Below are 72,089 nucleotides of genomic sequence, written 5' to 3' on the forward strand. Positions count from 1 at the left end.
GCTCAGCTCCTGATGGCAAAAAAAGTAATTATTTTCGAAATAAGCTGCAGAACCAGTTGCTGCATCTTAATCAAAATTATTTTTCTTTTTTTTAAAAAAAAGGATATAAACAACCCTTCCTCCCAAACCTAGTTAGGCAAGAATGTTCTGGGTGTGGGCTGCCTTGTATAATTAATCACACAGCTGTGGCTTCTGATCCCTTTGTAACATCTCTCTCTCTTGCTCTACCCAGCATAGTTCTGGTGTTCTCCACCTCCCAGCAGCTCAAGGTGTGTCATTTAGGCAGAGGCTTTCCTGCATTCTGCCTCCACTCCTTGCTGACCCAACCACCAGCAAGGTTGCCTGCTCTAAAGAGAAGAGCAGTTGGCCGAAGATCTGCCCTGTGCCTAGAGGGCTGAGAAAGGAGCAAGGGTAGAGAAAGGCCAATTCATCCCTCTGCACAATGGAAACAGGGTGTGCTGCAAGGACAAATGGCGTGGCTGGGAACCAAGAAGATGCGACTTGTCCGTCCACCCCTAAGAAAGATGGAGAGGAGCTGAAGAAGTCCACCAGTCCCAGTGGGGGTGAGAAGGAAAATGCCAAAAGCACTGGCAGTCCTTCTCTGGAGACGGGGAAACTGAAGAGCTCCATCTACTCAGGGACTGACTGGAAGAGGCCGATCATCCAGTTTGTGGAGTCAGACGAGAAGAAGTCAACCTACTTCAGCATGGATTCAGGGGATGGGAAGAAGTCATCATACCCTGGGGTGCAGCTTGCGGATGCGAGTCGGCCCCCCATCTCCTTTGTAGACAAAGGGGACTTGAGGAAACCGCTCTTCTTGGCAGAGTCGAAAAAGACCCTCTTCTCCAGTGAAGGAGAAGGCAGGAGGTCAGTGTACTCAAGTGGGCAGATAGGGGATCTGAAGAAGCCCTCCCTCCCTCTGGTGGAGACAGGGGACCTGAAGAGACCCAGCTACAACACTGCCAACAGAGTGCCCGGGTCGAGATCCCGGGTGAAGCTAGAGGAGGTCCTGTGCGACTCCTGCATCGATAACAAGCAGAAGGCGGTGAAGTCCTGCCTGGTGTGCCAGGCTTCCTTCTGCGAGTTGCACCTCAAGCCCCATCTGGAGGGGGCTGCTTTCCGGGATCACCAGCTGCTGGACCCCATCAAGGACTTTGAAGCCAGGAAGTGCCCGCTGCATGGCAAGACCATGGAGCTGTTCTGCCAGACAGACCAGATGTGCATCTGCTACCTCTGCATGTTCCAGGAGCACAAGAACCACACTACAGTGACGGTGGAGGTTGAGAAATCGGGGAAAGAGGTAACGCTCCCAACTGCCTGTTCCCATCATTCTTTCCACTCATCTAAATAGTGGATAGCCCCTGTTCTGTTCCCACCCCGCAACTCCCCCCACCCCAAAGAATGTCTAGGTATAAAGTTACTTACACAGGGGGTGGAGCATGCACAGTGTCCTTGACCAGACGTTGCCGGTATACTGGATGACATTAGTAAGGTGCTGATATGGTCTAGCAAACTGATCTTGGGGATGGGTGTGGGGCAACCTGGATTCTAGCCCCTGCTGTGCCCCTAGCTCACTGTGTGAGCTTGAGTATATCATTTAGGTCCCAATTTTTTAAGAGCAACCTCACATTTTGAATGCCTCAGTTTTTCGGTACGCAAACGTAGTCTGGTAGGGCCTGGCTCGGGTTCAAGGTGTCTCCAGTTGGGGACCCAAAAATGGTGGTCCTCAAAAAATCAGTGGCCACTTTTGAAAAGGTTGGTCTGAACCTCTCTGGGGTTGTTTTTTTCCCCCCTGTGGAGATGACAATAATGCTGGCCCTTCCTTTGTTGAGACAAAAACTGCATTGTAAATGCAAAGTGTTGTTATTACTGAGCTGTTTGCAAGTACAGAAGCTTGCAGGGCTGGAATCCTAATGACAGAGAGTCTGCAAAAGAGTGTAGTACCCTCACTATTAAGTAAGGGCTAAAGAAAGACCTTCCTACCTTTGTTTACAGTCCGTTTGCTGCGTGGATATGGTATGGTTACTACAGAGGCATGGATTGAGGTCAGAGCCCCACTGTGCTAGGTGCTGTGTGGGCTAGTCCTTGCCCAGAGACCTTCCAATCTAAATAGATATGACAGAAAGAAAGGTTGATTATCCCCATTTTACACATGGGGGACTTGAGGCACAAAAAGATCAAGTGACTTGTCCAAGGTCACACAGGAAATCTGTGGCAGAGTCAGGGAATGAACTCAGATCTCATTTCTGTGCCTTAAGTGCAAACCCATCCTTCCTTTGAGGATTGGGAAGCCACTCGGATACCATGGTGAACAGGACAATACAAATTCCAATATGGACAGAGCTGCTGAGAATTCTTCAGTGACACTAAACACAGAGAACTGGTTTAACTCTTCCCAAGGCCGAGCAGAAGGAAACTGCCTACCCTTTTCAGTTAAGTGCCAGGGGGATTCCCAGGGAATCTAGAATGATCAGATACGTTAATGGTGAAAAAGGGAAGTCTATCTAATCTCCATCCTCGCATACGCAGTTTGTAATCTTGCTTGCAACATTGTCCTCATCTAGCTGTTTTTTAAAACCAGCCTAAGTGATGGTTTGCTCATATCTCAGCAACTCTATATAAAGAAATCCCATCTAAATCCCTAAAGGTCTTTCTCAGTCTACAGGTTAATTTCATGCCTCGTTGTTACATTTGATGCTTTGTAGCATCTGCATCGCCTCTGTTCCCTTTAACATCATGTCTAATTTCGGGGAGGTCCCCACTTTATCTCTGCTCTCTGCCTTAGAACATTGGCCACCATGTTCTCTCTAGCTCTTCTGATTAACTCAGGTCTCCAAGCGGCCCTGCTCAATGGACCTAGAACATCCTGATTGTAAGCAAGTAACCACAACTGGGCAGAAAGATAAATCCTGAGTGAGGGGGGAGGCTAAGTGATGCTATTTGATTTCTCATATCTGTCTGTGTCTATTTATTTGGCTCTCATTAGTGCCACAGCAGGGCCCCTGGGGAACTCAAACAGGACTTCAAATACATCCCTGAACTGTTGTTGTTTCCATTGCTGCTAAGCCTAAAGGATTTAGGGATTTATCAATATCAATCACTCACATGCACAAGGGTTTTCTAGACTACAGGTTTTGGCCATGTTGTAACTTGAATTAATTGGAAATCAATTAGTTCAACTGTAGTTACTTGTTTGTTTCTGGTGCTGGTTAATTCACTCTAGGCTGAGACATAATGCGGAAAGTATCTATTATTAGCATTTATAATTGCTTGTGAGTGGTGGAAGCTAATTAATTTGAATTAAAAGGCCACCACAAACTGGAGTCCAGAAACCTCCCACATACAATCAGGTTCTTCTGCTGCTCATCATCATCTAATAACAAGGGAAATCTGTAGGGATTCTCCTTCCTTGGAATCCATTGAAATTTATCCCAAATACGAGGGACTCCTGCAGCAACATTATTTTTCTTTCCTGTTACACTTGATCCTATTGATTGCTTTGAATGCCTGAAAACAAAGTAAGATGCACCAGCGTGTCACATACCAAACTGTATTTTCCTTATTGTAGGCACTTATACAGTCCCCTGACCATAGAGTTTGAACACCTCACAATCCTTTTAATACATTTACCCTCACACCACCCCTGCGAGGTAGGGCAATGTTATTATCCCCATTTTACAGATGGGAAACTGTGGCAGACAGACAGACAAAGTGACTTGCCAAATATCACACAGGCAAGTCTGCGATGGAGCAGGGAATTGAACGCTGGTCTCCTGGATAGCAGTCCAACAACCAGACCATCCTGCCTCTCCCTGTCTTTCCCTCTGCTACATTGCAGAGTATCTGCTTAAAACCTCCCCAAGGCCCCTTCCTGGTTAGTTTCCTGCTACAGATTTAAACAAACAGTAACACATCCTCAGGGCCAGGCTGTTTAAAAAGCAACAAATCATAAAGCTAAGATAGCAATACAAAACATCGGCAAATGATGGCTGCCAATAGCAAATGCACACACACAAAACTGATTCCCCAAAAGAATTCTGTAGCACAGATGACAACTGGCATTTTAAAAAGAGATACTCAGTTCACAACCAATTTTGCAGGCCTGTTTTCGAACAAGGAAGCATCGGAAATACCCAACAACCACTGATCTGTAAATAACATTGCATTACCGTCCATCCCTAGCCTTAATATTCTGCATGTCAGATCATATCTAGTGGAGAGTGCTTTGATATTTTTTTCTTTTCCCTTTAAGGAAAAGTTTACATTGTACAGCACGTTTAATGAAGTGGTTGAGAATTGACATTCAGTGACTGGAACTGGGCATTGCTCGTTTCAACAAAGTGGCTTCTAAAGGGGATGCCTTTAAAAGGGGTGAACAAGGCTTTGAAATTGACTGTTGATTCTGATGATGCTTCTACTCACTGGCCTTTCTGTATTGTTACAGACTGTCTGCTACAGAGCAAACAGTGCACTGATACACACAATGGAGGAGCTTTCCACCCCTCCCCCATTGATGTAAGGTGAGGTTTTGGTTTGGCTTGTCTGTGAGACCTTGTGTACAGTGGAGGTTTCAGCCACTGGAGAAGTCTTGCTGTTATCCTAGATGTGATCCTAATGAAGACACTCTATTTGAGGGCAGCACACCTTGCACAGGTATAGATATTGACAACTTGAAGGCTGGGTAAGATGCACTGCTGCAAATCATTGCTTAGAGCAACTTTGCTTCTTCGTTAAGATTTTGTGTTGGTGCAGGTACAGTCTCACAGGAACTAGGGCCAAATCCACCAATGTAGATGAAGCCAGAAGTAACCTGAGCAGGGGTTCTCAGACCTTTGCATTCTGCAGACCATTATGGGAGGGAGAGCTTGACCCAATCCCCACACTGTTTGGTTCTTAAACTATTGGAAAAAGTTGCGCAGTATGAGAGCAAAGCCAATAGATCTGGACTTTGGGGAAGCCTTTCAGCACAGGGGAATTTTCCCTAAGTGGTGTGGAGCTGGCACAATGTCTCTATGATATCCTAAAAATCCCTCCTGTAAGGGCTGCTCCTATGCGTAGGTGTGGGGGTGGCTTCAGGGGCCAAAATAGCCCCTTTGGGCCACAAGCAGCTGAGTGGAATTTAGGCCAGCCCTGAGGCTGCTTTAATCTACACTGGATGCTAAACTGGCCTCCCAGGTAGCCCTAGAATAAAGGCAGCAAAGAGGCACCTTTCCCCAAACCCTCTAGTTGTGTGCTTGGATGTGCTCAGACCCATAACTGGGTTTGAAAAAGAATTGGATGAGCTCACAAAGAATAGGTCCATCAGTGGCTATTAGCCAAGATGGCAAGGGACTCAACCCCATGCTCTGGGTGTTCCTACACCTCCGACTGCCAGAAGCTGGGAGTGAATGACAGAGGATGGATCATTCAACAAATTGTCCAGTTCTGTTCATTCCACCTGCAGCACCTGTCATCAGCTACTGTCAAAAGACAGGACACTGGGCTAGATGGACAATTGTCTGACCTAGTGTGGGTTGTTCTTACCCATTAATGAATTGGGACATTTGTCTTCAGATCTTTTAATTCTCTTGTCACTAGTTATGTTGTATTCCAATTTCCTTCTCTTTCCCTTCTACCTCCCAGCCTATTTTTAGATTATTTTCCCCGTTCTTTTCTGTGAACAGTTTTTGCATCTTCCATCCTTTTTATAAATTATCTCTCCACAGAGTACTCTAATTTGCTTCAGTTACCCGCCTCTCCCCCCCCCCCGCTACCAATCTACTTGATTTAATCTGCATCTTCCTTGCCTTTTGCTGGTGTCTTCGTAAGCTTTCCCATCTGCTCTTGGCCCTGGTGCCATATCTGGTGTGGATAACTACAATATTTAGATTCTGGCTACCTAAATTGCCTCTGATTTACACCAAAAATGGTATTCCTGCTCTAAATCATATAGAAAGTGTTTCTTGTTAAAACAGCTGCTTTATTCCTCCCCAGAAGCAGCTGCATTTCAGTGCTGGAGGCAGGGATAATTATAACTTATACAAAGAGCTCGTAATAATTGGGGAAATCTTGTTGGGATCCATTTTCATAAAAAGTACCATAAAAATTCAGGATCATCACCACTGCTATCCATCCATCAGCTTCAATTCCTCTGACAGCACTTTCTATCCAGTCCCCTGCTCCCTTCAGAAAGGGTCGATCCATCCCAAAGAAAGCCCCAGTGCCCTGCAGACCTAAACTCCTCCACACTGTCACTTGCTTTTCAGCCACATGGCCAAGATCTTGTTCTTGACAACGATACCAATAACCCTTACGAGAAAGCCACCTTCATAGTCCAACTCTTTCCTTGACTAACCACTCAGTGTTACCAGAAGGTAACCCAACAGACCTGGTTGTCTGTGAAAAACCCCTTGCCGTTCAGTTTCATTTCTGAATTTGGGCTGGCTATTCGAGCCTAACGGGGGCTTGGGTCCAAAGGGCGTCCCATGGCGTCCCACCTCTGCACCAATGGTTGACTGTGCCAATAGCCTGTGGGAGAGAAAGAAAGCCTTCAGGAAGGCTGCTGCATGGTCAGGGACTGTTCCAGCATAGGCTGCTCCGGGTAACCTATTCCCTAAACACAAATCAAGGAATTAAGTCTCATCCCTTCACCTTCCTGCTCTGAGCAAAATCTCCTCTATCTTAGATATTTTTTATAGCCCCCTGCCCATTGTCACAGTACCTTTTACTGGGGCCAATCCCCCTTCTTCCTCTCATTGTATGTCAGCTGGAGCTGGTAGGTGAACCAGCCCCAGATGCATCCCTTCCCCAGCCACTCAACCTGCTTATGTCTGCTTTCCAACCTCTGTACACCTGGAACTCCGGGGCATGGCTCTATGTGGGTGGTCACAGTCCAATAGCCCAGAAGGACTTCCCTGGACCTAGGAACCATAAAATGGTTTGGGGGACCCTTTTAGAGGATCACAGATACCAACAAGCAAAGACTGTTTTGAGAGAGATTTTGCGGGAGAAACATGGTGCAACTTTTACTCCACTGAGATATATTGGAGTGGCTGGATTTTTTTTTAATGGGGAAAAAACCTGGCAAATTATGTTTTCCCTAATAGGGACTTATTAAAGAGGGACAGTTAAAATCAATGGGTCTCAAAAGCTGCTGTGGTTTGCTCAAGCTCAAGTTGGCACTCTGATACCATGGTGATGGGCACAAGTGTAAGAACCTAGTAGATAGATTTCCTTCGCTGGAGCTTGGTTGCTCTTGTTTGGCTGACTTCTGCCATGTGCATTATTTATGTTGTGCAGCTGATCTCTTAAGGCACATGGTACTCTTTCCACTACCGATTGGATGACTGAAACCTTTAGACCCTATTTACATTACAACTATAATTAAGATAGAGAACCTAGTTACAAGGGTGGTTGAAATTGCTAGAAGTAGCTAGAAGATCTACTTCTGTTAGCCATGGCTGTAGCAGCTAAATCACCTCTATGTGGCCCAACTTAGTACCCCAGAAATGGGAACAGAGTGGGTTACATACACAGTGGGTGACCCCAGCTGCCAGTGGAGCCAGCGAGAGTTAAAGGTACTTTGCATCTTTGAAACTAGCTTTAGCTTAGCTATGGGATACGGCCCAACTGAATCATATTGTAAGCACACCAGCATTACAGCATTACAGCCAAATTCCCTGACTTGGTTACAGTTATAGTGCAAATCCAGCCTTATTACCCAGACGTGGAAGACCTTGAAATAGCCACGCAAGTTCTCCTGATGCAATTCGCTCTGCTGTGCAAAGATGATAGCCACCCATCTTGGCTGATCCCAGGGATTGGACTAGGGACCTCCGGAGCTAAAGATATGAATCTCTACAACCTGCGCTAGGCTCTAGAGGTGGGAACTATCCCAACCTCACCCTTTGAAGACAGAATGCAGAGGGAAACACAGAAAACTCTGATAGGTGGGTTACACAAACCCGTGATTGCATAGGTATTCGGGCTCTCTCTCTTTACATGAACATCCTCATCAACAAATAAAGCAGTTGCACGAACATTCGTGGGAAGCCAATAAAAGGGGTTCATGAAGGTATCAAAGGAAAGTTGCGTATTTAGACCAAGCAAATGTTCCCAGTCACCACCCACCTCCCTTTTTTTCCCCCTTGCTGCCTTCACCCAGCTCTATGAGAACATTAAAACCCTAGACTCAGAGCAAATTAATCCACAGTCCTGTCTAAACAGAATTCCTGCCAGGGGCGTCATCCCCTGGTTGCAACACTAATCAAATGTCATTCCATAATTACATGAAAACTGCTAGTGCTGCACAAACACGCCCAGGGTTGGGCCCTTCATTTCATACCCAGCTGAATTTTGAAACAAGCCTCTTTGCCCTCTAGCTAATGACTCCAGCATGATTAAAAGCAGTACCATTTGCAATCCCACCCTTCCCAAGCAGGAGATTCTGCTGCTTCCTTTGCTTAGGGAGCCACATCTCTTGACCCAGCTGAAGGCATTGGGATCTTTTCCACCTGCCAGCATATGATACCCATTGAAGTGGTGCCAGGAGCCTATAGCTCCGAGCCATTATGGTTTAGGGCCAAATGCATAAGTAAAAGCAGAAATTCTCTTTGAAGTAGGCCATACACTGCTCGATTTCACAGGTCTCCCCCTCTCCTCCCTCCCACAGGCTGAGCTCTCATTGCAGAAAGAGCAACTGCAGCTGAAGATCATAGAGGTAGAAGATGAAGTGGATAAGTGGCAAAAGGAGAAGGATCGCATCAAGGTGAGGATGGGACATTTCTCTTTGGCTTTCCCCAACTGCTCCTCTTCCCCCCCTCACCCACATGCTTTCCAGTTTTTTTTTTATACTTGGCTGCCCCTCTTGCCTGCCCCCTTTTCCCATGCTCTGATTTTCCTGTTCATATTTTCACATCACACTCATTTCTCCCTCCTTCCACTCCTCTCTTATCACCTAATTAACCACACTCATTCTAAGTCTGAAAGAACGGTGTCCACTGCAATTCTCTCATGACACACCCTGTAGGAGACCAAGAACACAGAAGATGGACTTGTTAGATGACTGTCCTTGTTACTTTCTTGCCTGGGGTTACTGATGCTCTCTCTCCATCCAGCTATCATCTCCGAAGGCTGGGTTGGCTCAACTAAACTGGCATAGTTAAAATGATTCAGCCCCCGCAATATGGATCAAGTTATACCAATAGAAAGGTGCCTTATACTAATACAGCTTATTTCTGTATGGAAAAGGGTATACACTATACTGGTATAGGCACCTTTATACCGGTATATCTACATCCACAGGAGGGGACCAATGTAAACGTCTGTCAACATAATTCACACCCTACCTGTACACCAGGCCCAACAAATTATGTACAGTCAACAAGAAATCCTGCCTTCTCTCAATCCTTCTACAACTCTACCTTGGTTTTCTTTCTTCCTTTAATATTATTTTGGGAAGCCAAGCTAGAAAGCTTCGGCCTGAACATTGGGCTATCCTTGGTCATTCTGGGACACAATTTCAAAAGGGCAAAAGGACCAATCCTCAAAGGTATTTAGGTACTTCCATTGGTTTCAGAAGGAATTAGGCACCAAAATACCTGGGCCTAAGTGACTTATTTTCAAGTGTCACTTCAGAACCTAGGACTCTCTTGAAAGTCCAAGGGACGTAGGCCTGTCTACACTAGAAATGTTTGCTACTGTCACTACACTGGTATAGTTAACATGGCAAAAACCCTCCAAGTGTGGACATATTCACACCGGTACAAAAGTGCTTATACTGGTGCATCTTAGTGTAGTATATATAAGCTATATCAGTAAAACTGAATACACACTAGAAGTAAAAAGAAAAGGAGTACTTGTGGCACCTTAGAGACTAGCAAATTTATTTGAGCATAAGCTTTCGTGAGCTACAGCTCACTTTATCGGATGCATCCGATGTAGCTCACGAAAGCTTATGCTCAAATAAATTTGTTAGTCTCTAAGGTGCCACAAGTCCTCCTTTTCTTTTTGCGAATACAGACTAACACGGCTGCTACTCTGAAACCTGTCACTAAAAGTAATAATGCTATAGCCATACTGGTAGAACACGACCCTAGCAAATAGTTATACCAATGTAACTTTTCTAGTGTGGCCAGACCTTAGGTTAGGATCTCTGCTGCCATGGGCTGGCTGCTAAGAATGCTCTGCCACCCCCCCAAGCCTCAGTCCCAAGAGTTTCACTCTAGTAAGTGATGCCCTTTAAGTGACACTGATGAATCTTTATTTTGCAGTAGCACCCAGAAACCCCACCCAGGGTCAGGGCCCAATTGTGCTGGGTGCTGCACAAACATAAGCAGGGTCCCTAACCCAGAGAACTTAACGTCTAAGAAGTCTCCATGCTACACTTCTTCTGACACAGCCTAGGATTTCAGCCTCTCCAGCTTGCGTTTTGATAGGATAGGGGATCTGCATGCACAAATGCTGCCTAACGGGATGAAGGGGCCTGGCCATGTGTGGAATAGCTGGAGATGCTGGGGAGGGGTGTCTGCCTCCAACATCATGCTGTTCTTCCTCTCCTGGATCTACATTGCGGTCGTGTTCGATTGCTAGAGTCCCCAGTGTGAGCGCCTCATGCCATGCACCTTCTATATCCCCCCACTAGAACTTCACCACCAACGAGAAAGCCACCGTGGATCAGCATTACAAAGAGCTGGTCCGCGATCTGGAGAAGCAGCGGGATGAGGTGAAGGCTGCCCTGGACCAGAGGGAAAAGACCGCGGTGGAGAACATAAAAGAAATTGTGGAGGAGCTAGAAGAGAGGGCAAAGCTGCTGCAGGAGGACAAGGAGACCAGGGAGCAGATACATCAGATCAGCGATTCCGTTCTCTTCCTGCAGGTAAATCGAGGCTGCATCTTTCCGCCACTCCTGTTTCTACTGTGAAAGGGATACCTTTGATGGGCAGATGATCCAGCTGGTGACCCCGTTCTGTTATGCCTGTGGCAATTTACACCGGCTGGCAATCTGGCTGTGAAATGTTAGGGTCTGTTTTTTTGAAGACATACCCCTGACATAAGCAGGAAACAGCTAGTTGAGCAGGGTATCCAAGGCTTTCACCAGTCAGAGGGAGTTCACATGATACTGTATTGCCTATGAATGATGCACAATCTTAGCTGATTGACCCTAATACCTCTCCTGAAATCTAACATCCCCCAGGCTCCTCAGAGCCGTTATCTCCATTGTATCTAACTTCTCCTGTACCCGAATCTCTTTTTAGCCTTCTCTGCATTCTAGCCTCTTGGTACTTTAACCTCCACACCTTCTCGGTTGGCAGGAATTTGGCGCAATGATGAGGAACTATATCGCCCCAACGTCTCTCCCGACTTACAGCGTCTTGCTGGACGGGGACACCATGAGCCCGTCGATGGGGCTCCTCCGGGATGATCTGCTGAACGTCTGCATGAGACACGTGGAGAAGATCTGCAAGGCAGACCTCAGCCGGAACTTCATAGAGAGGAATCATATGGAGAATGGTAGCATTTCCCCGAGTTGCTCTTCCCTCCCTCTTTCTGCTTTCTGTTCATATCCAGAGTCACAGCATTTCCCTGGTAAAAAAAACCCTTCAACCTTCTTTTTTTTTTTCCCCATTGAAATTTTCCAGCCAGCTGTGCCCATTTCCCAGAGTCCAGCAAAGGAGGTGACCCCAAGTCAGTGATCAAGTCAGAGCTCAAAGGTCAACAGACTTAAGCTTCTGAGTCACTTTTGAAGATTCATAGAGACTAAATTCTAAGGCCAGAAGGGACCACTGTGATCATCTAGTCTGCCCTCCTGTGTAACACACAATGGGACTTCACCACCTGTGACTTAGGCCTTCCAACACTGATTGTAGCAATGCTTAAATATCTTTACAAATCTCAGGCACTTTAGAACATTTTACCAATAGTTTAATGGACACTGCTTAGAATCTGGCTAACGAGTCCAAGGGTGTTCAAACTGTTGAGAAAAGTTATTTAAGGTAATCCAAAAACTCTTTACAGCTGTCATATCTGCAAGCCACAGTTACACTTGAAAGAATACAGAGTTTGTATCTAGTGACTGCAAGGAAATAACTCTACAATTACTTATTGGCCTTAATTAACAGACTCCCCTTGAGTCAACCCAACAAGCTCACCTGCAACCCATTTGATCTTTCATTGTTAAAAACTTCAGCAGGAGAAATAATATATTAGTGGAGTGAAACCTGTTTAATATCATTCTCCAAAGAGACTCTGCTTACTCTTAGTTGTTACAACAGGTGCCTGCTTAATAGTCTTGCAAAGAGGCAGAACATTCAAACAGCATCCTGAGAGTTTTAATATTGCAGAAATATATCAGAGCAAATAAAAGACAGCTCTATTCACTAATGTAAGAGTCAAACCAATGTAACTAACAAACTAAACATTGGGTGAAATTCACCTGTTTACAGAGAGCTAGCAGAAGGCTCATACACCACTCCAGGCCTCACAACAAACCTGAAGTCAGATGTAAGCGGCACGTAAGCCTCGTGTTGGCTCTTTGCACAGGGTCCTGACCCGAGAGTCAAATCCACTTAGGTATCTTTGTGCTTTACAGTCACCGTCACTTCACCCCATTCCTAGGGCATTCCAAAGAGCCCTGGGTAGGAATCGCAAAACTAAGGAAATCTATTTTCAAAGGATCCATCTTGCAAGGGCAAAATGGTTTCTGCCTAAACCTCCGAGGAAGGCCAAAGGGGAACAGTCCTGGCCTATGCTATCCCATCCCACCCCAACCCCTCTCGCCTCTGCTGCTTCCAGTCCTACCTCCTGCTGACCCAGGCTTTGCTCCGCTCCTCCAGGGGATCATCGCTACATGCTCAACAACTACGATTGGAGCCAGCCTGACAACGTGAAGAGATTCTCCATGTTCCTGACTCCAAAAGGTACCATGGCTGACCCTTCTCTCTCAAGCTCTCTGTCCGGCCAAGGCTGGGCTTCCTCTAAACAAAGCATGGCAGATAAGACTCAGAGATGCAATGTATGCCTTGTAATTTGCTTCCTCTGACCACTTTCTTTTCACATCACCATCCTGGAATCGGGCAAATTCAGCCCCTTCATACTGGTCATGCCAGGTCTGGATCTGGCCCCATGTTTTCTGTCTAGCCTAAAAACACAGAGACATTTTTGCTCTCTCTGAAACAGGGAAACAGACAAGGTGCTGGTCAGGGTAACCGGCTTTGAATGCTTACATGCTTCAGTGCAAAGCCTGTAGGAGCACAGAAGGGCTCAGAGCTTGTCTCCCTCGGACAAAGATGTGCTCTTACCTTGTCTTAGCCAACATGAAGTGAAACCCGAGTGAAGACGGGGCAGTCTGAAGTTTTAACACGAGTTAGCAGGTTGAGCTCTTTACCTCGACCTGCTAACATGTAAGAAAGCTCAGGAGACTTGGGTTCTACTCCCAGCTCTGCCAAGGGATTGCTGGGGAACATTGGGCAAATCATGGCTCTGCTCGCTGCCTGAGTTTCCTCATGTATAAATTAGGGATAATGACGATTCTTGTCAAGCACTTTCAGATCGATGGGGGGAAAGTGCTGTATAAGAACTAGGTATTATTATTATTATTACACATTTTAACAAAACAAGTATTTCAATATGTGTTGGCTGGTAATGTTCATCCCCTACCAGCTAGCACTTGTTAAAATATAACTTTACCTGTCTACACAAAGGTGTTAGCAAGTATGATTTACACAAGCACACCTTTTAGCGTAGGGCTTGCCTTCATGGGGAAACTGACCAACAGAACAACAGTGATCTGAGTATGCCAATATAGCTATGTTGGTATAACTATTTCAGAATTCAGAGTGGCTCTCTCTGGTACAGCTTAGGTTGATTTTGAAGCTGTTTAAGCGATACCAGAAGAAAGTCACTTTCAACCCTAGAACAGTTCTACATGGGGAGTTACGTTAGCATCAGTTCAGCAGCATAAATTTACACCTGTGTAACTACCTGTGTTGATGAGCCTCTAGTGAGGACAAGGGGCTGCTGCCTTGTACCTTGTTCTGTCATTTAGACAAAGAAAATGCAAAGTAGGTAATAAACTGTTACCCTCCTGAATCAGTAGCATTCTACACCCATTGTGTCTGGTGGAAATGACCTCATAGTGCAGGTTAGTCGAGAATTAGTTGCCAGTATAGACGTATATAAATAAAAAAGAGGCAAGAAGAGAGTAAGAAGATATGTGAAAATGGTAACCACATATTTAAGGTTCCCATAGATCTGACATTTGGAACTGTCACCTTTCAGGTTCTGCTTCCTGAGTTTCCAAAACCATCTTTGGATTTGCCCGGTGTTTACAGCTGTTGCTCTGCACAAACAGATGTGGGCAGAGTGTAGGTCTGTGGCTGCCATCTATAATTAACAATGGCATTTCCCTGTTTTGCAATATCGCCTGCTAGGTACCTGGGTTTTACAAGGGTGCCATGTGAATGCCAATGTTGATCCATTTGTCTGGATTCCCCCTTTTCCTTTAAGGCTCATTCTCTTCTCCTCCATTTCAGCCCATACATGGATTCCCTAGCAGCTGTCTTATTGGCTCCCACATGTGTTTGTGTGAATGACAAGGATGTAGCACTCTAGAACTCACCCCAGCAGTGCTGGTAGGGTACACTAAAGCTTCAGGGCCAGCCTCTTCCTCAGCCCAACACAACTGCACAATTCCCTACTAGCCTGCCTAACCAAGGATCAGGTTCTGGTTGTCAGACTGGAGAAGGGCATTTTCTGAAGGCTTCTTTATTTTGCATGTGGTGGGTTAATTTAAAAAGGAACCTAGATCCAAACCATCCCTGGTTCTAAGTTACAGCTGCTGTGGTCATGACACAGCTGCTTTAGGTCTTTACAGGTTCCATCCTATCAGGGAAATACTCTGGACAAGATAGACTGTGGGGCAAAGTTCATGTAAAGAATCCATCTCCCCATTTCCCAGAGCTGGCTGCAAGTCAGCCACACTCCCTCTCAAAGCAGAAAAACTACCACATAGGTCCAGACCTTTGGGCTGTTAAGCTGAATGTCCTGCCTCTGGCAGTGGACAATTCTATAGATGGGCCAAAATCAAAAACCTGGATCCTGAACCCCTCTCAGCCTTGGGGCTTTTAAAATTTGATCTGAATTTTGCAGTCCGAGATCATCTCTAACCATTACCTGATGCTTCAGAGGGAGGTGAAAATTCCCCATAATGCACTGAGATACTCGCTGCACAGAGAGAATGGTGGGGATAGATATTTCCTGAGTACTGCGCCTGAAGCATGAGATTTGAGCATATAGAATGTAGATATAGTGAAGTGAGGGGAAAAAATCTCGAGTTTCTTCCGTCCAGTGTCACTGAGCTCCACTGTGCTAATCCTCTTGGAACATAGCGATTACTACCTACAAGACGGGTTCAGAGCTGCAGTCCAATGTGCGCCCCACTTGTTACCTCCCTTTCCTACTCCATGCTGGAGGAGAATCCCTGCTTCTTTGTCTTACTGGGGAGCAAAGAGAAGCTGATCTTGCTACATTGCCTCCTGGCTGGGAGCAAAGATCTAGCCCTCCTGAACTCCCCTTTGTATCTGCCAGCAACCTCTGCTGGTGCTGAAGAAGTGACCACTCCCAGGCTGAAGTAGAGGGGCTCTCTTGGCAGGTAAGCCCTCTCCTGTTGTACACAGATTATAACGCCACTGATCATCTAGGCTCAGCTCCTCAGTGAATTTAGGCACCTAATTCCCCTTGACTTCCATGGAAGTTAAGCTCCTAAATACCTTTGAGGAACAGGGCTCTAATCTGACCTCCTGTATCACACACTCCGTAGGATCTTCCTGAATTAATTCCTGTCTGACCTAGAGTAGATCTTTTAGAAAAGGATCCAATCTTGATTTAAAAGTTGCCAGTGATGGAAAATCCACCGTGACCCTGGGTCAGTTGCTCCAATGATTAATTGCCCTCATTGTGAAACATTTGCACCTTATTTCCATTCTGAATTTGTCCAGGTTCAGCCTCCTTTCATTGGATCATGTTTTAATCTTTCTCGGCTAAACTGAAAAGCCCATTATCCAATGCTTGTTCCCCATGTAGGAATTTAGACTGTGTTCAAGTCACCGATTAACCAACTATTGGTTAAGCTGAATAGATTGAGCCTCTTGTGTCTATCACTATATGGAGAACTGCACTGAATGTCCACTGAAGTCAGTGGGACATTCACTTTAATAAACCATATGAGAGTCACAGATTAGTAGTGCACAGAGCTGGCTGAATGCTGCAGAGCCATGGTTGGAATTCACACGAATGCCCTCAGCCACGCCTTGGTGGTTTGTTATTTGCATGTACACACTGTAGGAGAAGCAGCTGCTGCCCTAACAGCACCCAGATTGGCACAAGAACAGGGGATTCATTCCCTACCAACGCTACTCCTTAGTTGGTATTTGCTCTCAATCATTTGCTATTTCTGTTTTAATCAGCCAATGAGGGAGTAAAATCAAGACCATGTCATGTAGGCAACAAATCACCTACTATGAAGAACAACAAACAGCACAGAGTGAGAAAGTGAATAGTTCCCAAAAGACACAGGAGGGTTGAAAACTGTTTGTCCAAAGATCTCAGCAAAGAGCTACATGTAGTAAAGCCATTTGCAGACAGCAAGATTGGTTCGTAAAGGATTCACAAACAGGAAAGAGGGCTGGATCCCAAACAACTATTCCTCATGACGAATAACTTCACAGCAAGTGATCAAACCTGTACATTCCTTCGATACCCATCTCAGTGCATCTCTCCCTGTGTTTGAACAGACACCCCCTCTTGATGCAGTGCTGGGGACTTTGCACCCCTTTCAATTAGTTTTCAGAGGGAGGTTTTTACCAGTAGGGATTTTGTGACTGGGCACCACAGGGAACCCCTTAGCACTTGCTAAATAAAGGGACAGTCATCTGCTTCAGAGCTCTCTAGCACAGTGGTTCTCAAACTTTTGTACTGTGACCCCTTCCAAATAGCAAGCCTCTGAGTGCGACCCCCCCTTATAAATTAAAAACACTTAATGTATTTAACACCATTATAAATGCTGGATGCAAAGCGGGGTTTGGGGTGGAGGCTGACAGCTCATGACCCCCTCATGTAATAACCTCACAACCCCCTGAGGTGTCCTGACCCCCAGTCTGAGAACCCCTGCTCTAGCAACAGTAGCTAACTCAAAAATCTTCACAACGATCCCTGTGGCATGGGTGTTATTCTGCACATGGGGAAACCAAGCAAGGTGAAATGACTTGCCCAAGGTCACACAGCAAAGTCAGTGTCAGCACTAGAATTAGAAGTCAGGAGTTCTGACTCTGGGGTTCCACACACACCACTCTCTAAAGCAAATGATTTAGTGCATGTGCAAATTAGCAGCGAGAGGTCTACCTAGAGGATACTACAGGGAAGCAAGCATGCAGTGCTTAATCTGATGGTCCCACAGTACCATATACAATGACAGGCTGCCAAATCAGCTAGTGCAAGTAATCCTATTGGACACTAGAGTGATGTGGTCAAAGGTTATTGGAGTTGGATTCATTTGCATATCAGTCATTTGTGACCATCTCACCCCTCATCTAGCAAGGGGCAGCTCTCTCTCTGTTTAAGCCACCTGCCCACATCTGAAAAGTTGGGACAGGGAGGTTACTTGTCCCTGTATCTGGGAGCGGTGCAGACGTTACAGCATGTGAAAGGAGCATGAATGGAAGTGCTAAAATGAGAGCAGCCCACAGGGTGGTAGCAGACGCATTTCGGAGATCCAGCTCCTTTCCTCTTTGCATATGCCCTCCGTGCATGGTTGCTTGGAGGAGAGGTAAGCAGCGGAAACCCACACCTCTGCAGCAAGTGCTGTGGAAACCCTGAAGCACAAATCTATGGTGGTGGAGGTGAAGTGAGAGTGTGTGTGTAAGCAAGAGTCCTAGCCTTTCCCTGCAGGTATCTCTGGAAGATCATCATGCTGACAAAGCTTGAATGGGCAGCTTAATGTAACTAATGATGGCTTTTTGTTACATTGACGGAACTTCGTTCACACAGCTCAGAAAGAGGGAGAGAGAAGCCACCCTTCTTGTCCCACCCAGGGCACTGTGAAAAGAACAAACGGACAATTCTTCTGTGGCTTGGACCGAGCCCTCTGGCTTGCTTTAACCTCACCTATACGGTGCTGGTTCTGATTCTAAGTCTGTCAGGAGGACTGGTAGTGGAGCAACACCGGGGCATGGGCCTAGATCTGGGACATCAGGAGCTGATTGCTGAACTGGATTCTCTTCTCTTGCAGCCAGTTTCAGCAACCGAGCATGGGAATATTCCTCCTTCCAAAATGCAGAGGAGACACTTGGCATGGGTAACTCTGCTTTCTCAATGAAAGGTATTCATTCCTACCACCTGTGCCAGGGTTTCTCGCCGCTTTCTACTGAGTCCACCCTTGCTCTTTTAGCCACCCTGACACTTTTGGGCAGCCCTATTCCACTATTTGAACCTTTTGCATTTGGTTTATATCATCATCATCTACATTACAACCAGGTTCAGGGCCCCATTGTGCTACACGTAGTTAGGGAGAGTCCCTGCCCCTTATAATCCAAATAGAGATAAAGGAAGGTAGGAAATATTGCTATTCCTATTTTACAGATAGGGAACCGGGGCTCAGATAGATTAAGTGACTTGACCAAAGTCACGCAGGCAGTCTGTGGCAGACACAGGAACAGAATGCAGATCTCCTGAATCTCAGGCCCGTGGCTTACCTATAAGACCATCCTTCTCTTCATCTCTGTTTTGTGTAGATTGACAGCTTGGAGCACAAACTATGTTTGTATAGTGCCTAGCACAATTGGGCTCTGTTCTTGGTTGGTCCCAAGGCACAACTAGACTTAACACTCGCCCTCGCCCTTCCTCTTCCGTCTCTCTTCATTTCTCTGTTCATACTCTTAACATTTTCTCATAGCTCTTCCTGCACAAGCCCCTATGTCTTGCACGGCTAGCAGAATTGTCTCCCTTTTAACACATGCTCTGCCATTAGACTCCCTCAGCAGGAAGGGCCTGATCCAAAGCCCTGGTAAGGACTCCCGATGACTTCACTGAGCATTGCCCAAGGTCCCAAAGGCTGATGGTGAAGGAGCTTTGGTAGACTTGGAGTCTGCCTAATGATTCTAGTTTGTGGCGCACTGGTTAACTAGGGCCTGGCACCGGTGCCATCCATACCACATCACACATGCGCTGTGGTTTCTCGGAAGAAAGATTCTTCCCTCTCTATGCAGAGCTTTGACACCATACAAACACCCTGCTAACATCTACCTTCTCTCACTTGGCCTGGCCACCTCATATCTACTCCCCCATTTGCAGCTCTGGCCCTTCCCTTTCTCCGCTGGGTCCTGCTGAGGTTTTCAAAGTCCCCCAAGGAGGTTGGGATATCAGATCCCTAGGCAGCTTTATAAAACCCAGACTACCACCTTATCCTTTCTCATTTTTGACCCTTAAGAATCCATTAAAACTAAACGAGATAGCTGTTGGGTAATTAACAGTCCTTTGTTTGCATTCCCAGCGATCTCAGTTCCCTTTGCCCAGCAGGTGCCAGGCCATTATACAGATTGCTGATTACACAGATAAGGATTTTTACCCCTGGAAGGCAACATCTCGAAGTAATATAAGCTCTTCTCTTTTCCAGTGGGCAATGGAACTAAGATGCCATATCAGTTCTCCCAGATGGGGCAGAGTTCACCTGGTGACTTCAGCAAACAGTCCGACGGGAGCCTCTTCACTAAGACTGGTATGGGGCTTTGGGGATTTAGCTGCTTTATACGTCCCTCTATCTGCTCCTTCCACCTCACTGTTCAGGGGTTAGATTCTATAGTGACTGCCCTGAGGGGGGTGTTTAATCCCATTCTCCGCTGCTCCCCCTGTGAAAGGCAGCCTGGAGTAATGGTACACATGGCCCCTGAACACTCATTCCAGCTTGGTTATGAGAATAGCTTAATGTAATGCAGGATTTTGCTAAACTTTGGGGTTGTCAGATCTAATGAACAGTTTGGGGTGATTTGTTGTGGGACAGGGAGGGAAGGGAAAGCAAAGGAGTTATTTGGGCAGTAGTGGGGGGGGAAGGAAGGGATTCTGGTGAATGACATTCATTGACCCCTCCTTGTAATATCCTAATGGAGACACCATTACAAACTTAATAATGTGTGAGGCAGTGTGGCCTAGTAGATAGAGCCCTGGGTTAGGACCCAAGAGACCTGGGTTCTATTCCTGGCTTTGCCATTGGCCTGCTGGGTGACCTTGGGCAAGTCACTTCCCTGCTCTTGCCTCAGTTTCCCCATCTGTAAAATGGGGATACTGAAATACTTTGAGATCTAATGATGAAAAGTGTTATCACCATCAATTAAAACAGAGGAACATGCACTTTTAGGGTGAAATCCTAGCCTCAGACTTCACTGGACCCAGGATTTCACCCTTTCCTCCTCACTGGCTACTGCCAAGAGTTGCAATTGCATCAATTCCTGCTAAGCAGGGTCAGGCCTAGCCAATAAATGAATGGGAGAGCTCAGGATAAAAGCTATGGTTAGGGTTGCTGGAATGCCATCTTTCAGCTAAGCTGTAAATCCAAGGTCTTGATTTTTTGCAGTAATTAAAAATCCCTTTGCCTTCTTTGTAAAAGTTAGAGCAATTAGTCTGGTATGTTGGCCTAACTTTAATTTGGCTAATGACATTCTGCCTCCATAAATTCCCCTGACATTTTAACTGGATAGGTTATTTTTTCACTTGCTTTCCCTGAACTGTTGAATGGTGGTGTCACCATTCTAACAGATGTTGCAATCCACCCCAGAAGAGGCAGCATTTCGGTGGTAGATTATATGATTCCTAACTATATGTATTTTCTAATCCTAATTTCCGATGGTGCTTTCAAGAAGGGGGTAATACACAGACTAGATCGTAAGCCCATCACTGCTCCTAACTAGCTATTTTGTATTGTTGCAGCTTACCCTGCAATAGTGAGACACCAAGCGACAAAGGTGCAGCCGCAGACATGGAAATCCTCCAAGCAGTCCATGCTAGTAAGTGATAAGATCTGGACTTGTGCACTCATGGGGCTTCAGCAAGAGAAGGAACTGCTATGGGAGCACGCAGGACTTTGGGAGTTTTCAGGGCGTTTTGGATCTGGAGAAGGGGCAACGACTAACTGCACCCGTGATAGTATTTCTTATTTTTCATAGTCACCTCCTCTGTCACTGGGAGATGGGCAGAGTTGCATGGTTCAGATCAGATTCCAAACCAGCCCATGGCTCAGAAATGTTTGGATGCAGGGTTTTGGTTCAACCCCATTTCAAATTTTAATTTTGGGGCTTTAAATGGAAATCTGCTCCAGTCTAGACTTTGCCACAGTTGCTTAAACTCTGCAATATTACTGTTCACTGCATGGGGGCAGTGGCAGATTAATGATTTTGCCACCCCTAGGCCCAGAAACTATTGCCGCCCCCCTCCCCCCCAGCAGCTCCCACCCCAGCTCACTTCCGCTCCGCCTCCACCTCCTCCCCTGAGCACGCCACCCGGTCCTGCTTCTCCCCGCCCCCTGCCAGTGCTTGGGCACGAAACAGCTTTGCGAAGGATGGGGGAAGCGGGGGAACAAGGCGCACTCAGGAGAGGAGACAGGGCCGGGGCAGGGATTTGGGGAAGGGGACCAATGGGGGCGGGGAAGGGGTGGAGTTGGGGCACGAACTGGCACCCAGGGAAGCAGCCGCCGCCTCTGGCTGCTATTAAAAATTTGCCGCCCCTGCAAATTTGCTGCTCTAAGCCTAGGCCTTGTCAGCCTAGGCGTTAATTCGCTGCTGCATAGGGGTCACCTACTATAAGTGTGGTCTACGGTGCCTAGAAAACATATTCTGTGGAGCCTGCACACCACAGACCATAGCATAAGACTACCTCATATACTGATCACACAGCCTTGAAGCCTGATGGGGTGTATCAAGGATCAGTCTTTATGAAAAGTGGGCCCAATTCATTGCTACTTTGTACCTTATGTAATCATTTATACCACTCCAAAGTAGTCATAAAACACTCCTAGATCCACGTGGTCATGTTTTGCACCCATTTTCCACTGGTCTAAACAAATACCTGTATTACCAACCCCATGTGTTCGAATCTCACAAGTCAGGCCATCCAAAACTCAAAAGATTTTAAAAGTAGTACATTTTGGGGCTGATTCTTTTTACTTGCCTTCTGCTTTTTGAGCCTTTATATTTCATGTTTTCAAGATTTCCTTGCAACCATGACAGCTAGAGGCTTACCTTTCTTTAAAAAAAACAACAACAAAACAAAAGCAGAGATTCTTAGGTAATCGCCTGACTCCAGGAGTTGGGGCTTCACAAAAACACCAAATATCTCAATTCACAGGAATTAGAAAAACTGGACTACAGAAGGTGCAAGGCCATTTTATTTAATTCCTAAATAAAAACCATACTGGATTAGCAAGCCCTTAGCAAACAACTGATCACATAAAAACCTACTTGAACCTATCCTGGTTCCTTTATCTCCCTTAGCACTGAAATATCTTAGCATCTTGCAAGATCTAAATTAAATGCATGAAGGACTCTTTCTCCCCCTCCCAAAAGAAAGTTTATCTTTTAATAATTATTATGCATTTGTAAGAACGTGCCATTGCCTTAGAAAGGAAAAAATATAGGGGTTAAGCACACTTACCAGCTATAAAAGAAGAATACAGCAACTACTTGCAAAATGGCTGCTTTAGGGTGACAGCTGTTTGGCTCTGCCAAATTTAAAGGACTAGACCCAGGAAGGCATGCTGGGAAAATGTTCCCATAACAGATATCTCTGCAGTAGGGGAAGTTAGGAGAGACCAGGAAGTTGCTGCTGTAGCACATTATTATAATGGGGGAAGCAAGGCTAGAGAAGTGGGGTTTCCAGTTCCATCTGACAGTGATGAGACTGAGTGTAGGTCTACTATCTACTAGGAGTGAGTCCCACAGTGGGCATGGACCTGTTGTGACAGTCCAGTTCCATTAAGACAATTCACACCCTTACTAGTGCCCTGTTATTAATCCAACAGTCTGGGTAGATTCCTCCCTATAAACACTTGGATCTCTTTCTCATGCATATAGTAGTTGGGGCTATTTTAATTTTATAGCTTACATTCACCAGATAGACCTGAACCAAACAATCCAGATGATATATCTGAGCACTAAAAAGTTGCAAAACAGATACACACGCTCTGGACTGCTGTGGCACTGTAGGAGCTGTTACAGTTTATTGGGCCAATAATCTGGCTTTTAAAATAGCCTTAAACATGTATTTAAGTAATCCACCTTCTAAAAGGCCTGTTAATATTAATTCACACACCGGACTGCAATGCTCTAGGAGGCCAGAACTGCCGGCCCTCAGAGAGTTATTTAAAGGGGAGCTTTTCTTCTTTCTTTAATTACGCTGGAAATTGGAGCTGTAAAGCAAATGGAATTCACACAGAAGAGGGCATTGAACGGTAGGTACTAGAAGTGTGGTCTGAACAGCAGGACTGGATGGACATGTTACTGGATGGACATCCATCTCATGCTCATCATTGCATAGTGTATGTGATGTTAATTGGCATGATTAATAGAGATAAGCCCAAACCAGTCCTTTTAGCTATCTATCTAACCCTTCCCAAGATACAATCTGGATCTAGGTCAGTATATCATGATGAAGCAAAACCAAGGCTGCCTTTGCTTTTACCCCATTGTGCCTATGCTAAGAAGACACATGTATGTCATGAAAAGGCTGATTTGCTCATTTACCCTTGTGCTGGCTTAGTGCATATTCATGGCTCCACTAGTTTTGACACTTTGGTACTCTGGCCACACCAGCATATTTTTGGAGTGGATCTCACAGGGCCTAGCAACATTGCTGGGAGCAGAGGCATTTGGGTAATTTCCATAAACAGTGCCCTGCATTCCAGGAGGTAATTAAGAGGACCTGTTTAGCTGGTGCAGCTGCCCACAGCGGAGAAGTCATGGTAGATTTTACCAATACAGGTGGCTCTGAGTTGAAGATCTTGTCTGAGATGTTGCAACCAACTAGCACAACTAACCCATAATGTGGCTGTTGTGTTTTACAAGAGCTGCAAGCTCCCTTGTTCCAGCCAAGGTTTTTTTTTTTTTTTTTTTTTTTGCTACACACTCTTCCCAAGGGTAAACATGGCCAGACCATCCTCGTGGTAGCAGGTTAGATGCTGATGGGAAGTGGTACAACTGAAAGAGCAATGAATAGAGTGGGGGCAAGTTTGTAAAATAGATGCTCAAGTTCAGCTTTGTTCCTGCCCCTTTATCATTCATGAAGATTTGCACAAACTGGGTTTTGTTTACGTAGAAACCTATATTCACATGTGGACTTGAGGACAGACAACAGCACCGGTTATTTAACAATGGTTATTCCTTACAGTCACATTTAAGGGCTTTGCATCATCCAGCCGGGGAGCAGAAAAACACCACGCAACTTAGCTGACCCATCACACACAGTGCATAGGTCAACGTCTGTGAGCATCCTATAGATTCAAATTTTAGTTCATCCACAATTTTAGTTCTGAACAATGAGGAGCTACATACAAAAATCAAAGGGTGAAATTCAGCCCTGTCCAGAGGGCTGGCAGCAGACACATGTACCACCTAAGTCCTATTTTGAGGGCTCACGTGGGATTTAATTAATGCAGATACTTGGTGTAGCCCCTCTGCCTCAGAACAAAACTCACCCAAAGCCTGCGTGCAGTTGGAGAATAGGGGCTAAGTTTGCAATGAATAAGTCAAGCGGCTCCAGTTTCCGAAAAGGGGGAATGGGTGGTGTCACTCTGCTAAAAAAATGTCTAGAACTCTTAATATATAACAGTTTGAGTGGAAGGGGTATGTGGGAGGGCTAATTAGATGGCGGAGGCAGTGCAAATTGAGTGTAAATCAAGGACAGACTTCAAGCTACAGTCCTTCTCTTAATTCACATGCCCCAAATTCTCCATTGCAGTCACACCACCGCCCCTTTTACGTCAACAAAGGCAATGGAATCACTTCAAATGAGGCACCTTGAATCCCGCTGTCCATGGGAAAAGCCAGATGTGCCAGGAGTGGAGAACCAACCAAGAATTTTCACATATGAACCTGCTACTATATTAAACTTCCTGCTCTAATCTCTGGAGAGGGTCGATTGGGTGGTCGGCGCTAGAAGAAACGAGGACTTTTCTCAACTCATAATCGGTCCCAGGACCGTTTTATATTTCCCTTGAAAGCTCTGCAGCCCCGGAGAACTGTAACAAGCACAACCCTTGTAGATTTCTTATTCCCTGTCTTGCAACACCCTCCTCTGCCTGCAGAGCAGATTGTTCTACTTCTCCTAGGTGCTTTGGGGAAGGTGGGATCTTGGATATGGTATGCACTGAGCCCTTCCTCTCCACAGTATCATACCATGTGCTTCCTGCTCTCCCGACCACATAGTCGTCGTTGAATGAATTTGTAGAGCTGGTGAAAGGTGCCAAGTTGGAGTCTGAAGTCCTCTTTGAATCTACAAGCCAGGGTCATCCCAGGAACTGGCAGGCCATGCTTTGTCCATGTTCCTCCATCCACCCGCCTCAAACCTAATCTGCAGGGACCCCGCCCCCGTCAGTGGGAAGGGCAGCTCTGTCTCTGTGAGCCACTCAATACTTGGCCTCTCTATGGAGACACTCTTGGGCTTCCCCTTGCCAATGTCCAGTGGTTACCACATGCTGGACACCACCTCTGCACTAAGGACAGCTCTGAGTCCCATCCACTCATCTCACAGTGGCCACCAAAGAAGCATCAGACTGTAGCCGCTTCCAGTCACTCCTCCCCTGTGCTGGCTGCCAATCAATGGCAAAAAGGCTCTACATCCCATTAACGTGCACCCCCTCTCCCCCCGGCCACCGCTTCAAATTAAAAAAGAAAAGGAAAATCCATTCCACTAATGGAAGATTGATTAGATGTCTTAGGTGGGCACACCCCGCTTCCGCCCCCCAAAACAAAATTGGCTTATATATTTTGGTTCCCTTATTTTTTTCTGGATCAGGAATTAATTTTTTCGTTGCTCAGGATAATATTTCAGGGTTGTTTTTTTTTCCTGACTGTGCTCTGGACAGAGCGGTCACATGACCATTGCCAGCCAGAAAGCAGGGCAGAGGCAGTTAGTGTTCCAATGATCCAACTTAGCTTTTTCCTCTGGGCAACAGAGGGGTCATTGTAACTATGGAAAAACTCCAAGAGCATCAGAGCTTGCTGCTGGAACTAAAGGCACATTGCAGGATCAAAGCCTGGCTCTCTGACAATGATAAATTGCTGCAGAGTCGAGATGCGAGTGTGGGCAGCTACTTTTCGTGCCTTATTCAGTTCAAGCCTTCCTCAGGTTCACAGCCAGCCCACCCCTGCTCCCCGCCCTTGCCCGCTCACACACGCATGTAGCACCTGGTTGAATGAGGTCGCACCTATTGCTTGCTGAAAATTACTTTGTAGTTAATCCCCATGGCAAAGCTATGTGCTGTTTTTTAATCTGACTCTGCAGACAAAACTTCTGAGTCTGAAAGATGGTTGCTCCAGAATATTTGAAATGCCTCCTCTTTTATATCCATGTTTTAAATGAAAGGAAGGGGCTGGGGAAGGAGATGGGGGCTGGGATTGGAGTTGGTGGGAGTGGGGTTGGGCTCGGGTATCTGTTTGCTTTGATTAAAAAAAAGCTAGAGTAGCATGTGTGCATGCGTGTGATATTAAAATAAACTACTGCCCATGCTGTTGTTTTAAGTCAGGAGCTGGGGGGGAGGGGGGAGCACAGGTCCCGAAGTCACGGACCTAGGGAAACAGCACACAGTAATATAATATGTTTAGCAAGCAACAAGACAAACCACAGGGGAAAGAGGCAGTGATGTATTGTTTAGATACCAGGGATGGGGTAATTTAGGAAAATGATTTCCCTGGCTTCTCTTCCAAATACAACAGTGGTTGCTTTTTTACAAAAAATGTCCCTAGTCTGGGCTCTTGAAAGGCACTCTGATTGTTTTAGTCTGATAAATGCTGCTACTTCCTTCATGCGTATTTGTTAAGAGACAGGCATGACTCCCACAACCCCAGATCTAAACAACCCACAAACTTTGGGGGGAGCTCAGATCTAGATCTGAATTTCATTGCAGGCTCTTATGTCTATAATAAGGGAAACTGACCATTTTCTGCCTCCCTGAGACCCAGTGTATATATGTCTCATGCCCATCTCGATGATATTCCCTACTTTAGACCTGTACTCTTACGGGCTTGATTCTGATCTTGCCCACATCATTTTTTACATTGATGTAACACCATTGACTTCAGTGGAATTGCTCCAGATTTACCCCAGTGTGAGAGAAGAATCAGGCCCCCACTTTCTCCGGCCAGCACCCCTAGTTTGCTTGAGACCTTCTCGCCCAATGGAAAGCAATCATGTATCAGCAGAGCTCTTGTCCTTACTGTACCTCATGGATTAGCACTGAGGCTTAGAGGTGAATTTTGCATGAACTGTTTTATTATTTTGTTTGTCTTGATTAGCAAAGCAGAAACGCCACTAAGAATTCCGTCTTATCAGGCAGGCCAACGCTGTGCCGATGTAAACGAGGTTCTTGGAATGTGCAACCTGCACTGCGGAAATAAAAGAGAAACCTCTGTCTGAGGAGTGGCTGGGGTCAAGATTTCTCTCTCTGGGGATTGCATGTTTACATGATTCTGGATGACTTTTAGGGCCTTCGAAAATGAGAGCCACAAATAGAGCAGGGGAAGGGCTGTGTGACCCCCCCCCCCGGCCCCGTAACGTCCCCTGACATATAACAAATCCCATTGTTTTAACTCTGCGCCCTCTGCCAGTGCATAGAAATCCAGATGAGCAGAATTCCTAGCTGGCCCAGACCCTCTCACACATAGCTCCGCTAAAGCACCTCGCACTTGCTCTGCAGCCCCTCAACCCCTCAGCTAGCCCAGTCACATCCCACCCACACAGCTCCTTCCCTCTACCCATTCTTAGGGCCCCGCAAAACTCTGCCAGTGTCATTCACAGCTTGCATCTTGGGCCGAATCCTGAGCACGTGGAATTCCCGCTGAAGGAAAGATTTGGCAAAAGCTGCCAATCAAACAAAAAACGACCAGAGTGTAGCAGTTTTAAGATATAAGGAGGCTGAGCTGAGGATGCTATTTCACCGATGGCCTGGGCCCAGGTCTCTGTAACAGGCTGGTACATTATAAGCTGGTTCTATCTACCAGCAGGTCCCCCACACTAACTTAGCTTTACAAAACCTTCTTCCCTGGAAGCAGCTCTCCTCCTATAGGAAAGATTGAACACCAGAACAAGGTTGCTGGTGAAAGGGGCTTGATGCTAGGTTAAATGTAGTGGGAAACCAGAGTAATGGCACTAGAATGAGAATGGTTATGTCTTCAGGGCCCAAAGGCTGGTCAGAGCAGAGTGAAGTTCTCACTGTGCTCAAGAGGAAAGATGGTCCAGTGTTTAGGGTACTTGCCTAGAAATCAGAAGACCTAGAGTCAATACCATGCTCTGCCACAGACTTCCTGTGTGAGCTTGGTCAAATCATCTAGTCTCTCTGCCTGTAAAATGGGGATAACAGCCCTGCCCTATCTCAGAGGGTTATTGTAAGATGCCTAAGTACTGTAGTGACCAGTGCCATAATAAGCCCCTAAGATGCATCTCTTTCCAGAGGATGGCTGGCTCATTTCATGTGATAGGATGCCTGATGGGTATCTTTTCCACACTGAGGGTCTCTCTTGCTCTTCAGCAGAGTGAAGCCAGCGCCACTTAAATGGAGAAGCCAATAAATCCTGCTCATTTATCCCGTGTGTGTTTATGAGCACACACATCTCAGCTCTTCCCCATCAATTCCACTCACTGCATCCATTACTGTTATTACTGTGATTAAAAAGCAATCACAGGAAATCTTCTTCCAGTCCTGAAATTACTGAAAACCTCTCCGTTCTTGCTCCTAAGCATGAGGCAAGGAAGTTACAGCCTCAGCCTGCACTCCTGTCTCTGTGACTCTGGGAGAAAATAACGAACCTCAGCTCCTGGAAATGAACTTCAATACCAGGCCAGCCTCAGAGTCAGTGCGGTAGCATGGGGATAGAATAATGAACCTTTTAGCTGCAGACTGTGCACTGCCTGCTTAGAGAATCCAGTCAGAGCCAGCCCTGAGACACAAAATAATGAACCTCCCCCCGCCCCTGGGAGTGTGGTCCACGCTCATAGCTCTGCCTGATGCCCACGTGACACTGGGACAGAGTATCACAGAAAGAGACAAGCCCCAACCAAAACTGGATCTATACAGCCCTAAGCTTTGGGGAAGTTCAGACCCGGATTCATGCTTCGATGCTTGGTCCCAAGCATTACAAGACCCCCTCAAAAAATTCTGAGGTCCAGTTCACCACCCAGCCCCTCTAGGAGCTGTAGAACCAGGTTGGAAATCTGACAAGAACAGAGATTTTCAGTGCTTCCAGTCCCAGTGAGAACAGGTGCTGGGCTGGCCTTAAATTTTGCCAGACCCTGTGCAACATAAGACATGCAGGCCCCAAATCACATCCCTCTTCCATGCTGAATATATAGTGAAAGCAGCTGCTCAGGTCAGGGACCCTTGACGTCAAAGAGTGGCAGGACGGCGGTAGCCTCTGGGGTGGCAGGCCAACATGCTTTTGGGTGCTTCCAGACATTGGCTGATTAACTCCAGAGTATTTTAAAGCCAGATCACCACTGCCCAGGGACTCCCCTCAGGTAGCCCTTCCTCAGTTTAGATTCCAAGGGAGAGAAAGGAAACAAACTACAAGGAGAACATAGCCAAGGTGATGAGCATCTCATGGCCAGCCAGCAGCGGGAGGGCGGTGGAGCTGGTGCTGAGGGCTCTGCAGCTTGGCTGTTAGAGGGGGGAGTAGATGAAAAGATTCAGAACAAGGGTTGCGTGGAGGAGGACAAGTCAAGAGGGCCCTTCCCATTGGTTGAGACATTCAAGACAGACCCAGCTATTATTCACAGCACAGAACCAGCCCTTCCCGCCTGGGAATTATTCTGCTGAACTCCCTACGAAACTCAGGAGATTCTGGATCTAGAGTCTTGGCACAGAGGAAGGGTTTCCTCAGCAGACGAGTAGTAAAGACTCATCGGTGGACAATAGCCCAGACTCCCCCCTGCCCTGCACCTTGAGTGGCCAATTTACATCCCTACCACCTCAATGTAAACCGCTATCATTCTGGTTTGCGACACCACCACTTAGCACTGGCCTGAGGGACAACAAAAGGGGCAAGATGACGGGGCCCTCTTGTCCCTGCTCCCCAATGTGCCAAATGCCAGTGGCAGGGAATGTCCTGGAGCAGCAGGGAGGAACATTCGGACCCCTTCACCTCTAATGGGAGCAGACAGAAAAATGCCATTGCTGCCTTTCCCGCACATCTATTCCCATAGCCCTGGGGGAGTTCCACGTTTGTAAGACATGAGCGTCCAATAGATGTCAGCATTAAACAGCTTTTCAGTTGCAGCATCTTCTGTGCTGCACATCCCTGTTGCTGGGCCCTTCTGGGGATTATCTTCCCATGCTGGACCAGCATTAACCCTTCGAGATGCTTCATTTCAGCACGGTGCTGGGTGAAGTAGCTGCATGACTGCTACTGGCAGGGAGAGCGGATGGAGAGTTGCATGCCTCCGTCGCCTCCCTCACCTGCTCAGGCTGAGAACTAGATGGCAGCATGGTACTGTGAGTCTTCCTCTTCTCAAAGGAGGCTGCAGCTCTGGTGTCGTAGGGCTGAGCGGGCATAGGCAGGGCTGTGTGTTCAAGCACGTCGCAACCCTGTTTTGCCACGAGGTACCCAGGAATTACATGGCAAAAGCCCAAAGAAGGGAACCGGACTCGACCTAGGAAAGTGGCACTTGAGTCACTTCAGAAAGGGGTGGATGAGCTGCCTGTCATGCGGACTACTGCTGTCCCATTGTTTCCTTGCACTCCCTGTCCATCTCTATCCATCCCTTGTCTTTTCTCTTATACTCAGTTCTCTGGGGCAGGGCCTGCCTTTTTGTTGTGGGTTTGTACAGCACCCAACACAATGGGGCCTGGGGCTCCTGGACGCTACCACAATAGGAGCAATATATGAGCCCCCCTCGGTCTGAACAGTGAAGCTGAGACCTGATTGCAAACTCTTCCTCTCTCACAGTCCAAGGGAGCTAAGGTGGAGTGAAGGCTGCAGCCCACACGCTGGCTGGTGGCCTTTGTACCCTTCCTTAACGCAAGTGTCGGAGCCCGAATCCAGCCATTGGAAAACCAGATCAGGTGGAGTTAAGGCTCCTCTGCATGCCCCTTGGGATGCCAGGAAAAGCCTGCAACCCCACCGCACCCTATCCCCTCCTTGTCATCTTCCCACACTCCCCAGCTCCAAGGCATAACAACTGTTCATATCATTGAATGGGACTCTCCATCTGGCCCATGCAGCAGCACAACTGTTACTGCCTGAAAGATCACACTGGACAGGATGAGATGCCTCACTGGAGCCAGATGCACAATCCCCCACTCCCAAACATGACAGTACAGCCACCTGCTATTATTCCAAAAAGGGGCAGAGCTGAGGTGAGGTGGAGTGGGCAGCGTGTTCTGAACTGGGCATTCCCTGGGTGGCTAACCTTTGCTCTTTGTTTTTTCCTGTCATCAGCTTTGTCATCTCTCGCACTATTTGATGCTTTCCTTGAAGCACCAGGACCTGGAAAAATGTTCAAATGAGAAGCTGAGCTTCCTTTAAAAATTATTTCTATTCCTTCTTCTTGCCAAGAGGAGCTTTAAAATGTGACTTGTGCCTGCTAAAAGTGCTGAAAGAAATAAAAAGAACTTATTAATTATTATTATTAAATCACATGGCTTTTAAGCCAAGCTCATGGTTTCTTGAGCCGGACTCATGGTTTTTGAACACTGCAATACAATGTACTAAGACTGTGTTTACACAACAGGCTTCTGCTGACCTAGCTCTATCAGATAAGGGGGTGAAGACAGCTGCCCAAGATAGCGGTGCTGGCAGAAGTCCCTAGCGTAGACACAGTTATACCGGCAAAGCTGTGCTTTTACTGGCATAGCTTGTTTCGTTCATGGGCGGTGGTTTTACTATCCTGCTACAATGTGCATCTTTGCTGGCACAGCTGCGTCTACGCTAGAAGTAGGTCTACACTGCAGTCCATGGTAGAATTACAGCTTGGGTAGGAAAAGCTGGCTAGCTTTACCCACACTAGCTGGGCTAAAAGCAGCAGTGTACATAAGATCATAAGAACGGCCATACTGGGTCAGACCAAAGGTCCATCTAGCCCAGTATCCTGTCTTCCGACAGTGGCCAATGCCAGGAGCTTCAGAGGGAGTGAACAGAACAGGTAATCATCAAGTGATCCATCCCCTGTCGCCCATTCCCAGCGTCTGGCAAACAGAGGCTTGGGACATCATCCCTGTCCATGCTGGCTGAAAGCCGTTGATGGACTTATCCTCCATAAACTTATCTTTTTCTTTTTTGAACCCTGTTATAGTCTTGGCCTTCACAACATCCTCTGGCAAGGAGTTCTACAGGTTGATTGTGCGTTGTGTAAAAAAATGCTTTGTTTTAAATCTGCTGTCTATTAATTTCATTTGGTGACCCCTAGTTCTTGTGTAGGACAACATGGGCTGTACAAGCACACTGGGGATTTTAGGAACATACACACCCTGCTAGCCTGCGCCCTCATGATTGCACCGTTATTTTTAACTGTGCTAGGGCAGGTGTGCCTGGCCATGCTGCCATCACACCTCGGATTGCAAAGTTGACATACGTTAGGAGCGCTTTGCCAACACACTATTCCAGAATTCCTAGATTGGTGAAGTGTTCCTAGCACAAACGTAGCCTAGTGTTCTTGTAGGGGACATTTGGGCAATACCTCACCTCTCCAGTGGTTGAATTTGGGCTTTTACAGCCCTGTTCAGGAAGGTCAGGATGACCCCAGAGCAGCATTGAAGTGTTTGTCTTGTGAGTGGACTTTCATGGCATTTGAGGGTGCTCAGCAATGCAGGATTTGACCCCCAATCCACACTGACATAGGTTTGCATCATAATGGGCTTATTCATTTATACATACTTGTGCTTGGTTGTGTGTTGTTGTCATTCCATTGATTTAAATGGAGCTATTCTTGATGTGTATCACGGGGCAGGAGATCAGGATAGTGTTGGGCCAGAGCCTCTGCTAGCGTAAATCAGCATTGCTCCACTGAGGCCAATTTACACTAGCTGGGGATGTGACCGAATGTCCCCTAAACTTCCCCAAAGGATGGGCTTCTTATTAATCCCTTTCAGTCCATTCAAATCCTTGGCCTCTCTTACCAGAGCAAGTCAGGCCACCGTTTTATCTTTCTTACATACTGATTATAAAGTTTTAAAATGAACAATTCTTGGGAGGCATAAACAAGGCTAATAAAGTCTAATTGCATGTGAACCTTTCTGTTCTCGCAGTATTTTTTGCCACATAAATTTGCCACTTTTTGCATAAAAGAAATAACAGATGAAAGTAGCATTTGAATTTGCAAATTAGCAAGTGTAAAATACAGCCTCCTGGTAAAACTACTCGAGGGTTACAAATGGTGACTGGAGACCTTCGGAAGACTCAGAGATGCTGTTCCAATATGCATCTCAACCTTTAAATCCTTAGCAAGAACTTATCCAAATCATCGGAAACTCCTGGGTTTAGGATGCTGGCAAATAACCTCCACCCGTCGTCAGTACAGAACCTAAAAACATATTACTGATAATACAGGGGTCAAAGTTGATGGAAGGGAGACCATTAACTTCAACAGGAGCAGAATCAGGCCGTTAGCAAGACAGCACTGCCCTGATGAGTTTACAGTCTAGGGCCTTGAGCCTGCAAACACTTATGCACTTGCTTAGCTTTACTCATAGCAGGTGATCCCACTGAAGCCAAGTGCACGAGAAAAAAATAAGCACGTCCGTAAGTGCTTGCAGCATTGGGACCTAAGGTTATTTGGTGGCAAGTTAGACACATAGAAGCTCAGTATACTATATAGCTAGTGACATGACACACCCTGTTACCCAACGGTCTGAGTACCTCACAGACATTTAGAACTTCATCCTCATAACATCGCATGACATAAGGAAATATTAGCTCTATTTTACAGGGCGGAAATGCTGTAGCAGTGACTTACCCCAAGTCAGTGAAAAAGCTGGGAACAGAACCTACGTTTCCTGGCTCTTGGTTTAGTACCCTCACCAAGAGATCATACTGAGCGACTTCTCCTTGTTTCCTTGTGGCCCCCCAGGTGCCTGCCTGTATCCATCTTCTCCCTCTTGTCTTATACCTAGATTGTAAGCTCTTGGGGGCAGAGACTGTCTTTTTGATCTGTGTTTGTACAATGTCCAGCACAATGGTGCATGATTGTGGCTCTGAAATAATTGAAATAATTCTAATCACATGACTTCGGTGACCTCGCTAGGTTGAAGGGATTGATAATGGTGACACCTTGACAGTGAGACATTGGCTTTTTTTCAGCCATTTGCAAAATGCCCCAGGAAACAGCTGTGAATAGTCATGTGCTTAATGTTCTCTAAGCGCAGGAAGAACAAACAGAGGCAGGAGGTAGAAATCCTGGAAGACAGGGCAGCCTGAGTATTGCATCCACATCTGTGGAGATCCCATCGCCAGCAGGGCCAGATGCTGAGCACCCACAACGCTCACTGAGGTCAGTGAGCCAAACCCGGAGATGTGTTGAGCATTACAACCCCTGTTGCTATCAATGGAAGCCGTAGGTGCTCAGCACTCCTGTGATTTGACTGGGAGCCCTTTGGTTTATGAGTCCATGCAATAGCTCTTGGACTCCCTGTAGGACATCGGCACCTACTCTCCTCCCAGCAGTCTGTTAATTCTATTCTTTGTCCTTCATCTGTGCATCAAAAAACACTGATTTTCAAGGCATATCATCAGACTTTGCTGTAAATTAGTCCCGTGCAACCTCTCCTTCTTGGGCCAAACTAAGGGAAAGACAGAGCTTGGATTTGTTTTCTCTCCCAGCCCTAGCTCCTCCTCCCTCACCTGAACATAACGAGCTCTCTCTCGCTGCTTGGCCATCCCCTACCCCTCACTGACACTCTCCCAAGGCTAGAAGTCTCGCACTCCACAGTGCTGTCAGCCTCACCCTAGGGAGGTGCTCCTGTGCCACAGTTTTTCAGGAGACCCACTTCCCTGCCCACTGGAGTTCTCGAGGCAGTGACCTGGAATCATCAGCAGAGGGATGCGAGTTCTGTTGGGAGGTATCTGTTAATTCTCAGCAGCCAGGAAACCCCCCTTTCCTTCCCCACAGCAGCTTCTCTTCCATCGTGGTCAGAGAATGAACATTTAATTTTTACTCAGAATTTTCTGAGCATCCCACATATTATGGTGCCTAGCATAACAGGCCCCTCATCTCAGCTGGGGCCTCTCTGTACTACTGTAGAACAAGTGAGTACTAGAAATAAACATATGGTACATTCCTTTACCACTCCAACTCCTTCCTCTAACAGGGTGTTTTAAACAGCTCTCAATTAACCTTAGTATCCAAATAGAAGGAAATGCTGCTGGAAAAGAGCTTAAAGGTTAATATTTCTCCTAACCCATGAGTGAAAGTTTGAACCATATAAAATATTCAGGGTAATTAATTTACACATTTTATCCTACTTAAAACTAATAATCCTATATAACTTCATCAATCATGTATATAATCCATAAATAGTCTCCATGAACTGTCAAACCAACCAACCTGTACATTAGAATAATAAGTGACAACCTTTTGCCTTTCTCCAGCACCTGCCATCAGAGTGATCTTAAAGTGCTTTGCAAATATTAATTTTCACCACTTCCATTCTGGGAGGTACCAAATATTACCTGCATTTACTAATGGGAAAACCTAGCCATGGCATTTCTAGCATGGAACTCGTTGCTGTGAAATATTAGTGAGATGAAGAGCTCAGCAGGATTCAAAGCAACATCGGCTATTGCTATCAAAAATATCCAGTTATGATAGTAAGGATTAAAATCAACTGAGGGTGAAATCCTGGCTCCACTGGTCAATCGATATTTTGCCATCGACATCAACAGGGCCAGGATTTCACACCAAGAATTTTGGAAGTGATAGTAACCCTGTTTTTTCAGAGTAGCAGCCAACCTCTAATGCAGGTCAGGCACAAACTTTCCTTGAAGTTAGGTTATCCCATAAGGGTTTCTTGCATTTTACCCTGAAGCAGGGACAGATGTAGCCTCCCAATTCAATGGGAGCAGACAAGAAGCCCTGGGGTTTGGGGGCTGGAGAGCAAGCCTGTCTCACGCTCACCCTGCAGCAACAGCTCCTGTCCTGCGGAGCTGGGCCTGGCTTCCTGCTCAGGCCATTGCAATGTGATGCACAGGGTCTCAGTGCCACTCATCTTAGGCCTGGCTGCCCCTCTGCCATGATGTCACAATGGAGGGGCGGCTGGGCGGAGCCTGAGCAGGTGCTGTAGCCGGACCAAACTGGCCAGGCGCTGTGTATGCAATTGCACCCATGACTCTGGGCATGCCCTTGTCCTGAAGCCTCTGTGCATTGTTGGAGAAAGGATAGATGGACCACTGGTCTGCTCCAGCTTGGCTATCCTTAGGCTAGACCAAAAATGGACTAGATGTACAATGTACAATGCATAATTTACTCAGATTGTTGCACCTCTCTCCATTTGCCAGTTTTCTATGGAGAGAGAATTTTCTCTAGTCCTAGAAAGATTGGAACTGTCAGACTGGGTCACTCATGGTCCATCTAGTCCAGCATTCTGTCTCCAAAAGTGCCCGTCATCAGATGCTTCAGAGGAAGGCACAAGACAAGACAGATGTGGGATCATCTCCCCCCACCCTCCCACCCATTAAGGTGTCCTTCTAATCCCTGACAGCTAGAGACAGGAGGAAGTTTATCTCTTCCAAAACTCTTTGTTTGCATTAACTGTTACAACTCTGCATGTTCTTGTTATCCAATTGTTATCTTAAATGATTTGTACAGCATTTCCCACTGACTATACTGGGCTGTTAGCAACTGTCTCTGTAAGGACTGAATATCAGTGATTAAAGCCATGTGGATTGCGTAAACAGGTGCGGGGATGCTATTGCTGGGTGTTGTACAGGCAGAAGTCCTGTGGTATGTCTCTGTACCCTGACTGGATAAGCCAAACTCCTAGAATCGCCTTTCTGGGTCCAATACTCAATATAACACAAGTATGAAATTTGGCTTTGGCTATTTTATCACGTTTACAGCAGAAATTACTGCCAGTGCACTGGCTTGTTAGAACGTTCGTGGAAAGCAAAACCAAACAGAGGTGAACAAAAAAAATCAGTTGGGTCCTATTAGCTTGAGTCCTGTTTTCTTGCTGCAACCACTTAATCATACTCCCCTCCCAGAGCTGGGAGATAGAATCCAAGAGCCCAGGCTCCCATTTCCCCCTGCTTTAACCACAAAATCACAGTCTCCTCCCACCTGGGAGAAGAACCCAGGAATCCTACTTCCTAGCCCTCTGCTTGAACATCTAGCTCAAACTCCCCTCCCTGAGCTGGGAGATAGCACTGTAAAGTCCTGACTCCCAAGCCCCTTTTCCAACATCTAGACATGCCCCCATCTTCTCTTACACTGCTTCTTTCAGACTTGTTGAGTCAGCTACTGTCTGATGCCCCAAGGTGTCTCAAAAGGGAACCTTTAAAGGCTACAGGCTTGTGTGTGTGTGCCTTGACCTGGAGCAACCTTCATAGAAAAGCGTCACTTACGATTCTCTCTTGCCTCTTAGGACCTCCAGAGGACGATCGCTCCCTGGCTCTGCATCTCCCACCTACTTATGGATTCCACTGGCATTTTGCTATTGCAAATCCTGCAGGATTTAATATCCACTCTGTAATCTACTGGCACCAATAGGCATTATCGAACTAAACCTTAAATTGAAAATGCTAGTCTTTCCATTTTCCCAGGCCGTCAAGTAGAGTCAGGGGCTCTTGTAGCCTGATGTAATTCACTCTCTCTCTAATTAAAATACATCAGCTGCCATCCCTGCCGAGATACACAGCTGGCTAATGTTGTGGGTGCTGGAGGCATGTCAGTACCTGCATGGAACTGGCTGCGGGGGTGGCAGTGCCAAGGTTTCCCAGCTCAAGCGCCTGCAGCTGGGCTCCTGAGCAGTGAAGGACGTGCCGCAGTCATGTTGCTGCATGCACCAGCAAGAGGAGCTTGTTAAGTGTCCGTTTTCCTGGGGCTCTGAGCAGGAGGGATGAGATCTATGTTACTTGCATGAGTGAAGTCCGGCATGGCAAGCTCAAGTGATCTAACATGGAGGGGGGTCTATCCCTGTCACTGCTGGTTACAAAGTCTCTGATTTTCATGACTGTTAAACCCCTACTCCCTCAAGGAAGCAGCAGAGGATTAAACCCTCTAAGGTCTTGCCTACATTGGCTTTTAGCTGCATTGTGGAAATCCCCAGAGGAGATGCACTAATGACTCCAGTTACTGGGGGGTAAGCAGGGCCAGTGCAAGCATGGTTTTACAGCAGTGCATTAGGGTTTTTTCCCAGTGCTGTAGTGCACTGGTGCAGAGTTGCACGAGTCTAAACAAGCACCAAGGGAGACTTTAATCTTTGCGATGAGCTTTACTGTAAGCCAGGAGGGCGCATGTAAGAACGGCCGGCCCCATCTAGGGCCTCTCAGCCAGTGTCCAGGACAGGAGTCCAAGGATGGCTCCCTCCAGCCAAGTTCCAAAGAGGAAGCTGCCCACTCCCCTCCCACATGACTCTAGGGATCCTGACTCTCCCTGTCTGGAATCCATCCCAGCTCCCCTCTGCAAACTCGCCTTTGAATATGCTAGGAGGGATGCAGGCTGGGATCTTCAGAGGTGCCTAAGGGAGTTAAGTACCTGACTCACTGGTTTCAGTGGGATGTATCTAATGCCCTTAGACTCCTCTGACAATCCCAGTCATTATCAGTTCCTCACGGCTGGCTCAGCCCTACTACCGAGCAGATCCCTGTCCTCAGGGAAGGCAAGTGTGGGTCCTTCCTTTAGCCAGAGACAGAGGGTTAAGCCCTTTCCCTGCCCATCTCTGGACAGGATGGATACACCCTGTCACACAGCAAGAGTCAGACTAACAAGGCTATACCCATTATGGTAATGTACAGTGAAATCCATCTCCATTTAGTGCTGGCAACTGGCAGCCCTAGATGGTGATGCATTAGCTACAGAACAGGGCAAATTTCACTCCTGCCAGGATGCCTCCATCTCTAGGAGTCGCACATTGGCCCCTCCTTGCCTCTTCAATGCATGATGTCTCCGCTGGTGGCCAAAAAGGAGACCAGCTATCGACAATTGTTGTGAGATTTTTTTTTAATACAGATACTAGGAATGGGGCAGAATCTAACCAAATTCATTTCACATTGATCACTGATCAACCATAGGATGGCACTTGTTGGCCAACTGGTGAACAGTCTGGGCTGTGCTGGAAGTGGTAACATCCAGGTGGGAGGATATACAGTACTGACTCGAGATTCACATTTAGTTCACACAGATATAAACTAATGAATCAGATTATTAACCTCGCTCAGTCATGTGCTTCCAAGAAACAGAAGCAAATTTCCTGTAACTCTTCTTACCTCTCATTTATCAGATGCCATCTCAGCCTAGTCACTGAGGCCTGAATACCACTGAGCAAGGTTCATTTTCTTTGATGACTTCCAATTTTATTAAAAATATTTTTTTAAAAAATAAAAAAGCCCTCAGTCATGCCTTTCATCAGATTTTCCAAGTGGATATGAGATGGATTCTGCTCCACAATAATCAGTCTCCATTAACAAAGGGAAAATGACAAATTTGAATGGGGAATCAGGGGATACAAGGACAAAGGAGATGCCAGACTGGATGAGACCAATGGATTGCTCTAGGCCAGTTTCCCATCCCACAGTGAACAGTAACAGATGTTTAAAAGGAATATGCAAGAAACACAGTGGACAATTATGGAATAACCTGTCCATAATGGGAGCATCTTCCTGACAACCATCAGTTAGTAGTTGGCTTATGCCCTGAAAGATGAGGATTTATGAGGATTGATTAAGGGCGTGGAACAGCTTCCCCATGAGAAGAGATTAAAAAGACTGGTCCTGCTCATTTTAGAAAAGAGACGACTGAGGAGGGATAGATGACAGAGGGCTAGACAAGAGTGATGGGTGTGGAGCAAGTGACTAGGGAAGGGTTATTTACCCCTTCACATAACTCATGAATTAGGGGTTCACCAATGAAATTCATAGGCAGCAGGTTTAAAACAAGCAGAAGGAAGCACTTCTTCACACAACGCACAGTCAGCCTGTGGAACTCGTTGCCAGGGGATGTTGTGAAGGCCCAATCTGGGTTCAAGAAAGAATTAGCTAAGCTCATGGAGGATAGGTTCATCAAATGGCTATTAGTCAAGATGGTCAGGGGTGCATCTGCATGCTCTAAATGTTCCTGGGCCTCTGCTGGGATTGGACTACAAGGGATGGATCACTCAACGATTGCCCTATTCTGTTCATTCCCTCCAAAGAATCTGGCATTGGCCACTGTCAGAGGACAGGATACTGGGCTAGATGGACCTTTGGTCTGACCCAGAGTGGCCGTTCTTATGTTATACCCCTCCTCTTTTTTAAAATCCTAATAACTAGATATCTAAGGTACTGACCAGGGTGGCTTGCCCCTTCCTGGCTGGAGGGCCTGGGGTTACCCAATCCTGATTACTAAAGGAGGCACACCTGTGGGAGGAGCTGATTCTCTAAAAGAGCAGCAGGTGGAGGCAGACAGGTGGGTGATCTGCATGAAACAGAGGTTGCAGCAAGCAACATTAGCTCTTTCTGAGACTTCGAAGTGTGCCCAGATTTAGGGAAAAGGGCTGGGAACCCCCCAAATAAGGGGAGAGAGACACTGAACTGGGCTTGTGGCCTGGAGGGCACCTGTTTATTTGAGGCGTGAATAAATTGGACCCCAGGGAGGCAGGAGGGATGTTTTGGTTTCCTCTGGACAGTGGAGAGTTTGAGAAGCACTGAAGAGGTGGGAGCTGCAGAATAACCTCTGGGGTGCTTGGGAGGCAACCTGTCCCAAGGCAGGGCAGTGCTATTATCCACATTTTATAGATGAGCAGATAAAGCACAGAGGAGCTAAGTGACTTGCTCCTGGTCACACAGAAAGATTGTGGCAGAGCAGGGATTTGAATTGAAGTCATCAACTAGTGCCCTAACCATTGGATCATGCTTCCTAACTTAACTTTGAGTGTTCTCGTTCTTTTTATAAATGTCTAATCCTATTTTGAAAAGCACTAGAATTTTGGCCTCAACTATATCTAATTGCAAGGAGTTCCACTGGCTAGTTAGGCATTATGTGAAAAGTAGACGACATAGCCCTGACTTGCAGTCCTGATTCAGGAAGTCCTCCCATTGATTGCTCCATGTGTTGGAATGCCCCTTCCACCAAGGTCTCAATGTGTTTATCGGCCAGTTGGTGAGCAAGTGGCACAGTGGGCATAGTGAATGCCAGGATATAGAAAGGCTGCAGTTTCCTCTCCCATGAGACAATGAGCCTGATTTTCCCAATGATGCATACAACAGAAGCCAAGGAGCATGTGTTGATGAATCGACTTCATCCATCCTCACTTGTCATGAGCAGCAGATTTACATTAGCAAAATCATACTGGCTAAAAGGCCAGCTGTTGATCAAAATGAGAACTCTGGCAGGACCGAGATGGTGGTGTTAGGAGGGAGGACTCTGGGGTGTTTCTTTCAGGATGCAGTATGCATTCTCTGTTATAAAGGTGGGGATCCATTAACCTGCAGGTATAATGCCAGTGAGGCCCATGGTAAGTAAAGCTTGTTGGGATATAGGAAGTATTTTCTATGCATCCATTTATTTTGTGGAAGTTTGGCAGTTTTTTCAAAAACCAAAAGTGCTTTGTATTTTGAAAGCCCCAAAATTGGGATGGGAGGAAGAAAAATTTCAACAAAAGTATAAATTTTCTGCAAAAAGATTCATTTGGAAAAAAGAGCCATTTTCTGATTGAAACATTTTTATTTTTTTTTAAAGAAAAATATTCAGCCAGAATATTGGCAGCAGCTCTGGGACTGAATGTTCCTGATCTGCCAGTTCCTGCTAGGATTGGACCAGCCCTGGAGGACTCAGTGAAAAATCTCCCAAACCAGCTATTACCCTGAGCTCTGTCCCAGGGTCAGACTCTACCAGGGTCTTCTGCCCTCCTTAACTACAACCCTGCAAGACTTCTTGCTCAATGATATCTAGTGGCAAGAAGTCCCACTGGCTCATTGTGCATTATTTAAAAAAGACAGAGGATACAGCTTTGACCTGCAGTCCTGACGCCGGCAAAACTCACATTGATTGAATCAGACTGCCCACTTTCATATCATTTCCTACAATCAAAACATAGACTTGTTTCCCTTCTCAAAACCCCTGGATTTAGAATCTGGGACCTTAGCCCCATAAATCTAGGATAACGTTCCTGAGAAGGAACTGTGACACACCTGAAAAGAGAGATCTATCCCGTAACCAACCTGTGGCCACTTAGGACTTCATGGCTAGTGACTCTGCTGGATAGCGTGCCCACTCAGAAATTAACGGTGGCAGCTGGGATAGAGCTCAAAGCTTCCTGTTTTAAAAGCACCCCTATCACTTTTGCTAAAGGAGAACCTTATTTACTCTTAGCTGTTTGGGGTCTATTACATATAGCTGATAAGTTCCAATTCCAACCACTAGAGTGGAGTAGAACACACACACACACACACACACACACACACACACACACACACACACAAACACATACGCGCGCATCCATGAGTTATATTAATAGTATGGTAGACAGCAGTGTCACGAAACAAGCCATTATCCCCAGAGGGGCCTGGAAGTCTCTGAGGAGCTGGCCCCTTCTTTGCATTTCAAAGTGAGCTGTAGCTCACGAAAGCTTATACTCTAATAAATTTGTTAGTCTCTACGGTGCCACAAGTACTCCTTTTCTTTTAACAAAAAGCAAGGAATCCCCTCCCTCCCCTGGGTTCCAAGCGTGGTCTGTCTAGAGGGCCTCGCTAGAGACAGAAGCGAGGCAGCAAAGTCCTTCTCCCTGGCGGCTGCATATCAAATAAGAAATCACACAAGCACACTTGATAAACGGCAGGCAGCCCTGCTCCTGCCAGCTAACAGGATTAATCTAAATGCACATAGACTCAGCTGGGCAAAATCAAAACACCGAGCAGAGACTAAATTATACCACTTAATGGAGAAATGTCTCCACGGGTCCCGGTTCATCCCCTGCCTCTCACGCTGCTGCTGCAACCACAGCAAGTGAAATAGGAGGCGGGTTCCTCCTCCAGGCTGGCAGCAGGTGCTGGCTTCAAGCAGCACGGGCTGCTGGCAACACATGGGTGAACTCCGCCTTCAAACCTGCTTCCAGCCCAGGTGGCCAACTTGCAAGGGCGGTGGAAGGAGGAGATGGCCATGCCAAGTGGGTCCAAGGATGGCACTGATGAGGAGCAGAGGAAGAAAGACAGCAGGTTGGCCTCTGGAGTTGCAGGTTTCCTTTCTCTGACAACGCCTCATGCCAGATGTGTCAGAGGAAGGTGCACTCTCCTCCCCCACCCCCCGAAAATGGGCAATAAATCAAATAATCTGCCCACAAGGAGAAAGGATGATTTTAGTGGAGCTGGGGAGACTGGACTTTGATTCCTCACTCTGCCACAGACTGCCTCTGTGACCTTGGTCAAGTCACTTGATCTACACTGTACTCAGTTCCCCCCAGTAAAAATGGGAGATTAATCCTTCCCTCTCATACAGTGATATCATGAGGGCAAATCCACTAATGACTGGGAAGTATTCAAATGCTATGGTAATGAGGAACACGCACATAGACAGGAAGAAGATTCCCCTCTTCTTCCTGCAGAGATTGGTTTATACTCTCAAAAGCAGGTGGGGTAATGTAGCCCTTTCAAATTATCTTTAAAAAGAATAATCCCATTAACGTAGTTCCAGATAGTCTCATTCTCCATGGAAATGTCCCATCCTTTTTCAAATCCTGCTAAGCACTTGGCTTCACAGATCTCAAAGCACTTCAAGCATTATCATACATGCCATACAGCTGGTGAAACTGATGCACGGGTAGGGGAAGTGACTTGCCTTGGCTCAGACAGTGACAGAATTAAGGAGACAGCCCATCTCTCCCAGCTACTAATCCAGTGCCCTCTTCACCAGACCACATCTGGAAGCTCCAGAGCATGGTCAAGTGTATTCTAAATGACACCAAGAGGACAGGTATTAGCACTGTATGAGCACTTCCAAGTTGGCCAATTCGTGGGGGTTGGAATGGGTTCAGGTTGAGCTTCCACCGTGGGTCAAGTCTCGTTCAGAACCTGCCAAGTGAGTAATCAGGTGGGATGGGGCCATGCACACTCGTATCAGCCTCATTGGAACCAGGACTAGGAGTCCTCTAAGTAATGATTGCGTGAGTTGCCTTATGTGCATATTCTTAGCAAACATAGGTTGAACCTCATGTCTCCTAAAGCACGGAGACCTCAGAATTTCCTCAGCATCCAGAGAGGGCCCAGAAAAGGTCACATAAAACTTTGACAGATGGTTTCCTGATGGTTCAAAAGACGTCCTAGTGCATGAACACAGCTTGAACGCCAACCAAAGAGGCCTTTGAGGGCTGATGATAATACTAATACCTAAGTACTTAAAGACAGTGTTCTCTGTTTTCCAAAGCACTATACAAACATTTAGCTACCTATGGTAATCCTGGGATTTGTGGAGTTCATGTCAAACACTTTCAGCTGAGCTAATAGGCATGTTAACGAGGGACACGAGATTCTCAGTGGTGCTGCCCAGACTCTGAGCAGCATTGAGACCCTGGTGCTCCGAGTGGTACTGAAGCAAGAAAGATTTGCAGAACAGACCGTGCATTATCATGCTGTAATTCATAGATTTTAAGGCCAGAAGGGATCATTATAACCATCTAGTCTGACCTCCTGAATAACACGTGCCAAAGAATTTCACCCAATAATACCTGCCTTTAGCCCATATCTTGTGGTAGAGATAGAGCACTTTTTTAAGGCCATTGCTACACCATGGGCACAACAGCGGCACAACTATGGTGATGTAGCTATGCTACTGTAGCGCTGTAGTGTAGATACTTCCTACAGCGACGGAAGGGGTTTTTCCATCACTGTAGGTAATCTACATCCCCAAGTGGCAATAGCTAGATCGACAGAAGCATTATTCCATCAACCTAGCCATGTTTACGCTGAAGGTTGGGTTGGCATAGCACAATGCTTGGGATGTGAGTTTTTCATATCCAAGGGATGTAACTATGGGAATCTAAATTATACGTGTAGACCAGGCCTTAGAAAGACATCCAATCTTGACTTCAACTGATGGAGAATCCACCCTGTCCCTTGGTCAGTTATTGCAATGGTTACTCATTGTTCAATATTTGTATCAAGCCTGAATTTCTCTAGCTTCAGCTTCTACTTATTGTATCTTGTTCTTCCTTTGTCTGTTAGATTAATCGCCCTCTATCACCAGAAGTTTTCTTTCTGGTAGGCACCTGTGAATCATGATCAAGTCACCTCTTGACCTTCTCTTTGATAAACTGTAATAAGGTGGCCACTGTATCACTGCCCTCTGCTGGATGGAATCAGAAGTGCCTTTCTGTGTGTCATAAGTGCTATAGTGCCAGGAACTCAAGGACATTTGGGGGAAAATGGAGAGATGAAGAGGAAGACCTCTTTTCCAGATAGCAGGAGCTGCAGACGATAAGGCCGTGGGAAAAGGCAGAAAAGAGACTCCTGCTAGATGAGGAGAGATGAGCAGAAAGGGAGAGCACACAGGGAGAAAAGGCAAGGAGGGCTTTGACAGTGAGGTGGGAGTATGTGGATTTGCTTGAGGATGGGGAGGGACAGAGAGCACTTTATGTGTGTCAATCCGTCACCATAGTTCTGAGTGGCACTAAGGAACAGTCATGGCACAAGGCTCCACCGTTCCTGTACTGCTCGTGCAGCCAATGGATCATAATTAATAGCCGTCGATATTTGCTACTGCTGTGTCTACACAAGCTGAGCTGCTTAGTAACCCCACAGACAGGTAGGCCTGTAGTACAACGAAACTAAGGCAGCTACTATCTATGTAACTGCAGCCAGCCCCTGCTGTTCACCAGCCAAATCCACACTAAACGGGTGGGTGCAGACTCATTAACCTGGAACCATTTCACTACAGACTAAGTAAACCAGGCAGCAGTTAGTGTAATTCTGGGTTATCATGAAATAAGCCAGTGTCATATGTAATTTAAAGCAGAAACAGATGAGTTGATTTTTGCTGAACCAGATCTAAAATAGCCAATGTGGCTAAACCAACTTCACGATGGGCTGCAGCTTCATCACCTTCAGATGGGTTGATTTCACTTTAACTCTGAATTAAGGGCAGCTTTTCCACAATGCTCAGGAAGAAGGCAGAGACCTAATCCACTGTGCAATATGCTGCAGATAACAACCTAGTCATCAGGCAAATTAAATATGTTCCCAGCTTCTAGGATGTTATTGCATCTTTGTCCCTCTGTTCTCCCTGCAGAGCAACGATATCTTTGCTTGAATTAGGATATTCAGCCAGCAGAGGTCTCTTTCTCTTTCCTTGCAGATTCTTGGTGGATAGAAGGGACAGAGCTAGAATCAAGCTGTGTGGGGAAGCAGGTTTGTGGGTTTTCAGACTCAGAAAGGGTTCCTGCTTTAGGGAGGCTACAGTTCCCCATATCATGCCAGAACAGAAGGGGGGTGTATTCTGTATGACCCAGACAGGAAACAATTCAGGAGAGAAAGGAAGAGGAGAGAGCAGGGTCAGGAGGATCTGTGGGAGATGCCGAGATTGGAAGGAGGAAACAGACAGGCACTTGCTGGACAAGAAATAACAGGGAAATTTATACAAAGGACCCTTCTGACTCCATCTTAAATCAACTCTTTAAATAAAGGCTGAAGGAAATTACACTGGTACCTGGGGGATACTAAAGACCAATCTCTGCTCTAAGCAACTGATTTTTACAGCTTGCTTAGGTAATCATGGAAGGCAGATTTCCCATTTCCTCCATCCTCCAATCACCACGTTGCAAACTACACTGCCTGCCACTGAATGCAATGCAATCCCTGACTGGTGCTGGAGTCTCAGAAGACATGAATGCATGCAAACCACAGACAGGGGGCCATGGGACTCTGCTCACGTAGCTAAGTGGAGCTTTGTTGATTTCAGTGGAGTTACACCCATGTACACCAGCAAAGGCCTGACCCTGTACGGCTATTTCTGTGTTGTTATCAAGCGTCAGAAGTGCTCCTCTCCCTTTCCTCAGGTCAGGCGAAGAGAACCTGGCAAGTGCCCCTGGTCGCTCAGGTGTCTATTGCATAGTCTATCTTTGTACATGGAGGAGGATGGAGTGGCCAAATGCATGGGAGGGGGAATGTTGTTCGTGCTCCGGGGTGCAGTCGAGCAGGTGTACTCAGTGGGAAGGACTGGTGGTGCAGGTGCTGTGTCAGAGATTCTTCCCACTACTATGTCCGTCAGATTCCCACTTCCCCTGCACCTTCCCCACCCGTCTTTGGCTCCCAGCTCTCTCTCTCAGTCGCTTTCCTCCCACAGCCTGTTCCATCTTCTGTGACTGACACCTCCTAATGAAACAATGCTCAGCGGTGTCACTCCTGAGGACTCTTGTTTGAGGTGAGATGATTTTGCGGAAGCTTTTCAGAGAGGGGGTGCATAAAGACAGATACTTCAAAGGCCTTAAGGCTTCTCAGGGAGGGGGCAATGCTTTGGCTTACTTAGGCCCTTGCAGTTAAACAAATGCCAAAGCACCTTACAGCTTAACCATGCAATGAGTTGGCCTCTGTCCTCCACTGGATAGAATCAGAACAGCTCAGCTGTGTATCATAGGTCCTACAATTCTAACACTCTCTTTTAGCTCCAGGGGCAACAGTCTGTACTTTTAGAGCAGAAGAATTTGAGTTCCCTGGTTCATGACCATGATGTGCAGCACAAAACATGGTTAGTGTTTAGAATCGTAGGACTGGAAGGGACCTTGAGAGGTCTTCTAGTCCAGTCTCCTGCACTGAAGGCAGTACTAATTATTATAGGAATAGTTTCTCCCATCACTGAACCGCTTCTGGCACACAACGAGGCCCTAGAAAGGGTTTGTAACAAGTGAGGACAGGACATGAAGGAGAATGGCAGCTCTAATGGAAAGTTAGGGGCGGATAACTCAGAAGCAGAATGCAATTACTCACACTGTAAGGACAGCGAGGTTGGCAGAACACAAGAGCTTTTAGTGATCACAGGTGACTGGAATCAGGGTTTTACACCTCAGCTAGAGGGCAGACCCTCCGGCAGTCCACCAGCCCACAACACCACCCAGGGAGCAGCCACTGAATCACTAGCACCTCCCCTGCAGCACCCCCAGTTTTCTCTGGAGGTCTCCCCTCCAGTGACTGAGCAGACACAACCCTGTTTAGCTTATAAAAGCAGTGCATGAAGTTGTATAGTTCCTGGGGCTAATGACTGTCCTAGGCAAGTACCTGCCACTGTGCTGCCGTGAATTATTCCAGCAAGAGCAAAGGAGGTTGGCCTGGCTGGCCAGTTCACATGGCTGCTGCTATTGCTATTCTAAATGCAGTTGCTAAAACAAGCCTATCATTCTCCCTGCACACATGTCCTCTCCCCCCTCCCAAAATCCTGTGCATTTTTTAGAAGTATGCATTCATAGCCAAGGTGTGGGCATGAGCTGTAATTTGCCATAATTGCTGCAACGCTGCAAAAATCCATATTTTGTCCTCTATGGTACGGGGGCTAAGGGGCTCACCTGCCGCGTGGGTGCTCCCGGTTCAACTCCCCTGGGTGCTGAGTCAGATGCCAGGGGCTGCTTCAATCTGTCTCCTTCTCAGTTTCTTCGATGCAGGAATATGCCTGAGCACCTCAAGTTACGAAACACACTCCTGCGTGGAGCGAGAGAGCTGCCCTTTGCAGTGGTCTTCGTTCCTTCTGCTAACCAGCGAGAGAGGAGGAAGTGTTTGACCTTGTGAGAGAGACAAAGTCCCTTACCTGCCCCTTTGCCTTCTTCAGGAGTCCTGGAATCACTGCTCCCATGCCTCTCTGCACAGGCCCCTGCCTGTAAAAGCCCATAGCCTGCCAGGGGAGAACTCCCCCAGTGTAGGTATTGCTGAGAGCTGCTATAAACTGCTCTACAAAAGCTCCCTCGCAAAGTTCCAGCTCAGAGAGACAGCCCCATAGCACTGTTGACCATCTGTGCAGGTCTAGGCAACTCAGTGGCACAGCCTGGGATGGGATGCCATAACTTAGAGCAACACCAGGACCTGCTCTGGTCCCTTGAGCAGCCCAGAATTCTGTGAGGGGGAACGGTACAGTAGTTAGGTAGTTGCCTGGGAACTGGGCGACCTGGATTCAATTCTTTGCTTTGCCACAGAATCCCTCAGTGTGGCCTTGAGCAAGTCCCTTAGCCTCAGCACGCCATGAGGGTAAGAGCCCGGCATAATCCACCGGTGAGTGTGCCCATTCTGGTGAGGATGCATGTCTGTTACAACCACACGTAAGGAGCCATGGTACTTTAGCTCATGCTTTCAGCTCTTGAGGTCACCAGTTCAGTCCCTAATGTGTCAGCTAAGACAGTAACTATCATGCATATATCACTTACACCTCTCTCCCTCAGGACTTAAATCTGTAAATGAAGCATTTTTTTCTGCTCCTCCTACAGGCAGAGTACAGCAACACACTCCTGTTCATATACTTCTTTCTTAAGTATTCTTAAGAAATATATGAGAAATATATATAAGAATATATAAGAAATATAAATATTCTTCTTTCTGGCCAGCCACCAAACATAACTCCAAATCCTGCCCCCACAAGGAAACACTCCTCTCCCTGGTCTGGATGGTGTTTGTAGCTATGGAGATGTTGGTCCTTCTGTTTTCTTCCCCTTGAAATGCAGAGAACCCTCATTGTCTGCTGCATCTGATGAAGTGAGCTGTAGCTCACGAAAGCTTATGCTCAAATAAATTTGTTAGTCTCTAAGGTGCCATAAGTACTCCTTTTCTTTTTGTGAATGCAGACTAACACGGCTGCTACTATGAAACCTGCACAGGCATTGTGTGTTATAATTCAGATGCAGAATGGGTTTCAGTAAGATCACAGTGCTCTCTCTCAGTGAGACTTTATATTTGTTCTTTGTTTTCCCCCCATTATCAGAAACAAGTTAACTAGTTTAAAAAAAAACACCAAAGGTGTTTGCCCTTCTGTGTGAGACAAAAGCACCAGTTTGACTTCAGGAATAAATCCCACAGTCCCTTCTGCAGGTCAAGAACTACAATAAAGCAAACAGTATATTGCCTAAAAAAAAAAATCTTTCACAATTAATCTTGATATTTACACATTTTCTCCCTATGTTCCATTCTAATTAGTTTGCACACCCTATATTGCTTTCACGCCTCCCCTTACCCCCAGACAGCTCTATTGCCTGATCTTCACTGGAGTATCTGAATACCTGTACTGTAAAAACAACATACCATGTACTCTCACCTAGGAGATAAAGGAAGGCATAATGGAATCTCAAGTCAAGATGGGCCTGATGTCAATAGATGGCTTTCCACTGATGCCATTTGGCTTTAGATCAGGGCCCATCTGAGAGACCAAGGCTAATAGACCCATTTCACTGACATATATATGGATTAATTAGAGTAATCCAATTGTTGCAAAAAGAAAAGGAGTACTTGTGGCGCCTTAGAGACTATGAGCTGTAGCTCACGAAAGCTAATGCTCAAATAAATTTGTTAGTCTCTAAGGTGCCACAAGTACTCCTTTTCTTTTTGCGAATACAGACTAACGCGGCTGCTACTCTGAAACCAATTGTTGCACCAATAGATGAGCAGAAGGTAGCTGAGCAACGCCTTGCCATGCCTAGAGGAAAGGCTTTTGGGCACAGAGAGAACAATGAGGTTGGCAAAGCAGCTGAAGGATGGAGACGATGTCCACGGCAAACGAAGAGGACAATAGAAGTAAGCGGAGCGGTAACACAGGTTGTGGCGGGGGATTGGATTATTTATAGGCTGTTTGTTTCAATCTTAGCACTTTGCAGGGCAGAAGGAGGATCAGTTTACACGCACATGTTTTATATGCAAGCGTATGTGGTACAAGGAGAAAGCACACTGTGTATTGCAGCAGCAAGGCTAGAGTTAGGCTGTGTTAGCTCTTCCAAGCTCTGATTAATGGACTCGCAAGTGAAGACACCCTGTGGGAAGAACCCCAAGAGACTCAGCCACAGACTCTTCGATTCAGTGATCAATGCAACCGATGTTCGGCACGAAGTCTGCACAGCTAGATTTATGAGCTGGGCTTTAGCCATTCCCGTGGCATCAATCACATTAACAGACAAACGCTGTCATGAACCTGTGTGTTACAAGACCAACGGCATGCGGCCAGGTGCTAGAGCCTTGCTGCTTGTCACCAACCGATTGGTGCTGGCTAGGAAGCATGCAGAGGATTTTCCTGAGCCCAGTCTGGGGCAAGGAGGGAGAATATAGGCAAATTGTGTCAAAGCTTCTCCCATTGTGAGGGCCCAGATCTGCAGCTGGTATAAAGCAGTGCAGCTTTCAGTGCTTTATGCCAGCTGAGGATCTGTTCCAGCACCAGGATCCTTCTGCCCTCTTAGGTTTGTCTCTCATGCTATTGTTTAGACATAAGAGTGAAACAGGTTCTTTCAGGCTAGATGACTTATTTTGATTGAAGAAAAACAAACCAAGAACAAAGAGCTCGTATGTTCCCAGATAGATGAATAGAAATTGTTTGTTGCAAGACTTCCCTGGCAATAAAAATCTGCACAGAGAGAGAGAGAGAGAGAAAGAGAGAGCTGGTGGTCCTGGGCTGTGCTAGGCGTAGGCTTGGAAGGATTAGATTTTTACCTCAGTAAATGTTGGGAAATGTCAATTTTGCTGCACGCATACAAACTGACAAAAAAAAAATTCCCATTGATAATGATCAAAATTTACAGATAGGCCAGTTAAGAAAAATGCTGCTTTAGAACTTATCAGTGTTTGAATTAAGAATATTTGCTTGTGTATCCTAATGTGTGATGTTCATTATTTGGATTTTGACAATTATAGAGCTTTAACTTTTTGAATGTTAGCCTTTACTGTCATGAAATAATTGCCGTCTGAGCTCCTCCCATATTTTCCCACAAATGTGAACATTTATAAAAATGGAAAAATGCTTAAAAATAAACAGGCACAAAAAATAAAAATCTAATTTTGTCAAGCCTAACTATGAGCTACCAGTCAGCTCTTCCAAATTTCAGTGCTTATATTATTGAGCCTAGAGAATCCAGTTGATGTCTAGGCCCATAATGCTAGGTTCTGTACATACACATAGCAAGAGTCAATCCTGGTCCCAGAGAGATTAAATTGGAGGAACAGCAGTCTACATTCTACATCATTAGTCACATTTTCATTCTTTCTATATTCAGAATCTCTTTTTCCCCTTTTCTGGACAGAAGGATCAGGGAAGTAGTGTTTAGAGAGTAAGAATTTTTGGCTTCTGTTGCTCAGTCTAGCACCGATTCACTGTGATACCCATGGACTGGGAAGGAGTGTAACCAGTGGTTAGGGAGGGAACTAGGAGGCAGGACTTGACTTCTATTAACAACTCCAAATTTATCATCAATTTTTTCGCCATCATAAAAGCCATTTTGACAATTTTTTTTTTTACAAAAAAGGATTTATTTTTATGTATTTATGTATTGTGTGCAGAAAATAAGCTGTCAACATTTTCTAAAAAGAAACAGGCAAAAATCAGTTTTTGGAATCAATTTGAGAAAAAAATACAAAACTGAAGTTTTTCTTGTTTCATTTGTTCGACAAAAAACAAAATCACAAGAGGGACCTCCCCTCCCAAACTCCCAAATAAACTCGGGATCTTTCAAAATTTTCCATGGAAAGTTGGCATTTTTCAGTTAGCTCCATTCAAAACTCTTTTCTGGGAGAATACAGGCCTGTTGCAGCACCTATCATTTCCTCAGTTTCTTTAAAGGAAATCATAATCCACACATTCGGATTTGCAAAATCTGTTTGAGATCCATCATGAAAGGGGCTACTGAAACACAGTATTAAGTGAGCATTTGACTGATATACTGTAAACATATTACAAGTCCTATGTCCCAGGTGCAATGGCAAGGCTCCTCGATAGCCACCAGCATGGCTAAGTCCAGCTACACTGCTAGTTTTCTCCATTATATAAATAAACATAGATGCTTAGATTTCTCTATCCAGTGGCAAATGCATTAGTCAAAACTGCAATTGGGAAGGAACCCGGATGTGTCGCAAGCTGTCTCAAGGGGAGCCGGAGGCTAAAGGAGCTCTGATTCCAACTTGCTCTGTCTTGACATATTTGTCTTCTAAAGAGACAGAATCAAGATCACTTTGATTTTTAATACGAGTTACTTGGACGGCTCCGGGGGCTGGTAATGGGATTCAGAGATTTTTCACCTTAGGTCACCACTTCAAGTCTGACTCAGTTTGTTAGTAGCTGGACATCAATAATCTGACAGTTGTTTGGTGGCCAAAAGGAAGTCGCTGGTCTTGGTCTACTCGTGTCTTCTTTTTGGGGGGGTCCCACCAGAAAGGCCTGGATTGAATGGGTTATGGAGACTTAACTCCCCTCTCATTCTTAGAGGGGGTCTCCCTCTAGGCCAGGATTGAGGTGCAATAGTGGGGAACCTGTCTATCTTGTGGGTTGGAGGATTGATCTCCATTGCCATCTGGCACCTTTCAGCAGCACTTCCCCCTTAAAACAAGATACTGTGTCTGGACAACGAGGGCTCTGCTTCACAGACCCAGGCAAGCGTATTAGGTGGATTTCATGTACTAGGAGGGAAGCTATTAAAGACCATGTCAATCAACATGCCCTGAGATCTTGCTTTCCCTAAAGTAGTAAAATGTATCTATGATACAAAAAGCCTGATAGAGCTTGGACCAGAGGGGTCTTCAAAGAATACAAAAGACCTTTTGAGAGACAAGGTGGGTGAGATAATATCTTTTATTGGCCCAACTTCTGCTGTTGAGAGAGACAAGCTTTTGAGCTTACACAAAGCTCTTCTTCAGCTCTTCACAAAAAACTCTGTGTTAGCTCACAAGCTTGTCTCTCTCACCAACAGAAGTTGGGCCAATAAATGATATTACCTCATCCACCTTATGTCCCTAATATTCTGGGAACGACATGGCGACAACACCACTGCGTACAACAAAGATCTTTTGACAGGGAACGTGTGAAATGCTATCCTGTTACCAAGCTTCTCTCTCCCTCTCGCTGGGGAGAGTTGTAAAGGATGCAGCAATATTAATTATTGATCTGAGACAGAATTAATCTAGAATGAACATTTACTACAGCTGGTAAAAAGCTCAGCAGGAGGACATCACCCCGAGGTCAGCAGCACAAAGAAACAATTGCACGCAAGCCCCTTTATGTTAAGCAGAACAATGCCTTGTGCATTCCAATAGCACCTTTTCATCCACAAAGGGGACTGCTCAGTGATCAGCAGACCAGGGGCCAGTTACTCAGCTGGTTGTAGTTAATAGAGCAAGCCATGCTGACTTGAGGCTGGTCCTGCAGGCAGAGGGATTGTGTTCTATCTATAGTACTTTTATGGCCCCCCATCAGTGTCATACAACAGCTTACTGAGCTCCTCACAGTCTGATAGATTTATCCCTACCACACTCTAGTGAAAGAGGGAAGTACTATTTTTGCCATTTGAAGAAGGGAAACTGAGTCACAGAAATTAAATGACTTGCTCAAGGTCACACAGGAAGTTTGTGGTGGAACAGGCAATTGAACCCGAGTCTCCCATATCCTAAACTACTAATTAACAGGCCAGGCCAGGCCTTCCTCTTGCTGCCACATTGTTTGTCAGTGATGTGCAGCCACCTCTGAGATGGAATATGGCAGCTGTTCTTGCACTAGCATTGCTGCTTAGAGTTGCTTTTAGTGCTTGATTCCACAAGGTGCCCAGGGACTCCTGCAGGTGCTGAGCAACTAAATATAACCTTTGCAGAGTGGGGACCCATGGATGAAAAACTGCTCTCAGTTTTGCTTCATGGCAAAGTTCCCACTGATTTTCAGCAAAAGCACGTTCAAAGCGAGGGAGAGCTTATCCTATAAGCGTATGGCTCGTTCTATGATCAGCAGCATAAGATTGCTTGCATAGAAATTTGGCAAGGATGCCTTCCTAACAGTCATAGTCTAGCTAGAGATGAGTCCAGCCCCTGGATCCTAACACCTCCAAATTGAGTGTTCTCAATCCAAGATCTTAACTTTTCATCTTGTCCCAGCCTCCAATTCTGACCTGACAAAACCTAGGTGCACCGGCAACATCACACGCTTCCCAGCCAGGAAGGAGCAGGGAAGCTTAGGACAAAGAAGGTTTCTGGCAGTCGATCCAAACCCCTCCCTGATCCTTTTTAAGTTCTGCTGCTTAAAATAGTTTGATTAGTCCTCCCATGTGAACAGGCTCCAGGCACAGATCCTATGGCTGAGGCAGGTGCTGGGAGTCCCTTTTGGAATCCTTGCAAGCCTGCTGCAGCTGCAGACCTGGTGCAAATGCCACTGTCAACAGACAGCTGTGCCTAAGGAATTGAACACAACTATGTGAACAAAACCCCACTCAGAGCAAGTCCAGGGCATAAGGCTGCAGCTGTGAGCATCCTTGGAGACTTATTGCTAACCAGTAAAGGGTGGTGATTTGGAGTCATGAAACATGGCTGCATGAAGCATAAAAGGCCCACCATGCACTCCCTGGGGAAGAAGGAACTACACACGCTGCTCTCAAGCTGAATAATCACAGCTTGGCTGCCATGTGCTACAGAGGGCAGCATTTATCCTGTAGGTAGAAGCACTGTCTCTACTTTGAGTGAGGGAGGATGTTTTAGCACAAGAGGCAAATAGTGTAACACGAGGCAGCATGCTCTCCTGGTCATCGGTGCAAGGGTAACCCTCCTCTCAACCTGGAGATAGAGCTGCCATGTGAATCAGATGGGAAGAGTCTGACTGGTGGCACACCTGTGCCCCGGCAGAAGTGGGAGCTCAGAGTTGTTGCTGGCACTAGCTGCCCCCTAAACATCTGCCCCAGCACTGGCTTAAGGCCTCAGTAATGGAATGATCTGCTTATCCACAGAGCAGGGACAGCAGCACTGCAATCTTCCTCCATGACGCCCAGCCAGTGTGTTTGAGCCAGGAGCTGCAAGAGCCCCGTCTTCAGGTAACAAATAGGGAGGACGTTTAAGGTTTCCCAGCCTGTTTGTTCTTGGCCTCTCTGCTGAGCCTGCCAGCAGGGTGCCAGCTGTAGTGGGATTCTTTTGTGACACATCCACCAGTTTCACATAGGCTGCTGAGCAGACATTAGATATTAGCCACCTTTCCGTTACCACCGACCAGGTCAAAGGAAACTTGGTGAGAGAAACTCCATATCCCTTGTTACCCATCTTCAAAGGCATCCTGCCCTAATTGAATAGCCATCATGTACAGGGCAGGAGCAGACTTCAGAAGGGATAGGAAATAGTTCAACCCGCCACTCCGATCAGACACAACTACGTTTCCAGAGAATGGCTCTTTGCTAAAGGTGTCCAGTTCCAGAACTAGAGGAAGGAGATCAGAAGAACCAGCCCTCCACACAGGATCTCAACCAATGAGAGTTAATTGGGTATGGAATCGGGGTAGTGCTGGACTGATCTGAATTCACAGAGCATCTCTGGGAAAACCCCCAAACGACACAGCAACATCCCAAGCCCTGAAGGCATCACTCAGGAACTGACCTTGCATCTCTGAATGCTTCATCTCAGAAGGGTAGTTCAAACACCAGCCCAAGCTCCTACTGACTCTCCCCTGCTGCAAATGGATACAGCATCACCCTGGAATGCTAATGGCATCCCAGTGAAGACAGTGTTTCCCCCACCCCACCCCTCGCCATTTCAATACCACCGCTCTCTGGTTTTTACCTTGATCTGAGGCTGCATCATTTTCTGCCATGCAGCATTTCTCACATTCCAGGTTCACAAGAGTATTTCGCTCATTTAGCCTGCTTAGAGATCTATTTACTGGGGTAAAGATCCCTGGAGATTGCAGCATCTGCTTATTAGGAACATCTCTGAGGACACATCCCTGTTCTCCCCCTACCCTCTCTGCGTATTCACACCTACATAAATATTGGTATTGTGCATAAATCTACATAAATTAAAACCCACTTTTTCCCTCTCCTCTCTTAGCATTAGCAAAGGAGAGATCAGCAGGAAAGAGGAAAAAAAAGGATTAAAAATAAAAGGCCAGATCCTCAGTTTATGTCAAACAAACACTGCTCTGTTGGCTTTGGTGAAGTTGTTCCAGTTTATACCAGCTGGGGATCTGGCTCACAGATTCTCCCCACAGCCCCCATGCTTCGAGTCTTGATGGTTTATGACCTGGTTCAATTTATCTGCACCAAAACCGATCTGCATTATAAATTATAGTGAGAGTGGAGGAAGGTGGTTTTTTTCCCCTCAGAAATCTTTACATTAATCAAAGTTAATTGTAATCTGCTGTTAGGTCCCATAAATAATCAGCTATGTCACTGAGATATGGAATAAATCCACCCAAATTATGCTAACAAGGATGATTAAACTTTTTGAAATCCAAGGTTTGATATGGAACTGCAATCAGTAGGAGATTTCCATTTCTGAATGGCCCCTTCCTGTAGGCAGCCAGGGGGTATTTTGCAAACTCTCCACTAACAATGAATAACAACAGGGCGTGCACGATAGATCAAATGTGCAAGAAAGAAGAGGTGTGTGTCAAGGCTACACCCCTGCCTGGGAAACTCCCAAACTTTCAGGAAACCAGAAATGGATATCAATGGGAATGTCACGTACAGGCACAGTGCATAATACCCAGACCTTGGGGTATTTATTCAACTCTACGTCGCTTCTTATACCAACTGTCCTCATCACTGTGATATCTCAGTGCTTTGCAGTCCTCCATTACACGATGCATCTAACATCTGCCATGTGTGGTTTGGGCTTTGCCTTTCCCCGTAAAATGGAGCAATGGTTGGAACACTAACACAGCAGTAAGTTCTAGTCAATCGCTGGAAGAATGGATGCCTATTGGCCGGGAAGGGCTCTGTTTCTGTACAAATCATCTGCATTGATCAGTTTTAGATTATTGCATGACCCATCCCTGCTCTGAAGCACCCACTATGTCCAAAGAGCATTCAAGGAGGACTGCCTCCTCCTAGGAGAGCACAACCTAAGGATGACATAAGTAGAAAATCCTTTGCAAACATCACCATCTCTCTATCACTGAGAGGCCAGCTATACAGTCCCTGTAATCCAGCCCCCAGATAGTGATCAAATCACCAGATAAAGTGAGGTGTCACTGTAGTCCTCAACTCTGAGGACTTACATCTGTGAGGCCAACTGACAACTCTCAAATACCATCTACGAAAAAGAATTCAAAGACCATTCCACACCACAGTTCACACAGAAATTTAAGGATATCATCAAACCCTTCCCTCAACAACCTCAGAACATGCTCCTTGCCATCAGGACTCTTACCTCCCTTTACACCAAAATCCCTCCCATGATGGCACTGCTGCCCGCCTCAGATATCTACAAGACAATGGAAAACACTCAATTGTCCACCCCAAACACATTGCCAAACTCATTCATTTAATCTTCACCTCTAACAATTTTACATTTAAAAACAAACACTTTGTCCAAACCGTGGGAACCACTATGGGGACTAGGATGGCTCCCCAATATGTCAATCTCTTCATAGACCCACTCCAAGGAAGGATTTCTGGACAAATGCACCAATGATATACCTGAAATACAGAGATGGGATTTTCATCCTCTGGACAGATGACCTAAACTCCCTCAGATTTCCAGCACAACTTCAACAACCACCACCACTTATCCATCAGACTCTCTCTAGAACACTCCCACACCAGCATCAACTTCCTGGACACCAGGATCATCTTTAACAATGGAAACCTATAGGCTACGATGTATAAGAAAACCACAGATCACCACGCTGACCTTAACAGATCTAGTAACCACCCCAAATACACCAAGAAATCTGTTATCTACAGCCAGGCACTCAGATACCATAGAATATGATCTCTTATGATAAAGTTCGGGATATAGATCTTAACCCACTTAAAACTGCCTTCAACAAGGACACTCCATTGGAGAAGTAAACTGCATCATGAAACGGACCACCCAAATACCCCAAGAGAACCTGCTTCAATATAGAAAAAGAACCTCCACTGATCGCGCAGCACTAGTTGTCCCCTACAATCCCACACTGAAACCCATATAGGGTATCAAACACTTACAACCTATACTAGATGGGGACCACATCCTGAAAGAAATCTTTCCTGAACCCCCTCTTCTGGCCTTCAAACCATCTCCCAACCTCACCAAAAACAATCTCTGAACAGACCAGGACACACCAATTCAAAGCAGCACCAGACCCTGCCCCAGGAATTTCAAAATCTGCAGACATTGCTCCACTGCTCTGATGATAAATACCCTCCACAACTCATACCCACTCAAGTCCATGGATCCTATACATGCTTATCATAACATGTGGTGTACCTCATCCAGTGAATCAAAAGCCCCGATAAAAACTATGTGGGTGAAACCAGACAATTGCTATAATCTCAAATGAACTCTCACAAAAAATGATAGAAGACAAAAACACCTATGATTACTCCACATCTGACCTATCAGTCCTTGTCCTAACCAGGTCAGTAGTCCTTTCCCCCAGGATCTGCCCTAGTTTTTGCCCACTGAGGCAGGATTGGGGGAATTCCTCCCACCCTCTTGAGGTCCCAGCCTGAAGCCACTAACTAAAGACACACAACAAACTGACACCTTCACTGTGTTCCCCTAAGCCTCTCCCCCCTCACTTGTTTCACTCCCTCCCAGGGTCTCTCTGTGTCCTGTCTCTGCAGGCCTTGAAAAATGTACCTCCAACCCAGGGGTCCCATCAAAGCTTTCCTCACAAACTTTCCTGGACTGTTTCCCTGGCTCTTCTGACAGAGCTTCCCTGGGAGTCATTTATGGTCTCTTTATTGGACAAGAGGTTTGCCTTATATAACCTCAGCACAGTCATGTGATTCCTGGACTACACCTCCCATCAGACCCTTACCCAGACTGGGTTTGTTCAGGACAAATGCAATGCTTGGCATAGAGTCTCCCTTAAAGAGCCTATTGCCACATTACAAGGGCTTCTCTGTCTCTCTCACACACCCCTTTCCCCACCTCTTGCCTCTTCTGTTCCCTCCCACAGCCCCAAACAAAGTTTTGAGAGAGATCTGGGTACCAGATAAAATCCTTATTCAAGGTAAATCCACAACAAGGACAATAAGAGATTGCAACAACCATTTCACTGACCTGCCCTTCCCTCAGCCCTCACTGAGTCAGTGTAAAAAAAACACCAGCTGTCGCTACACACACTGCTACTGCTGCACCAGAGCTAGTGCAATGGTGAAACTTGCCAGTGTTTAGACATGGTTTATATACAATTTCTGTAAGGCAAGCAGGAGAGGGCGAAGATTGTAATTTCATGTGTCAAGCTGTCAGGAAATTCCCCTCCTACTTCTCCCCCCACGTAAAACTCAATTAAAACTTTAAGCCTAAATAAATAAATGTGTGTGTGTGTGTGTGTGTGTGTGCACGTGCGCAATGGCACGCACAGCCAAAATCGTGATTGAAACATCCCCATGCACCAGGAATAGAAAGTGCCCGCGTGTGATGAAAAACTGAGAAATCTGAATGTGCTGAAAAACAGGAAGATGACCGGGAAAGGATCCAGCTGAAAAATTACACTGAAAAGATCCTTCCAGGATTAGGAGGCAGTGGAGTTCCAGTTCTGATTGAATAGACTTGTTAATAAAAATACATGAAAAAAATTAAATGGAAAGCAAATCCCTTCAAATAAGATTTTAGTCCGACCTTAAATCCATGGCTTTATTTATGAGCTCCTTTGTCCTCATGCACTGGACGGACTGGTGAGAGAATAGAATAGATAGGCCAACAAAAATAAAAAAATCCCATATTCCCACGCAGCTCTGAAGAGAAGAGAGACACACGGCTAGAGCAAGTCAAGACTTTTTCTACAAAACTTTGTTGTTGTTGGAAAATGCCAATTCATCAAAACTGAAACTTTCGGCGGAAACCTATCACTTTAGCTGAAACTTTCACCAGTGAGGTTTCCCAGTGCAGGATGGAATTTCTGGCCCAAACCAGGGAGGGCCAGATGGTTAGGGCAGACAACGGGGATAGGGGAAGCCTGTGTTCATGTCCCTGCTCTGAATTAGGTATTGGAATGGAAACAAATGTTAAACCTCACAATTTTTCATGAAACGGAAATCTTATTTTCCGACCAGCCCTACACAGGGTTCACTCCCGTTGTGCACCTCAGGCAGGAATTGTTCCCAGACCATCATCTGCATGATGTCTCTCCATCCTCAATTCCCTCTTCCCCAGAAGGGATGAGGGTACCAGGCTCCATGTGGCAGCAATAATTACCCTCTGTCTCTCTGTAGGGTTCTAGGACTTTGGGTAGCTCAGCAGAGTCGTTCTGCATTCTTATCTGGGGTCCTAGGATTTGCTCCTCTTCGAAAACTGAAAATGTACATCGGTATTGATATGTCTGTCAGGGGTAATCCACACCCCAAAGAGACATGGCCATGCAGAACTAACCCCCACTGCAGACAGTGCTAAGTTGACGGAAGAATTCTGATGTGAACCTCACTACTACCTCTCAGGGAGGTGAATTAACTACAGCAATGGGAGAACCCCTCCTGTCTCTGTAGTGAGTGTCTACACTGAAGTGTTTTGGCGCTGCTGTAGCATTTTAAGTGTAAACATATCCTGAGTGTTTCACAAGTGTTGGGCATGAGGAAGTTATTTTAATCTTTCACAGCTAGTTGATTTGCGGTCACTGGAGTCACATCGGCTTCACATTGGTGTATGAGAATGGGATCTGACCCAGAGAGCTGCCTACAGGTCTGATTCTGATCTCCCTTACAACAGTTTTGAACTTAAGATGTCACCATTAACTTCAGAGACACCCCGGGTTTGCAGGAGCACTAACAAGATCTGGATCAGATCCTCAGCTGGTGCGACTGAAGTGCCAAGGGGTTGCAAGAAGATGGAAGAATGGGTGTGAACTATGTAGGCATCTTTAACTTACATGCTTCTGCTAGCTACAGTTCATGCCACCCCTCACTACAAGCTCCTTGACATCTGGGAATTACATCAGCTTAGACAGCCTTAGACCCAATTACCTGGGGATAATTTACACTTCTATCTGTACCCCCTCTGAATTTGGCCCAGGGGCTGTCTCACCTGCAGGACTTACTAATCCTGTTCCATGTCTGAAGCAAAGCAGGATGAGAGAAGTGACACAAACCCCGGTGCTGTGCTTCTAAGTGACCCCCCGCATCTCCCCCTGTCCATGTCTGGGATCATCCCAGACCTGAGGTGGGGTGTTCATGGGGAGGGTTGTTCTGCTTTTCACATTGTGACAGAGTCCTACTCTCCTGAGCCTGCTTGTCATCTGCAGCCCATTTGTGCATGAGTTGCAGAAAAAGGTTAATGGAATTGGAGACCGTATCCTTGGGAGCGGGGTAAAAAACAAAAAAAAGAGCCCCAGAGGATTTCAGCATTTGAGAAGGCCCTCTCACTATGCCTGGTGGAAAACTTTGATTCTTCCACTCCATCCAGAACACAACTGCATCTACCTCTGGGGTGGTGCAACACCCAGCACATGCTGAAATCCTGATCCTGATCAGGGCTTTTGAGTGCCATCGCAATACAAATAAATAATAATTTGGCATGCTGTGGTGTCTTTTGCTCTTTGCAGAAGAACAATATGAAGCTCATGGGCACAATGAATACACAAATTACCTGCTGTGCCCTTTGCTGGCTTCTAATACAGAGAAGACAGTGAGCACCACCTACAGAGCCCATAAACTATTTAAAAAAAAGGAGTATTTGTGGCACCTTAGAGACTAACAAATTTATTTGAGCATAATAAATTTAGTCTCTAAACCTTAATCTCTAAGGTGCCACAAGTACTCCTTTTCTTTTTGCAGGTACAGACTAACACGGCTGCTACTCTGAAAACTATTTTAAGGAAACTTTTCCTATTCCTATACACTACAATTCCTATCCCCAACTGTTAAAAAATCAGGAGATTTAAAAAAGAAATGAATACATTTGGATGTTTCATGTAGTGTGTGCTGAGTAATAACATGAGAGGCCTCCATTTACTAAAACCAAACTGACTTTTTTTTAACTGAACTATTTACAGAGATGCTGAAACTGCAGCTAACATTCCAGCCATGTGCACGCAGACTGACTTCCCAGAGCCTCCTCCAAATTCTTCCCTCTGCAACCTGCAACTCCTTCCAAGTTCCAAGAAGGCTGCTACACTTGGGCTCTTTTTTTATTTGCCTTATTATTTTTGAGTCTTTATGGTTCAGGTTTTCAAACTATTCTCTACAATTGTGAGGGCTAGAAAACTTTTTTTTTTAACCAAATCTGAGCTTGTCAGATAATCACAGGACTCCAGGAGCTGGCATAAGAAAACACACCAAGTATCATGAGAGTTGATTGGCAAATCCTCTGTTCCACTCCAGTTCCGAGGGAAGAGAAAAGGAGAAGGTTGAAGCAAACAGAGTTAGGAAGCCACACACGAGAAACAGTGGAATAAAAATCAAGTTTTTTTTTATGGCTCCATGTTCAGCCATTTGATCAAATTCACTGCAAGGAAAGAAGCCATTAGAGAACATGAAGCTCATCATTTACCAGGCCAGGGCTGAGAGAGAAAGGATATGGGGGAATGGGGGCTTAGGATGTTTTTATTATCATAAAAACTTATGATAAAAAAAGCTTATGCTCTAATAAATTTGTTAGTCTCTAAGGTGCCACAAGTACTCCTTTTCTTTTTGCGAATACAGACTAACACGGCTGCTACTCTGAAACCTTTATTATCATCATGTCCCTTGCGAGATCATGCCTTCCTGAGCTGCAGAGTTGGAGGGCATGTGGGGGAGCCAGGCTGATGCTAAGAGATGCAGATAGGCTCTCAGGTCACTCAGTTCAATGGATGCAGATAAGAGTGTGAGAATAAAATCCCTCACATGTGAAGCTTCCAGGTCAAGTCAAGCAAGATATCACAGATGAAACTGCCTCATCTCCTACCCTGAGACAGTGCAAGTGAAGAGTGCATTTCACACCCCTTGGATTCCAGCATAACAAAGGCTGCTCAGCTTGGTTCCTTCCTAATGAGGCATTTTACAATGCTGATGAGAAATTCTCCTGGTGGAACACAGGAACTGGGATGGGGACTTTAGCAATGCTGAGATTCATTTACAGTGAGAGAAGGCAGGTGGGGAGGCTGGGGAACAAAGGCTGAGATACCGAAGGAAATAAAGTTTAGCTTGTCTGTTGCAGAAGGCTCTGTGTTTGCACTGTCCCTTCATCACCCGAAAGAGCCTGACACCTGCTCTTGGTGCTTCTTATTTATGGGAGCTTGGTACCCAATTACCCAAATCCAGCAAAGAGTTGTTTTCCCAGGGGCAAAGCATCACTGCTCAGCCTGCAGGACGGTAATATTGAGGTCATCAATATAATAGACCCAAGAGAGGATGACAGAACTAACTCAGCCAAAGGGATCTGCTCACATAAACACAAGAGCAACCCTTTGCATGGTTTCTACTCCATGGAGCGGGTCACAATTTTTCATGTACAAAATTCCCCATCATAAAAGACTGTTTCATCAAAATGGAAGTTTTCTGAAAGAAAACGATGATTTCAGTGATTTTTTTTTATTTTTCTGCTTAGGAGAATCAAAATGAAAAAGGTCAAATCATTCTGTTTTGATAAGAAATGGTGGAACTTGACATCTTGAGAGGCGCCTATTCCATGCTGAAACAAAGAAAGCACGGAGCTGTTTGGTGGGGGGGCGGGTGGGGGAATAGACTAAAGGGGCACTAAAGGCTAGCATTACTGGTAGAGAGAAGACAATGAAATAAAATAGAGCTCCTAGGTAGGGTGAAGATTAAATCTTTATTTTTCAGATGTGGAAACTGAGGCATGGAGCGATTAAGTGACTTTCTAGAGACCATAGTCAGAGCCACAATTAGAATTCAGGATCTCCTGGGGCCCACCATCCCATGCTCTTAGTCAGAGGCCATGTTGAGTGAATAATTTGTTTCCTGACAATATGGGAAGGCCTGGGCTTTGCTTTTGAGCATAGTGGGTTTTTGTTTTTATTTTTACTATTTGGGAATGCAGAATGGTGGAAGGATTTGTCTCAATATTAGCTGTAGAAGAGCATGGTGATGGGATCCTATTCTATGCTATTTGGGGTCTTATTTTGAGCCCATCACCGTGGCATCTGAGCAGCAACAATGCTGTTAATAATTTCAGTCTGCCCTGCTGAGACTTTAAAGTTAAAGTCCCTCCAGTTCTGGGGCCAACATTTCTTAGACTAGAGAACCAGGCCCCTTTTTACCTCACGTCTCTGTTTCTGATAAAAGCTACAAGGCAGTCCCCAGGGGCCTTGAAAGAAAATAGAAAATGAATGAAGGTTAAGATGCTAATTTGGAGATGCTAATGCCCCTTAGGAGTTCTGCAAACATCCACTTGGAATGAGTCCCATCTGGATAGCAATGAGAAATGTGCAAGACTCAAGATTTCAAGTATAAACCTTGAAGGTCAGTGGATGCACTCTCTCTCATATCCCCTTTGGACTTTCACCCCACCTCTCTGGTATCAAGGACAGCACACTTGTGTGTGGGCTGAATGCTGACACATATTACAGAGAGGTGAGTCATATGCTAGGGTGAGTCTGTGTATCTGGGTTTGGAGGCACCCCCCTACTGTCCTAACATCACAAAGCCAGTGCAAGGAAACCTGCCTCCAATGTGTGGACCCCCTCCTCCCACAACCCTACGCATTCCAAACCATGCTCCCCGAATCCAACTTGCTGCTTCACTTGGGACCATTCCTGCCTTTGCAGGTTTATGCATACCCTTTACAGCAGCGCTGTTATAGCTGGGTCTGACATAGAATGAGCCAGATCTCACAGTGGCTATGCTGCTTTAGAGCAGCTAAGGATCTGGCCCCGAGTCTGTCGTTGTCACTTTGGGTGCATCTGACTCACACTTTCCCAAGTATCATGAGAGTTGATTGATCCCCACTCCTACTGTACTGCTCAGCATTCTCTCCCGGTTGCCATCCGATAGTATCTGTAGGCGATTAGCTGTTTATTTCATCCAATTCATTACATTCTCTTTGAACTCCTTTGCTTTTTTATCAAGGCTGGAATTTGTTTGAATGTGTAGCCAGGGCCTGTTTTATTTATTCTGCATTGGGACTCGCACTTCACCCTGCGGCTGACATTATATTAATTGTTTCTGTTTCATTATCATTACTTAAGAGGGGAGAGGCGGGAAGAAAAAACCCATCAGCAAAAGCCTCACACGCCTTGCAAACGTGTTTTTCTCTTGCCTTTGATTCCTCTCAGCCAGCCTCATGCTCCTGTAAGCTGGCATTTCCTCTGCCCCAGCCCTCCACTCCTCCCATACTGCTCCATAACCCCCTGCCGAAGAGCCTGGCTGCAGCAAAACTTTCACCCACCCCTTCCATGCTGCTCGATCAACCCCGCCCCAAATACCCTGTTGGACCAGCCCTTCCCAGTCACACTTAGTCACCTCCATGCCAAATCCCGAGCTGTAAGCTGTGTCCTTCCTCGAGTGCTCAGTCATGCTTGAGATCACTGCATAGCCCTCTCCATTTACCACCGCGGTGTCCAAGGTTAATGCCCAAGTCCTATAGTATCTCTTTCACCGCTCCATCCACAGCATCACAGCAACATCCCCCTTCCTCCAACCCTGTTCACCAGCCATTGCAAAGGATTCCCATCAACTTATTTCCACTGACAAGTTTTCTGATGGCCTTACCTCTGCTTGTGTGTTTGAGGGGCGAAGAGGGAATGGGGAGTAAGGAAATGTCAGATGTCCCACACTGCCCTGTTCTCCCCAATTCCTTCCTACAAAACAAACAGCATATTCTTTAAGTACATCAGAAGCAGGAAGTCTGCCAAGCAATCAGTGGGGCTACTGGATGATCAAGGTGCTAAAGGAGCAGTCAAAGAAGACAAGGCCACTATGGAGAAGCTAAATGAATTCTTGGGATCTGATTTCGCTGCAGAAGATGTGAGGGAGAGTCCCACACCTTAGCCTTTTTCAGGTGACAAATCTGAGGAACTGTCCAAGATTGAGGTGTCAATAGAGGAGGTTTTGGAACAAGATGATAAATTAAATAGTAATAAGTCACCAGGATTAGATGGTATTCACCCCAGAGTTCTGAAAGAAATCAAAGATGATACTGCAGAACTACTAACTGTGGTATGGAAACTATTGCTTAAATCAGCCTTTGTACCAGATGACTGGCAGATAACTAATGTGAAACTGATTTTTTTAAAAAGGCTCCAGAGGTGATCCTGGCAAAGTTAGGCTGGTAAGCCTAACTTCAGTACCAGGCAAACTGGTTGAGCCTATAGCAAAAAACAGAATTATCTGACACATATATGAACACAATTTGTTGGGGAAGAGTCAACACGGCTTTTGTAAAGGGAAATCATGCCTCACCAATCTATTAGAATTCTCTGAGGGAGTCAACAAGCCCATGGACAAGACTTATCTAATGATTATAGTGTACTTGGACTTTCAGAAAGCCTTTGACAAGGTCCCTCACCAAAGGCTCTTAAGCAAAGTAAGGAGTCATTGAGGGAAAATCCTCTTATGGATCAGTAACTGGTTAAAAGATAGGAAACAAAAGGTAGGAATAATTTGTCAGTTTTCACAGTAGAGAGGTAAATAGTACGGTCCCTCAAGGATCTGTATTGGGACCTGTGCTGTTCAATATATTCCTCAATGATCTGGAAAAAGGGATCAACAGTGAGGTGGCAAGGTTTGCAGGTGATACAAAATTACTCAAGATAATTAAGTCCAAAGCAGACCGCAAAGAGTTACAAAGGGAGCTCACAAAACTGGCTGACTGGACAACAAAATGGCAGATGAAATTCTATGTTGATAAATGCAAAGTAATGCACATTGGAAAACATAATCCCAACTATACATACAAAATGATGGTGTCTAAAATTGCTGTTACCACTCAAGAAAAATCTTGGCATCTCTGAGGATAGTTCTCTGAAAACAGCTGCTCAATGTGCAGCAGCAGACAAAAAACCAAACAGAATGTTAGGGACCATTAGGAAAGGGTTAGATAATAAGACAGAAAATATCCTATTACCTCTATATAAGTCCCTGGTATGCCCACACCTTGAATACTGCCTGCAGTTCTGGTTGCCCCATCTCAAAAAAGATATATTAGAATTGGAAAAAGTACAGTAAAGGTCAACAAAAATAATTAGGGGCATGGAACAGGTTCCATATGAGGAGAGATTAAAAAGAGTGGGAATGTTGAGCTTAGAGAAGAGACGACTAAGCCGGCGATAAGATAGACATTTATAAAATCATGAATGTATAGGGAAAGTGAATCAGGAAGTGTTATTTACCTTTTCACATAACACAAGAACCGGGGTCAGCCAATGAAATTAACAGGCAGCCGGTGTAAAACCAACAGGAGGAAATACTTCTTCACACAACACAGAGTCAACCTTGGGAATTCATTGCTGGGGATGTTGTGAAGGCCAAAAATATAACTGGGTTCAAAAATGAACTAGAGAAGTTCATGGAGGATGGGTCCATCAAAGGTTGTTAGCCAAGATGATCAGGGATGCAACACCATGCTCTGGGTGCCTCTTCTCACATTCTTATTCCTCCCTTGGGCTCTGGCCTGCAAACTGCATCCACATAGTGGGCCTAAGTCTTGGTTTTGCTCACACCTCTCAGGGGCATCGTCAGAGCACACTGCGCTATGGGGTATTCTCTGCTTCCCAGGGAGCCACGGGAAGCAGAGTGTCAATTAGAGCAGTCTTAAAACTGTTCTAACTTCACTGGGAGAGCCAGGCAAAACCCTGCACAGTTGCAGAATGTGAGGTGTGTAAAGGTGGTTTAAGGCCATCTTAACCCTCTACGCCAAAGCCTAGGAATGGAGTAACAGACTCAGGCTCATTGACTGGAGTGGCCACAGGGACTGGAACTGGTATTTGGATTCTCCAGAAATCTCTCTGGATCGTTGGTCTGAGCAGTTCTGGGCCTGATTTAGACACCAAGCACAAGTTTGTTCCCCCCGCAGGAGCTTTTTGCCTTCAAGTTTAATGGAGCTCTGCAAATGGTCTATTTTGTGTCTATTTTGTGCTCCTGCTGGAGATGCAGGCCTCTGAGTCACGTTAACATGTGTTGCGTTGTGGTAACGAACCCCATTTGTGCTTTGTGCACAACAGCATTACAACCTGTTCCTTTATGCTCTGGTTGCCATGGCAGCCTCATTTCAACAATCCACGTACAATAAGGGAAACCTACTCTGGTGGCACCACCGTTCACATTACACCTGCAGTCCCCAGGCTCAGGAAGTCAGAGCTGCCCTTCTATGAATTTTCCCACTTCACAGTTTGTCTTCAGCTTGCTCTAGCAGCCCTCACTGACATCATGGCCCCACTGTGCAAAGCACTGTACGTACACAGCCCATCGCGCTTGCTTCCCAAACTGACAAAGCATGGGAGAAAGGGAGCGTTATTCCCCCAGTTTGCAGATGTGGGACTCAGAGTTGGGAAGCTTAGGTGACGCATCCAAGATCACACAAGGCGTCAGTAGCAGAGTTAGGGCATGAGTGCAGCTCTTCTAAATCTGAGTCTGCTGCCTACGCAATAAGACCATCCTTCTCTCTGTCTTCCTCCTGTCTTCAAAGCACAGAGAAAGGCAAGCTCAAGGCTGACACACCATTAACCTGCAATGTTGGCTCTGACGACAGGGCTAAGTAAAGACTCCCTCACCCTCTGCTCGGGTTAACACCCTGGTACTGAGCATCAGTAGATCCTGTCTTGCGCCCATCCTCTCAGTAGGAGGCAGGATACACTGAAATGTGCCCGGTCGTATCTAAATTTTAGGTGTACACACAAAAATTCCTTTGTATGGGGTCATGGAAGCAGTGTGGACGAAGCAGTGATGGGAGATGAATTTGCCGTGATATAGCTGACCGCCCAGTGGCCTGTTTGCCTTTGCTTCTCTTCCGGAGTAATAAATGAAGTAGTTTCCAGGTGCCTCTCTCTGGCTTTCCGTGCTGGCAGGTTATTTATATGCAAATTTCCTGTCTGTGGTAGCTGCTCATAAACATGATAACAGAACCTTCTGTGGAGGTGACTGAGGTGCGCAAGGGCCTTTTGATCCAGCTGGGAGAGTTAATATAGGATTATCCACAACCAATTAGATGCTATCAAATAGAAAGGGATACAGCTACTTTATTGACACACAGATTGTTAAACTGGGATTGTGGCAAAAAGATAGGAGAATGCACAGGAGAAATACTCCTGCACATTTATTCAGCTGGGATTAGACCTTTACCCACCTCAAAGTCAGCTGTAATGCTGCTTTACTACAGCAGTAAAACCAGGACCAGTTAGATTCCTGGCCAGTTTCTACTGCATCTGCTTCAAGCTAGGAAAACACTTCTGCATGCCCATAGAATCCAGTGTTCCTGTTCCTCTGTGGAAACCCTGGACAGAGATAAAGAAACATTTAGCCATTGGTTCTGTCTGTTCCCTTGTCCTACATATGGGAATAAGATCTCTCATAGTCTAGTCACCATCTTAGGTCTGATCTATATTTAAGAAGTGAGGTCGACATAGTAACGATGCTCAGAGTGCCCACACCCCCGAGCATGGTAGCAATGCCAACCTAGCCCCTGGTGTAGATAAAAGTAGGTCAACTGAAGAACGCTCCCACTGACCTAGCTACCCTCACTGGAAGAGGTGGAGTTCCAACAGCAATGGAAAACCCCTTCCCTCACTGTAAGAAGAGTCTACACTGCGGTGCTACAGAGGCATAGCTACCGTCAAATGTACCTGCTCACCCACCCTGCAGAGATGTTGTGGGTACTGATGAGTTGGAAATATTCATAAAGCACACTGAGATCCTTGGGCATAAATGCTAGAGAAATGCAAAGGACATCATCATCAGTGCTAGAGTCATGGACGTGAGACTCACAGAGCTGGACCCAAAATTCTAACCAACCCGTTGGCCGTGGTTCAGGCATATTCAGAGCTGGGGTTTTGCTTTCAGGCCTCGCTCAAAACTTCTCTCAGTATATACAATTAGCACAAGGACATGTTGCCCCTTGTGACAGGAAGTGAGGTTGTTGGTGAGGCCATTTGCACAATTTAGGAAATGCTTTTTTGAATTAATATGCATGTCAGTAGAAGGGTGGAGTGGGGGGAGTGGAAGGAAGCCCTGAGCCCTAAGTCATTTAAAAAAATGTCTCAGTCTTCAGAGAAAGGACATCTCTGACCTGGGAGCTGATTGGTCAGGGATCCTGAAGGGACTTCTTGAGTTGAGCACCAGATTCCACAGATTCACAGCATAAGACAGACACAAAGAGAGCTGGTGCTTGGGGATTTGTTGTAGTAGCTCAGGAGGATGCAAAAGGTCTCCACCAGGCTCTGAGTGTATGAGAGACACACATACACAAAAAGAAAAGGAGTACCTGTGGCACCTTAGAGACTAACAAATTTATTTGAGCATAAGGTTTTGTGAGCTACAGCTCACTTCATTGAATGCATCGAATGCACTAACATGGCTGCTCCTCTGAAACATACACAAAGCCATTCCTCATCTCGTTAACGCTGGTGCAAATCAAAAGTAACTCCACTGATGCCAAGGGAATTACAACAGGCAAAACCAGGTGTGAGCGAGAGAAGAATTAGCCTGACTGGATCCATTTGCTACACTGGTGAGTGACTTTCCCCTGCAGAGATGGGGAGCACGG

The 72,089-nt window shown here is 46.0% G+C and overlaps 1 protein-coding gene across 1 annotated transcript; it reads left to right on the top strand.

Moving 5' to 3' along the window:
• Positions 1 to 229: 229 nt before the first annotated feature.
• On the top strand, positions 230 to 27,651 carry TRIM29 (tripartite motif containing 29). The gene is made up of 9 exons (XM_038380992.2): positions 230 to 1,300; positions 8,651 to 8,746; positions 10,622 to 10,855; positions 11,292 to 11,490; positions 12,813 to 12,896; positions 18,263 to 18,352; positions 19,646 to 19,747; positions 20,953 to 21,029; positions 24,973 to 27,651. Exons 1-9 carry the CDS (start codon positions 443 to 445, stop codon positions 25,033 to 25,035), a joined length of 1,803 nt encoding a protein of 600 aa, XP_038236920.1. The 5' UTR covers positions 230 to 442; the 3' UTR covers positions 25,036 to 27,651.
• The last annotated feature ends 44,438 nt before the right edge of the window (positions 27,652 to 72,089 follow it).

Source organism: Dermochelys coriacea, chromosome 22 (genome assembly GCF_009764565.3).
Source record: "Dermochelys coriacea isolate rDerCor1 chromosome 22, rDerCor1.pri.v4, whole genome shotgun sequence".
NCBI lineage: Eukaryota > Metazoa > Chordata > Testudines > Dermochelyidae > Dermochelys > Dermochelys coriacea.

Coding starts and splice junctions, on each gene's coding strand:
- TRIM29 (XM_038380992.2), top strand. CDS start 443: ATGGAAACAGGGTGTGCTGCAAGGACAAATGGCGTGGCTGGGAACCAA. Junction 10,856..11,291: donor ATTCCGTTCTCTTCCTGCAG/GTAAATCGAGGC, acceptor CTCGGTTGGCAG/GAATTTGGCGCAATGATGAG. Junction 11,491..12,812: donor GAGGAATCATATGGAGAATG/GTAGCATTTCCC, acceptor CCGCTCCTCCAG/GGGATCATCGCTACATGCTC.